The following is a 71,878-nucleotide window of genomic DNA, read 5'->3' on the forward strand; positions in this document are numbered from 1 at the left end:
AGCTGGAAGAGCAGACATGCCAGGTTCAGAGGAGGTCTGAAACGTTTTCAACCTCGCGCAGGTCTTAGAAGTTGGATGCTTTGGGTTGTGGTCACCCCCTTCCACCATCACAGATGATACCTTTTCAGAGCCCCATCCCACTGCAGCAGAACAGGAACAACAACAGTAATGTAACGACAAGGTAGGTCAGAGAGCAGCCAGTTTGAGTTCAGGTGCCTTTTTAAAAAATTTATTGATGGAATGTAGGCATCACATTTACTGTCCTGTTACTAATGCCCTTGAGAAGGTGGTGGTGAGCAGCCTTCTTGAACTACTGTAGTCTACATATCTACTGCCCTTGTCTTTCTAGAGGGTAGAGATAGTGGGTTAGGTAGCTGCTGCCAAAGGAAGCTTGGTGAGTGACACATTCCTCATTCAGTGAGGAATAGGGAGGACATAACGCTTTGCTTTGGTAAACACCTTGTACTCTGAGATGCACAGCTCAGTGCTCCACCAGGGTCCTGGAAGCCCCCTGTTAAAGCACTGTGGGCATAGCTACTCCCCAAGGACTCCATCTCCAAATAAAATTTGGGACCTCTGTGTTTGAAGACGACCTCAATAAAGAAAGATTAAAAAGCTGATGTTTCAAGTATTTGAACACTTGGTAAGAATGCCTCCACGTTTGGATTTTGACACTGTACCTTGACAGAAACAATTGTATAAACTGAAGGTGAGAGGTCTGGTGGCAATTCAGGAAGGCCACATTTGTTGTGACTGTGACCCTGCTGAGAGAGCTTTTCTTTGATCATCTGTTACATACAAATTCCTTAACGTCAGGAACAAGCACTTAATGACCAAATAAAAGTCCAGGTTGAAATGCCCAGGTGGTTTGATCGCTGGCTTGTGCTGCGATTTGTCCCAACATCCCTGCAATGGTAGGGGCTGGTGTGGGAGGTGGTGTCAGGTCAAAAAAAAACCTGCTTTTCGTTACCTTCAGTGACTCCTGGTTGAAAGACTGTAATGAGACCATCCATTGTTAAACAGCCTGATAACAATCACTGTCTCCGTTTATACATGAATGGACTGGAACAGCAAGATTCTGGGAACATCATGTCTCCCAAGTATTCCAGCAAGTCATGCAACACCATGGCCTCTAAGTGAACAGAGCAAATTTGGTATCTGTAATGCTGCTGAAGATGGGCTAAGGGGTGTGTGTAACATCATCAGCCTCTTCTAGCACAGCCCACATAGTGTGTCCTCTTCAAAAGGGTCCATGTAAATGTCTCTTGAATTGATGGAAACACCAGGTCATGTTTTAATTGCTCTAACACAAGTTTTTTTTTGGACTGGAGATATTAAGAATTGCCGATGCTGGAGTCAGATAACAAGGTGTAGAGCTGGATGAACACAGCAGGCCAAGCAGCATCAGAGGAGCAGGAAATTTGACGTTTCGGGTTGAGGCCTGTGACCAACAGCATTCCACAGGGATCGATGTTGGGTCCACTTTTGTTTGTCAACTATTTAAATGAGTTCGATGAGAATATAGAAGGCATGGTTAGTAAGTTTGGAGGCAACACCAAAATTAGTGGTATAGTGGACAGTAAGAAGATTATCTAAGATTACGTTAGATTACAATGAGCTGTGGAGTGGCAGATGGAGTTTAACCTGAGTAAATGCGAGGCATTTGTACTTTGGTAAAACAAACAAGGGCAGGACTCATGTAATTAAAAATAGGGCCTTGGGTAGTGTTGTAGAACACAGAAGCTGAGAGTTCAGTTGCAATATTCTTTAAATTTTGTGTGACATGTAGGCAGGGTTGTTACAAAGGCATTTAGCACGCTTGCTTTAATTGCTCAGACCTTTTGCGTATAGGACTTGGGATGTCATGTTGAGGTTGTACAGGATGTTGGTGAGGCCTCTTCTGGAGCACTGTGCCCAGTTCTGGCCTCCCTGTTATAGGAAGGATATTATTAAACTGGAGAGGGTTCAGAAGAGATTTACCAGGATGTTGCTGGGAATGGTGGGGTTGAGTTATAAGGAGGGGCTGGATAGGCTGGGACTTTTTTCACCGGAGTGCAGATTGATGGGTCACCTCATCGAGGGGTTTGAAAAGGTGAAGGGGAGGTATCTTTTCACTAGGATGGGCAATTTCAAGACGAGAGGGCATATTTTTAAGGTGAGAGAAGAATGATTTTAAAAAAGACATGATGAGCAATTTTTTTTTTTACAGTGGTTCGTATGTTGAATGAACAAAAAACAAAGAAAATTACAGCACAGGAACAGGCCCTTCGGCCCTCCCAGCTCGCACCGATTCAGATTCTATATCTAAACCACACAGTGGTGTTTCACAAGGATCTACTACACTTCTCACATTAAAACAAATGCACCTCGGACCACCTGATCCTTTGCGTTCATCATCTGCTCTCTGCCTACTCTTTCCCTTAGTCACACTGACTTCATTATCTAGTTTTGAACTTCCAGAGGAAGTGGTGAGGCAATACGGATACAGTTACAAATTTAAAAGACATTTGGATAATATATGAATAAGAAATCTTTGGAGGGACATAGGCCAAGTGCAGGCAAGTGAGACTAGTTTGGGATTATGGTCAGCAAGGACTGGTTGGACCGAAGGGTCTGTTTCCATGCTGTATGACTCTATAACATAAGACATAGATGCACTAGTCAGCCATTCGAGCATTTACGGCCCTCTGGTGCAGAGAAATTCAAAACTGCACAGTACTTTGCGTGAAGATATTTCTCCTTGTCTCATTTCGTAATGACTAACTATTTATTCTGAGACTGTGAGGGCTACTTCCAGCCAGGGGAGAGTAGCCCCCCAGCATCCAACCCCATGAATCTCTTAAAAATCTCGTTTGTTCTACTGAAGTCTTCAAGTAATGTCAGCATCAAACAAACACCAGGCAATGGTCATCTCAAACAAGGAAGCATTTAACCATCTTGCCACGACATTCAACAGTATTACTATTGCTGAATCCCCCACCACCAACATCCTGGGAGTTACAAAACAAAAACAGAAATTGCTGGCGAAACTTAGCAGGTCTGGCACCATCTGTGGGTAGAAAGCAGAGTTAACTCTTTGAGTCCAGTAAGACTGTGGAATAATCACCAGACTCGAAGCATTAACTTTGCTTTGTCCCCACAGATGCTGCTAGACCCTGCTACGTTTCGCCAGTGCTTTCTGTTTTTGCTTCAGATCTCGCGTATCTGAAGTTCTTTATTTTATCTTAGGAGTTACCACTGACCAGAAACAGAATTAGATCAACTATATAAATAATGTGGCTACAACTGCAGGTCAGAGGCTAGGAATCCTGCAGCGAGTAGCCCACCTCTTGACTCCCCAAAGCCTGTCCACCACCTACAAGGCACAAGTCAGGAGTGTGATGGAATATTCCCCACTTGCCTGGATCAGTGCAGCCCCAACAACACTCAAGAAGCTTGACCCATCCAGGACAACGAAGCTCATCCAACGGCTTAAACATTCACTGCAAGACTCCTTCATCAGCACCTTCCAAACCCTTGACCACTTCCATCTAGAAGGACAAGGGCAGCAGATACATGGGAACACCACCCCCTGCAAGTTCCCCTCCAAGCCAGTCACCGTCACTGTTCCTTCAGTATCACTGAGACAAAATCCTTGGACTCTCACCCTAACAGTAGTGTGGATCTACCTACACCCAAAGGACTGCAACGGTTCAACAAGTCAACTCATCACTCATCACTTTTCTAAGGGGCAATTAGAGATGGGAAATAAATTATGACCATGCCAGCAATGCTTACATCCTCCATATGAATGAAGAAAAAACTGAAATTTCCTCTCATTCTTCTAAATTTCTCCTCTCATTCCAAGAATCAGTACAGTGTAGGTTCCTTGCTCTGTTTCCAGGCTAGTATATCTTTCCATACTTCAAGCAACCCAAGCTGCTCACAGTTCTCCAGCTATGGCTTCAAAACGCCTTTGATTTCAGGAAGAATTCTGTGTACTCGTACTCCCATTTCTTCGTAATATTGGTTAAGACAACCTTTGCCTTTTCAATTGTTTGTTTATTACCTTTCTGTGATACAGGGACATCCAGGTTCCTCTGAATGCCAACTTCTCTTAATCTCTCACCAAACAAAAACATTCTGCTTTTTTAATCGTCATTATACTGGCTACATCGTGTTCCATTTGCCTTGTTCTTAGCTATCAATATCTCTATGCATCCTCTTTACATCCTCTGCACAACTTACTTTCCTATCTAACTTTGCTCATATCTTTAAATCAAACTGTTCAGATGTGCTGTGATACAGCTCTGGAACAGGTGAGATCTAAACCTGGGTCTTCTGGCCCAGAGAAAGGGACACTACCACAGAACCACAAAAATCCTCCACCTAACTCCTGGATGCAGAACACACAATCTTATCTAAATTATTAATATAGAATGCCTACAGTGTGGAAGCAGTCCATTCAGCCTTCACTAACCCTCCAAAGAGACACATCCCCCTACCTTTTCCCTGTAACCCCACATTTCCCATGGCCAATCCACCTGCCATGCACATCTTTGGACTGTGAGAGGAAACCAGAGCACCCAGAGGAAACCCACACACATGTGGCGAGAACATGCAAACTCCACACTGGCAGTCGTCCAAGGCTGGAATTGATCCCTAGCCCCTGATACCATGAGGTAGCAGTGCTAACCACTGAGCCACCATGCCAACCAGATTAGATAGATAAGTCATCGGATCACTGAAAAATCATCAAGCCACAGGTGCTGAATTCTGATTATACAAATTAAACAAGTAATCAGAATTCATAAAATAGTTACAGGCAAGTAAAATAAAATAAAGTATAAAATAATAACAGCATAGCAGAATTATCAAAATTTCAGTATACAAATAATTACAAAATACAGGTCTTTTCAATTTACGGAATTAAAATGAAACATCCACTGCACAATTGCATTTTATATGAAATCCATTGATTACATGTTGAGTTTGTTACATTCTGAATTGTTTCTTTATGAGGGTTACAAAGCAAGGGCTTGGGCCGGCTCCTAGTCATAGGCTATTCATTCTAATATCTTATTCATAGAATGGTATTTTTCTCTCTTATTCCATTGCACATTTACTTTCATGTGATTGTGGCAATGGAAAATGGGATAATAAATTATTTTTCCAAAAATATTCTTTATTCATGAATATTGTAAACGTATATTCCAAAACATTTCACATCATGCATTATAAATATTTGAAGATGGCACGGTGGCTCAGTGGTTAGCACTGCTCCCTCACAGCACCAGGTTCAATTCCACCCTTGGGCAACTGACTGTGTAGAGTTTGTACATTCTCCCTGTATCTGTGTGGGTTTCCTCCCACAGCCCAAAGATGTGCAGGCTAGATGGATTGGTCACACATAGTGCTCATGGATGTGTAGATTAGATGGGTGGATCTGGGTGGGATGCTCTAAGGGTTGGTGTCAACTTGTTGGGCCAAAGGGCCTGTTTCCACACTGTAGAGATTCTATAATCCATGGAAAAGCCCAAAATATTCAATAGTACATGCTGCACACTCAGATGCCTCAGTACAATTGCAAGACATGTCACATTTTCTACATTTGATAACGAGTATCTAATCCAAGGGGTTCTATAAATTGCCTGCCCCTTGGTGCTTTAAGTTTTTGTACTGGCTGCTATGTATCTCTCAACAGGTAATCCTAGACGTTGAACCATGTCAGTCTGTCACACTCGGCTGTGGTCAACTCTCAGCACCGGAAGAATGTCTTCCACTGAGTTGATGGTCCTCTATCCATAGTTGGTATTTATCTCCGATAATAAAGTGTGAAGCTGGATGAACACAGCAGAGCCTCTCTGATGAAGGGTCTAGGCCCGAAAGGTCAGCTTTTGTGCTCCTGAGATGCTGCTTGGCCTGCTGTGTTCATCCAGCCTCACACTTTATTATCTTGGATTCTCCAGCATCTGCAGTTCCCATTATCATTGGTATTTATCTCTGTGGGTGGCACAGGGAACCGCCTGTAGGGCACAAAAGCAGCTGTCATGTGCTACTCAGCACTGCATCTTTCACCAAACCTTCTTCCAGGCACATTCCAGAAAGGAATTGTGCCATGGTCTGTTTCTTACCGTAGCCACTTTGAGACTCCCGGACGCACAGGAATGATTTAATGAGGAAGCGGCCTTTCTGAATACAAGCCAAGCGAAAGGAAAGGTCTAAGTGCTAACCCTTGCTAAAATCGTGCCTACCCGGCGCCTTCCATTCGGGTTTCAACGATAGCCACGCTGCCGTCAATCCTAACGGGGTTGCTAAGCCACCGACATGTCCCGCCTTTCCAACGCCGGCCAATGAAACGACGCGACGCTTGGAAGCCAAAAGCCTATTGGTGAACACTGCCGCCTGTCAACTTCTGTTGCTAGGGGGCGGAGTGGGCGCTGGGGTCTGTTGATTTTTCTTGTGGGAGTGCTTGTCTTCTCTCCCCTCAGCCACCATCTCACTGCTTCCCCTCTCTCCAATTCAAAGTTGATCGTTTCTCGGTCTTGTTCATCACCCTCCCCACTAGTCGGGAGTGAAAGAGGCACTAATGGGAAGTTCTCAGAGCGCGACCCTTCCCGGCGGTAGGACCGGGGGCTTTCACGTTCTTCGGGTAGGTGTGAGGGCCGGATCGGGTGGGGTTCGCCGAGGAGCCTGGGGGCAGGCTTGGAGGCCTAGTTGGCCTTCCCCAATGATACAACCGATCTGATTGTATGTCTTTGTTTTAAAGCGGACATGAAAAGGGTTCTGAGCCGAGTCGTGTTTCAAATCTTGCCGTCTTTGCACGACGAGTAACGGAGACTAATCCTGCCGACGGTCTCCGCGTTAGGCAGTTTGGGTTTTTGTTTTATATGATTGGAGGGTACTGTTGAAAGGAATGAATGGGCTGCTGAATTGTATCTTCGCTGGTGTGCAATGGATCAGTGGCTGGTGTTGCTGCCTCATAGCACCAAGGACCTGGGTTTGATTCCACCCTCTGTGTGGAATTTGCACATCCTCCCCGTGTTTGCGTGGATTTGCTGCGGTTTCCCCGCACAGTCCGTAGACGTGTAGGTTAGGGTGGATTGGCCGCGCTAAATTGCCCGTAGCGTCCAGGGATGCGCAGGCTAAAGCCATGCGAATGCTGGGATGGGGTAAGGGGTGTGTGTTCGTGTAGAACCCTCTTCGGAGGGTCGGTGTGGGCTGGTGGGCCTGCTTCCACGTTGTAGGGATTCTAAGAAGCAAGCTGGAAATTTCCAAATGTGAACCACCAATTGCCTGATGTCAAATCTTTTATCTAATTATTTTTCTTATTGTGTGTATGCCTATATTTGAATAGCGAATACCGAGATAATCTTAACTCGGTTGGTTAGCTTGGCTACAGGACGTTTGTGAACCAGATGCATTTTTAACAATCATTTTGTAGTTTGATTGTCGTTACTGCGACTACTTTTGCTTTTTAAATTTTGGATTGACTTACCTAACTGAATTCAAATACCTCAACTGGCACGGTAGGATTTGAACTGCTGTCCTTTGATTATGAATCCACATCTCTGGATTACCAGCCCAATAACTCCTATGTTCCTATATCCTATGCATGTGTAATCCATCCCTTCTGTCTCCACTACAGCCGTGTTCTATGGTACTGAGCTAATCATGAATGTTTTTTGTTTCTATTCAACAAAGTAAATTCTGTTTTCAAGGCATGATTCTATCCCCAGCCTTGTCTCAGTCATGGTTTGCTGAGTTGGCGAATGATGCTGTTATTTTGTGCACCATCAAGACTTTGCATGAAAGTTTTCAGGTTCAAAATGCTGGGCTCAACAGTTTGTATAATAGTGTTTCTTCTTGGAATCTATGATTTAGGAGCATACAGATGCAATTAGAATTTAATTATATCGTTAAATATTCCCAACTGCTTTACCAACTGATATCCCTTTTTAAAATAATTGCATTTTAATGTTAGTGGTAAAATGAGTAGTAGCTCTTGCTGCAGAGTAACTCCTTTGTAAAATGTCTCCAGCAATACCTGTACTTTTGTTCAAAATAGATGGAATGATCCTGACATGGTAGTATCACTGCTAGTGTTGATCCATTAATGTTGGCCTCATTCCAGAGAAAGATATTTATGAAAAGATTTTGAATTTAATGACTTTATTTCTGCATCTCGCTATAAAATATACTGAAGCTACAAAAATAATGTTTATGTAATCATAAATTCCTACTGTACACTACAAAGTGCATCATGCCTGTATCTGGTGTCTGAAGAATTTTTCATTCTTCAGCTATTTTCCCCATAACCCTGCAAAATACATTTTTTTGGGTGTGTATCCCACTCCCTTTGGAAAGTTATGCAAATTTACCTAAATTCAGCCCAGATCATTTCCAGTTATAACCCATCACTTTATTTATTTAAAAAGTCTCATTTTAAATTATGCTATTTGGTTCCAAACTGAGCTACCAGTGGAAACTGTTTTTCCTCGTTGGATTAAAGTTGGTGTTACATCGATGGTAGTTTGTAGCTGCTTGGGTTTGCTATTAAAGACCCTGTGAATGGGGGATTGGGGTTACATGACTTCCTGTAAAGGTAAAGGGGTGGCAAGGTTGGTGTTTGTTGCCTGTCCTTGAACTGAGTGGCCATTTTAGGGGGTGGTTAAGAATCAGCCACATTACTGTGGATCTGGAGTCACATGTAGGCTTGACCAGATAAGAATGGTAGATTTTCTTTCCAAAAGGGCATTTGGTGAACTAGATGGGTTTTGCAACAATTGTTAGTTAAATGAGACTGAGACTAGTTTTCATTTCCAAGTTTTATAAACTGAAGTTAACTTCACCAGGGTTTGAATCCTGAGATAGGATTAGGATTTGATTTGCAGGTAGACAGCGCAGTGAAGGAGGTGTTTGGTACATTTGCCTTTATTGATCAGTGCATTGAGTATAGCAGTTGGGAGGTCATGTTACAGCTGTGCAGGACATTGGTTAGGCCACTTTTGGAATACTGTGTTCAATTCTGGTCTCCCTGCTGTTGTGAAGATGTTAAACTTGAAAAGGTGCAGAAAAGATTAATAAGGATGTTGCTGGGGTTTGAGGGTTTGAGCTATGGGGAGAGGCTAAATAGGCTGGGGCTATTTGCCTAGAGGGGTTGGAGGCTGAGGGGTGACCTTAGGGAGGTTTATAAAATCATGAGAGACATGGTTAGGGTGAATAGCCAAGATCATTTTCCCGGGATCAGGGAATCTAAAACTAGAGGGTATCAGTTTAAGGTGAGATGGGAAAGATTTAGAAGGGACCCAAGGGGCAACTTTTTCACACAGGGTGGTGTGTGAATGGAATTAGCTGCTGGAGGAAGTGGTGGAGGCTGGTACAATTACAGCATTTAAAAGGCATCTGGCTAGGTACATGATTAGGAAGGTTTTAGAGGGATCTGGGCCAAATGCTGGCAAATGGGACTAGATTTATTTAGGCTATCTGGTCAGCACAGATGAGTTGTGCTGAAGGGTCTATTTCCCTGTTGTACGATTCCAACTTAGTAATTTGAACCAGTGTCCCCGTAGTATTAGTCTGAGCCTCTGGCTGACTAGTTCAGTAACATTTGCACTATACCACCATCTTCCCACTGAAATAGGTATCACGTAGATCCTATTTGCTCATTCGATACAGTGTGGAGCTGGAGGTACACAGCAGGCTGACCTCCTGTGTTCCTCTAGCTCCACACTGTATTGGCTCTGACTTCCAGCATCTGCAGTTCTTGCTGTCTCCCATTTGCGCATTGACAGGGTTATTTTCTTCAGTCATTTGAACTTTTATTTCAGTAGGTCCAAGCTTTGTCGACAGATTTCAGAGCTGACTTGTTTTGACATTGCGTACACAAAGCTAAACACCATATAAATGCTTGCCATGAGATAGTGGGAACTGCCGATGCTGGAGAACCCAAGATAATAAAGTGTGGAGCTGGATGAACACAGCAGGCCAAGCAGTATCTCAGGAGCACAAAAGCTGACGTTTTGGGCCTAGACTGATGAAGGGTCTCGGCGTGAAACGTCAGCTTTTGTGCACCTGAGATGCTGCTTGGCCTGCTGTGTTCATCCAGCTTCACACTTTGTTGTCTTTAAGAAACTTGCAATGGCAAGCATTTGTGTTGGATTTCCAGTTTAAATGTCAGTTTTCTTTTGGCATAAGATAAAACACTTGGTACAGGCCTACACTTCACTGTTTCACAAAAGAGAGAAATAGAATGAGAGTACATTTTCTTGTGTCAACATGGCTCTGTCAGTGAAATAATCACCCCAGGCTCAGGTACTTGATGTTTCAAATCTGACAGTAGGCTTTGGGGATGTAATGTTAATTGACTGAACTCTGTCACTGGCTCACAGTCAAAAGCGACCTTGTTTGCTTTGATGATCTGTCGAAAAGCTGCCTAGCCTCTGTTTTGGCACATCTGTCCCCGCTTTCTATGTCTCACCATTAACTTCTGCCCTGTGCAGCAGTCACCTTTACAACCTCAAATTGTAGGACTTCCTGACACGGGAGAGAACCTACATGCATAATTCATTCAGTAACTGACTGAACCAGTTATGCATCCAGGTTCTCTTATATGATCACCTTGAGCAGTATTGTCTTGTTATCTCAAGTCATGTTCTGTTTGTACAGGAGAGTGTTGGCAACCCCAAATGTCTTTTTCTGCGAACTGACTAACCTTTATATTGCATAAAGAAATTGATGGCATTCCTCATCTTTAAATTTGAGGTGATTTGCTCTGCTTTCTGCCTCCTTCAACTCTAGTCTCCTCACTGACTGTGATCTCTTCCAGTTCCTATCTCCTAGAAATGTTTGCCTTTTTGTTTTCCAGGGTTGACTAGATTCATTTCCTTCTCATTTGACCCTTTCTTAGTTTGATCATTCCTAAATTCCTCAACACTTTTTATCCAATGTTCTTGGCAGCTGTTTCCCAGGCACCATCTTCTGTCAAGTCTCATTCATCCAGAGCTCTGCAGCTTGTGTCCTAGCTTACGTGATGTTCAATGCTGCTCTCAATCCCATCCTCACTGACTTTCACTGCCTGGCTGATTCCCCAGTCTATAGACACAAATCTGGACCTTGCTTTAAATACTGCAGTGCCTTGCTCAACGCAACCTGTGCAATCTTCCAACCCCATCCCTGAATACACTCTCTGGTTTGCTATGCTTCCTCCCTGTCTTCGCTGTCACTAACAGCAGCAGAGCTTTCAATTGCCCATTTGCATTCTGCTCAAATATTTCCTTTACCATCATTCTTCTTTCAGAAGAGCCTTCACCAAGCTGTTGCTTTCTGACAAGTTCCTTGACTTCTCTCCCTTTTGAATCTTTTGCTCCTTTTGAATTCCCTGTGCTGTAAATATTGCTGCATGGATCAGGTTGCTGTCTGTTGTGTTAAAGCTGAAATCTCAACTGTCAGTTCAGGTTGTTGTTGAGAATGGTAGTGAGTTGTGATGAAGGGTGCTCTCCTTCTGAATTGCAGTCATTTTTCTCTAAATTCCCAATATAACAGATCCATTGGATGTCAATCAGACTTGGCAAAAGGACGACCTCATTTGCCAACATTGCCCTTCTGTGGTGATTTGTGTTGTAAAGTGCTTCTGAGATATCTTAATTACTTCATAAACTGCTGTTAACTGTAAATAAATACAGAACTGAAACAGTTCTGTCGCTAATTGAGGCACTGTGTGTGGGAGCGTGCTGTGGAAAAACTTCCTGTGGATTATTGTGACTTGCTGCAGCACAATACAGTCATTGTGTACAGTGGACATGAGCTCTGTTACCATGCAAGGAATTGTTAAATGGAAAGACAGAAATGTTTTACATTCGCTTGTCCAAGAGGATGTTACAACCCTTTTTAGTAGAACTTTGAGTAATGAATCTTTTAAAGGAATTACATTTTCAGGAGCAGTTTTGCGGAACCGCAGCATGTGCCACCTGACCCAGTGCTGCAGAATAACACAGCAAGGATGTGCTATGATGTGATGACAGACTGGAGCTTGAGGGTTAAACTTGCCAAAGCTGTGAACTTGATTTGTTTCTAAGCTCCCCTGAATTTGGAAGTAACCCACCCCAGGCTAAGTGCCAAGTGGAGCTTTCCTGTGCGGATTTGTTTATCTTGTTAGGTGACGACGAAGTGGAAGAAAGCACTTTTAGTCGACAGTACTGTTCTGACAGAAATTCTGTTTTAGTCTATTTGAGAGGGGGATGGGCAACACATCAATGAGCCCTGCAGTGTTGGTTCTCTGAGCTAAACAAGTTGAAAAAACGGCTTTCCTCTGTAGTTTTAGACTGCGATTCAGACCTTCCACTGAGTCCAGGTGAATTGGAACTACTGGGATCCAACTGAATCTCCTGAGTGGTTATTTCCCTTTTGATCACGAGCTGGCAAGGTGCCAGCTGTGACTTGGTGGCAGACTTGGCTCTGAATCAGAACATTGTGCAAGTGCACTCCAGAGACTAGAGCCCAGAAATCCAGACTGGCACTTGTGCCAGAGGTGGGCACCGTATATCCTTGAAATGTTATCACATGCAAAATGTTATCAGCTAGTGATGTCATTTTTGTTTGTGAGAGCTTGCTGTCCACAGATTGACTATTGTGTCTCCACTTTTTCAAAAGTGATGCATTCAAAAGGCCTTCATTAACTGTAAAGTGCTTTCTGAAGTTGTGAAAGGCATTGTATAATTTTTTAGGTTTCCTTTCTTTCTCCCTCATTCCATTTTTCATGATGGTATTAGCTTACCTCTCTGCATGGCTAGAAGGCACAGCTATTTTCTTTTACACAGATTAATTCTTGGATTAGGCAAGGAGCCCATTTAGCCCATCACGTCTGTGCTGGCTCACTGGAAGATAAACTCATCTAGCCCCAATGCCCTGCCTTTTCTCTTTAGCCTTGTGTTTCAAACAATTATCCAGTTTTTTTTTTGTTGAAGGCCTTGACTGAATCAGCCTCCTCCATGCACTTTGTTCTTCAGATCCTAGCTATATGCTGTGTACAAGACGCACTGCAACAACATTCCAAGGCTTCTTCAACAGCATCGTCCAAAGTCATGACCTTTATTGTCATTGATTTTTAAGGAATTTGTGATCACAGTTAACTAATATAGGCAGTCAACACTTTGTTGCAATTTTCTGATAGCTTATTGAGTTTAGGAAGCAGCAGTTTAGATGTAAGATAGTAGGAACTGCAGATGCTGGAGAATCTGAGATAACAAGGTGCAGAGCTAGATGAACAGAGGAGGCCAAGCAGCATCAGACGAGCAGGAAAGTTGACGTTTTGGGCCTAGACCCTTCTCCAAAAAAAATTTTTCTGAAGGCAGGTCTAGGCCCGAAACTTCAGCTTTCCTGCTCCTCTGATGCTGCTTGGCCTGCTGTGTCCATCTAGCTCTGCACCTTGTTATCTTAGCTTAGATATGATAAATTTTTAAATTAGATAAAAAAAGTATGCCACTGTGACAATTTAGGATTATACACTGATACCAGAGGGGACACAGGTTGTAGTGCAGAGTCTGTTGGCCTCATTTAAGGTTGTGGGGACAAAACCCTGCTATCTAGCTGGAGTGTTGAGGACCCTTCCCTGGCTCTTTCTCCTCTTCTCCCAGCTCATCTTCCAGCTGAAGAAGATAGCCCTCTGAGGATTGCTCAGTAAGGACTGTCGCCCACAGGGGCCACCTGATGAGACCTGCGCAGTGAGGGCTCGTGCCTACAAGGTCCATCGTGCTTACAAGGTCCAGGTGCTGATCGAAATGTCCTATTTCTAGGGGCAGTTTATGAACCCTTTGATCAATGGCCATGGGTTAGCTGCTCACCAGATGACCATTGTCCCTTTGCCTGCCTTCATCTGACGGTCAGTTAACCATTTTTAAGAACAAATGCTACTTATTTTCAAAAACAATATGCTGATAATAGGGTATCTTTGCCATTTAAATTATTGATGCCAGTTCTATGGGGCACCATGACCTCTGCGTTTCTTACATTCTTCCCTTTTTTTTGTTTGCTAGAATTCGGAAAGTTAATTACTATTGTAATAGCTGTTAAATTACATCTCACTCTGCACAGTAAGTATGAGGGGAATTCAGTTTTTACAGGATTGCGATATCCAGCAGCTTCTCAAAGGACCAGGCCAGCAGATACATGGCTACACCACCACTTAGAAGTTACCCTCCAAGCCATACCCTCTTGACTTGGAACAATATCGCCATTCCTACACACCACGTACAGTACAGTAATGATTCAAGAAGGCAGTCCATAGCCACCATCTTGAGGGTGATTTGGGAGGGGCAATAAATGCTGGGCTAGCCAGGGATGCCCATATCCTGCAATTTTAAAAATAATTCATATTGTGAGCCCTGAGTTTTCCAGCTTTTTTTAATTCTTCTTTGATTTCTAGAAATCACAGTATTTTCTTTTAAGATTAAAGCTCAGTCTTTATCATGTTTTCCCTGAGACTTTAGGTGGCCTGTGCTGTCAGAAATTCCCTCAGTTACTCAGCTGTTGAAACTGGCTGATTCAATGGACCTGAGTTGCAAGCAGTACATGTAATGTAGAGGTTTTTTTCATAGTTTGCATGACTCATTACCACCTTTTAATGAGCTTATCTCACTGAGGCAGCATGGTGGCTTAGTGGTTAGCACTGCTGCCTCACAGTGCCAGGGACCTGGGTTCAATTCCACGCTTGGGCGACTGCCTGTATGGAGTTTGCACATTCTCTCTGTGTCTCCATGGGTTTCCTCCCGGTGCTCCGGTTTCCTCCCACAGTCCAAAGATGTGAGGGTTAGGTGGATTGGCTAAATTGCTTGTAGATTATTTAGGTTATGGGGGGATGGGTCTGGGTGGGATGCTCTGAGGGTTGGTGGGGACTTGTTGAGCTGAAGGGCCTGTTTCCATACTGTAGGGATTCTATGAATCATGGAAGAGGGCTTAATAAGATAGCTAGTAAAAGCTAACCCCTTGTTGGGGACTCTTTAAAATTTAGGTTGAACATGAGAAATTTCTTCACTAAAGAGGTTGTGAATTTTTAGAATTCTGTATCCCAGAGGTTTGTTGATGCCCCGTGTTTCGATGTATTTAAGGCTAAGAGAATTGGGGAATCAAGGGGTGTGCAAAGTAATTGGACAGTGAAGTTGGAAAGTCCAAGATCAGTCATAGTGAATGACAGAGCAGACTTACTAGACTCTCTTTGATCTACTTCTCCTGTCTCTTGTGTTCATGTGATTTAGAAGCAAGAATAATCAGGTCTCATTCAGTGACTGATATAATCTAGTTTGCGTTTTGCTTCTCCAGTTTTACTGCTTTTGTGCTCTGCTGCTGTCTCCTAACTTTCCCAAACTGACAGAACAGTAAGCTCAGCTTGATGGCTGGGCCTTTTTGAATTGTGTAGTGGACCTGCATCCCACTGAAGGCTCGTTTGCACTGAACAGTCACTTAAATTGTTACACAATACACATGAAACACCCAGCTGCAGATCTGGCCTTTATTGTTCAGTACATTGAGTATAGCAGTTGCAATGTCATGTTGCAGCTGTACAGGTCATTGATTAAGCCACTTTTGGAATTCTGCATTCAATTCTAGTCTCCCTGCTATAGGAAAGGTGTTGTGAGACTTGAAAAGGTGCAGAAAAGTTTTACAAGGATATTGCTGGGGTTTGAGGATTTGAGCTATTGGGAGAGGCTGAATAGGCTGGGGCTATTTTCCTTGGAGTATTGGTGGCTAAAGGGGGACCTTAGGGATGTTTATAAAATCATGAGAGGCATGGATACAGTGAATAACCAAGGTCTTTTTCCCAGGTTCGGAGAGCCTAAAACTAGGAGGCCTGGGTTTAGGGTGAGGGGGAAAGATATAAAAGGGACCTAAAGGGTAACTGTTTCACTCAGAGTGTGGTGCGTGTATGGAATGAGCTGCCAGAGGAAGTGGTGGAGGCTGGTACAGTTACAACTTTTAAAAGGCATCTGGATGTGTACATGGATAGGAAGGGTTTAGAGGGAATTGGGCCAAATGCTGGCAAATGGAACTAGATTAATTTAGGATAGCTGGTTGGCATGGCCGAGTTGGACCGAAGGGTCTGTTTTCACGCAGTACCACTTTCTGACTCTACCCTGCATTCTGTATCATGAAGTGTAATTTTGGTTATCTGCACTGCACTTTACTGTTGTGCCTCTAAGGAAGTTGTGGTTGTCTGTATTTTCTTTGAATGGTTTAATTTTAGAAGGCTGGCATTGTGGTACAAATTAACGGTCACTAAATTGTTGTTACTTTCTAGGAAAATGTTATTCACTGATGTTGTAGACTTGCTTGCCGAGCCGGTGTGTTTAATTGAAGACGTTTCGTCACCCCTCTAGATAATATATAAAACAAGTGGGATCACCGGAGGCACAATGACAGTGTTACCTGGCAGGGTGACGGAACATCTACAATCAAACACACTGGCTCGGCGAGCAAGTCTACAACCTCATCCACAACCCGAGCTACAAATTGCCAAAAACTTTAAATGTTCTCACTAGCTGCCTTGGACTGGTCTTCATCCATGTAACTGGCAAGTGGATCGCAGTAGGATGTTTATCACCTTAATGCCGTTTACATTTCTTTTTAGCCTGAAAACAATGGGCTGTGTAAGATGATTAAAGCAAGTTACTGATGGTGCATATATTTGGAAAGCTGGGGGGAATGTTAAAATTTGGAGCTGTAAATAGAAACTAGCTAAAAGGAGTCTCTGTATCTGGACAGTATTTAGAATATTTAACCTGCTACCATGTTGTAGAGGTAAATGCAATAGAGAGTTTTTAATTAAGAGGCTAGATAAGCAAATGATGGAGAAAGGAATAGGCTACGTTGATAGGATGAGATGGCTTATGCAGAGAAGTGAATCTTAAACACCAGTACAAACCAGTTGGACTGAACACCCAGTTTTCTGTGCTATATGTTCCATGTAACATTGTTAGTAGACTGTTCAAAAATAAATGCCTTTTGTAGCTCTCTTGATGGAAGTGTCTACACGGGTGAGATGCAGTTTATATATTTTTTGTAATCAACCTATTCAGAGATGCCAACATGCATCTCTGAAGCAAGTAGTACTTTAACCTGGGCCCCTTGGCTCAGTGATAGGGGCAGTACCACTGCACCACAAGATCCCTACCTGAGATGCAGTTTATGCCCATCTCAACAAGCCCAACTAGTTACTACTGTAGCAAACAATCCACTTAAGTCAAATCATTCAGTTCTACTTTGGTCTAGTTAATTAACATTGAACAGTCTTCAGCCATTCACGTCTTAATTTCTCAAATGTTAATCTCAATTTTGCCTCCCTCATGGTTGATGGTTATTGGGTCTGTGCCCAGAAAATTAGTCTTATGCTATAAGCACCTGTATTATCAGTTTAAGGTTCACTGCAACAAACATGAACTGCCAAAATATTCTTTCTGGTGAGTTGTTGATGTCTCACAATTTAATAAGATTGGCCTGCCTGAACTCTGCTTTCCCTGGAGTTGGTGATTCCATTGGATTCCAAAGGTTATACTGCAAGGAGAGATTAAACAAAATATTTTTATTAAAAGAATTATTCCCTAGAATTTAGAAGGTTAAAGGATGGGTTGATCAAACTTTTCATAATATTAATGGGAGCAAAGGGAATAGAATGGAAGAAACTTCTTCCTATAGTTGGAGAATCTGGAATTAGAAAGTGTAATGTTTTTCTTAAAAAAAAGCTAAACCTTTCATGTCCAAAATTAGAAAACATTCCTTTAGGGAAACAGCAATTGTTGGTTAGTTTAAAATATGAAATCGATGATGTTAGCCAAAAGCGTTTAGGTTAATGAGGCAAGAAGTTGTAGGTCAGCCACAAGCTCTTTGAATGATTGCAGTCCAGGGCTAAGTGGCCTCCTGCTTTGTTCATATTAAACCCAAGCGAGGCAGAACATTAGGAGCTGCTTGTGCACATGTGAATTTCATGTCTTGGTCAGGTTTGTGAACACCATTAGCTGATCTGAAGTGTGAGAGTGGTGCATAGAGTATATTCTTGAAATAGGAATATAGACAGAAGAAAAAGTACTTCAAAAGTTCTGCTTCTTTAAATTCACATCTTTAAGTACAAGGGAGCCTGGTCATTTGTTTGTGATACAATGTTTTATTTTTCTCTGAGCAGGTGCAGGAGAACTCTCCGGGATACTGGGCTGGTCTAGAACCGTTCTTCGACTTTATCATTTCGGCTGGTGATACAAGGCTGGTGAGTTTATGTTCTTAACATTTTGGCACATGCCCCGTTTGTATTAACTTATATCTGAAGTTTTGCTGTTTCAGTAATAACGGTTGTTGTCAAAAATGTCCCATCAGTCTTTCCTTTAGAAAGGGGGAAACCCAAAGGAAAAAGAACTCTTCTTGTTGATTAATCCTTGTTTTCTGCGATAGTTTTGTTCTGTTGTTTTCTGTCAGTATTACATTTACCCATTCATTTAATTGAACTCTGTTCTCCAAGCTAGGCAGCACTGCAGCCTGTCAATGTGCTACTATCTTCTGGTGTGTCTTCCACATAAGATTTTCACTACATTGCCAACTGCCTTGGAGATTCTTAAGTCTAGCATTGCAGTCTGCTTTGATGTCTCTTGTGGCTACAAGAGCAGTTCAGGGTGCAGAGTCCTGCAGCAAGTAACTCACTTTCTGATTCCCCAAAGCCTGTATCCCATCAACAAGCCGCAAGTCAGGAGTGTGATGGAATATTCCCCACTTGCCTGGATGGGGACTACTTGAAGCTTGACACCATCCAGGGCAAATATCCATTCCCTTCGCCACCAACACTCAGTAGCAGCAGTGAGTACCATGTGCACCTTCCAAACCCGCAGCTACTCCCACTTGAAAGACAAGGGCAGCAGATCCATAGGACCACCGCCCCCTGACTTGGAAATATATTACCATTTCTTCTGTGTCACAGGGTCAAAGTCCTGGAATTCTCTCCCTAACAGTATTGTGGGACTTCCTACAGCTCATGGACTGCAGTGGGTCAAGAGGGTATCTTACCACCATCTACTCAAGGGTAACAAGGGATGGATAATAAATGCCCACACCCAACAAGCAAATGTTTAAAAAAAACTTGTACAAATGAACTGAATGTTTGACTGACTTGCCATGGAGATTGCTTCAGTGTTTTCGGGAAGGGGAGGACAGAAATACCTTTTTGAGTTGCCCAGTACTAGAAACACCATTGCCATCTCTAGACTGTTACAGAGTCTTCATTTCCTGTTAGTGTAATATTGACATGTTGAAACACAAAAGCAACATACATGAAATCATGCTGGACAAGGTTGATAATTTTGACTCAAAATTTGACTGCCCCATTTGTGGGGTGACTGATAGGAGACTTGGTGTTTTGGGCCAAAATTCTCAACAGCTCATTCTGGGAATTTGTGCTTCAAAGCAAGGAGGAGAATCTCTAGACGACTTTTTGCTGTATTTGGCATACATGGGTTCATTACTATTGAAGTGTTTCATATTCATATCTGAGACATTAATGATAGTTGACTTGGCTTATAGAAGGATTTTTTGTGCATCTGTTGGGGTAAGGGGTGTGGGGGTGGTGCAGGTGTTACTTGTATTACTTGTGGGTTCCACCTTTTCCAATAGGTGCAGGCAATGCTATACAGCACTAATGCAACTGTGTTTTCTATTTCTCAAACTGTTGCTTCTCAGCTTACTCCACTGAACATCCTGGTCATTTTAGAATTTCCCCTTTCCCATCTCTCCTGATGGATGGATGCCTGATACAGCTCCAACAAACCACCTGCTTTGGTCAAGGGGTGTATGTGCATACATTAATTAATTCTACTATTCTCTGTGAAGTATGGAACTTCAGAATCCGTAGCAATTAATTTTGCTCATCTCTTCCTTGCATGGGACTCGTGAGCAGTTTTATGCTGATCTGTGCAGTGACTTTGAACCTTGTGTCATGGGTCTTCAAATTCCTTCTCTTACGTGGAAGGAAGCAGGTTTCTTTTTGGATGTTTGGGACACTATTCTATGTCAGTAGAAGTGCTACTGCTGTGTGTGACAGACTATTGTGTGACATTCAGTTTCTCAATTACCATTTCTACTGAAGTCAGTTAACCCTGTGTAGACTGGGGTCAAACTTGAGTCCTTCCTGGTTGTGCAGTGGTAAATTTTTCCCAGTTGGTCCACTTATTTTTTCTAATCCACTTTTCTTCCTTTCAGGATAAAGATGACAATGTTCTGAGGGATCTATTACTAGGGCATGTGGAAAAGTCCCTCAAAATGGCCATTTACAATACCAAGACACAGGCTGTTCGCGAAGTTAGTGCAACACCCAGTAATCTATGGGGTGGACAGGGCTTGCTCGGTGTCAGCATTCGCTTCTGCAGCTTTGAAGGCGCAAATGAGAACGTTTGGCACGTTTTGGTATGTAAAGTGCTTCCTAAGTATGTTTTGATGCTGTGCCCAAGTGAGGTAATCTTGCCATGCTCTCACTAAGTGTCTACAGTGGTGTAATTCTGCCTTGAAAGCAATGGCGATAGGTTTCTATTGATGTGAGCAGAAATCAAATTTGTATCAGATTATGGTTAAAACGCTTCACTGAAGAGTTAAACAACATGATAGTATATAATCTCTGGAGATATGTATCTTAAAATTACTTTGTAAACATTGGAGGGCATTGTAACCCTGCACTTTTCCTGTAACAGGGAATGCTTCTTACTTCAAAGTTGGCCTTGTACTTTTTTTTAACCCCCAATCCTGTGACTTTCCTGCCAACTGCAGAATTGTGTGAAATGTTTTTGGTAATAATGTGGGGGCTTCTGGGCTGGGGAGGGACTGAAAAGTTGTCAAGAGCAGAACCAGCTGAAAGGAAGCAAAGGCAGCTGAGCAAAATCTACTGTGAAGGCTGGTTGTTTGACTGGCAGAACGTGAATGGCCCCTGTGGGCCTATAAAATCCTTAAGTTTGAAGGGAAGCCTGCAGGCTGCTCTTCCTATCCATTTCAGACTGGCTACTTTACACCAATGATGGAGCAAAATCTGAAATACTTCCAAAGTATTTCAGTGGCTTTCAAGTAATTTCACAGAATTGCTGTAGCACCAGAGGAGACCATTTGGCTTGTCATGTCTGTGCTGTCTCTCTGAAGGAGCCATTCACTTAGTGCCACTCTTTGTCCTGACCCCACTCCAACCTTCGCCCTTTGACCCTGCATATTCTTCTTTTTCCAATAATGATGCAGTGTCCTTTTGAACGCCATACTTAAATCTGCTTCCCCACATTCTTGGCCAGTGAATTCCAGATCTTAAGCACTTGTGTTTAAAAAACAAAGTATAAAATCAAGAAGTCTAGTATGAAGAACAGACAGGGCCAGGTTAATGAATATGGCAGGACTGGTGGTCTGAAGTGTTTTTATTTTTTTTATTTTATTGCAAGGAGCATGAAATAGGTGAGCTGAGAGTCTGGATTAGTACGTGGGACTACAATGTTGTTGCCATTACAGAAACTCAATTGAGAGAAGGGCAGGACTGGCAGCTCGATATTCTAGGGTTTAGATGTTTCAGGCATGATAGGAATGTAACAGGGCTGAGGACATTGCATTACTGATTAAGGAGAATGTTACAGCTGTGAAAAGAGAGGATCTCTCTGAGGGCTCATTCTGCACAGCCACATGGGTAGAACTCCGGGAATATAACAAGGTGCAGTCACTATGATGGGGTTATTCTATAGGCCTCCCAATAGCCAGTGCGAATTAGAGGAACAGATATGCAAACGGTCATGAAATTTAGTAAAAACAACAGGGTTGTGGTAGTGGATGATTTTAATTTCCCTGATATACACTGTGACTTCCTTGGTGCTAGGACTTAGATGTGGCAGAATTTGTTAGGTGCACCCAGGAGGGTCTCTTGAAACAACGTGTAGATAGTCCAACTGGGAAGGGGCTGAACTAGACCTTGTATTGGACGACGATCCTGACGAGGTGATTGAAATTTCAGTGGAGCAAAGTTTTGGGAGCAGAGATCATAATTCTGTAAGTTTTAAGATTGTACTGGAAAAGGATAAGACTGGCCCTCCGGTAAAATTGCTAAATAGGGGGAAGGCTAATTACAACAGCATTAGGTAGGAACTGGAGACATTTGATTGGGAGCAGTTGTTTGAAGGTAAATCCACACCTGACGTGGGAGTCTTTTAAAAGCCAGTTGACCAGAATTCAGGACCAGCATATCCCTGTGAGGATGAAAGATAAGATTTGGAAACATTGGATGTTGAGAGATGTAGTAAGTAAAAAGAAAAAGGAAGTAGATGTAAGGTTTAGGAAACAAATCAAAGGAGACCCTTGAGTATAAAGGAAGCAGAAAAGAGCTTAAATTAGGAAAGCTAGAAGGGGCTGTGAAATGTCCTTGGCAAGTAGGATCAGGGACAATCCCAAGGCATTTTATATGTATATTAGGAGCAAGAGGGTAACTAGGGAAACGGTAGCTCCACTCTAGGACAAAGGAGAGAATTTGTGTAGAGCTGGAGAAAGTGGATGAGGTCCTTTAATGAGTACTTGGCATTGGATATTCACCAGGGAGAAAGATATGGATGGTAGTATGTTTAGAGAGGGTTATGTTGATATTCTAGGACATGTCGATGTTAAGGAAGAGGAGGTGCTGGGTGTCTTGAAAAGCATTAAGGTCGATAAGTCCCCAGGACCTGACCAGGATCCTGAAGCAGACAAGGGAGGAGACTGGGGCCTTGACAGAGATCTCTGTATCTTCTTTAGTCAGAGGTGAGGCCCCAGAAGACTGGAGAATAGCCGATGTTGTTCCTTTATTCCACAGCGGCATCAAGGATAATCCAGGAAATAATAGTGGTGAGCATTCCAGCAGTGGCAGGGAAATTATTGGAGAAGACTTTTAGTGATAGAATTTACTTGTATTTGGAGAAGAATGGACTTATTAGGGATAGTCAGCGTGGCTTTATCCAGGGAGGCCTTGTCTCACAAAGTTGTTCCAGTTCTTTTTTGAGGAAGTGACAAAGATGGTGGAGGGTAGGACAGACGATGTAGTCTACATGGACTTTACTAGTGCATTTGACAAGGTTCCTCATGATTGACTGGTCCAGAAGATTAAATTGTATGGAACCCATGGTGAGTTGGCAGTTTGGATCAAAATTGGCTTGGCCAAGGAGGACAGAGGGTAATTGTGGAGGGGGTGTTTTTCTGTTTGGCTGTCTCTGACCAGTGGTGTTCCGCAAGGATCAGTGCTGGGACTTCTTTCTTTGTAATATGTATACACATGATTTAGGTGATTGGTCTGATTAGTAAGTTTGTAGATGCAATGAAAATTGGTGGAGTTGTGGTTAGTGAGGAAGGCTGTGAAAGGATGCAGCAGAATATAGATCAGCTATAAGGACTGAAGAAATGGCAGATGGAGTTTAACCCAGACAAGTGAGGCGATGCATTTTGGAAGGTCACACGTAAGAGAAAAGTGTAATGTGAATGGGGACCCTTAGGAGCATTGATATACAGAGGGATCTTTGGGGTACAAGACCATAGCTCCCTGAAAGTGGCAGCACAAGTGGGTACGGTGGTAAAGAAGGCATATTGCCATGCTTGCCTATGTCAGTCAAGGTATTGGATAGAAAGGTTGGCGAGTCATGTTGCAGCTGTCTCAAGCTTCAGTGAGGCCCCATTTGGAGTAGTGCATGCAGTTCTGGTCACCACACTATAGGAAGGATGTGGAGGCTTTGGAGAGGGTGGAGAAGCGATTTCCCAGGATGTTGCCTGGATTGGAGTGTATTGGCTATAAGGAGAGGCTGGATAAACTTAGATTGTTTTCACTAGAGCATCAGAGGCTGAGGGGTGACCTGATAGAAGTATGTAAATTATGAGAGGCGTAAATAGGGTGTGTAGTTAGTCTTTTCCCAGGATGGAAATGTTAAAAACTAGGGGGTATAGGTTTAAGGTGAGAGGGGGCATCTTTTTGTTAAGAGGCTGCTAAGCTCCTGGAATGCACTGCCGTGGGAGGTGGTTGAAACAGATATGATAGCGGCGTATTTAGACAAACACATGAATAGACAGAGAATATAGGGATAGGAACCATATATAGCCAGATGGGATTAGTTTCGAATGGCATCATGGTTAGCACAGACATAGTGGGCCGAAGGGCCTGATCCTGTGCAGTACTGTTCTATATTCCTTGTTCTTTTTCCTCATGTCACCATTGCTTTTTTTTTTGCCAATCACCTTCGAGCTGTATGGTCTGCTTCTCGACCCTTCCACTATTGAGAACACTTTCTCCTACTTACTCTGTCCAAACCCCTCATGATTTTGGATACCTCCATTAAATCTCTTGGACCTCTCTCCAAGAAGAATAGCCTCAACCTCTTCAATCTATCCATAAAACTGCAGTTCCTCATCCCTGGGCCTGATATTGTGGATCTTTTCAGCACACTTTTTTACATCCCTTTGTATCCTTTATGAAGTGTAGTACCCAGAACAGTGGACTGAGTTCCAGTTGTGTGTGTTTTTGGACTCCTAATGTCTTGAAAGGTACTATAGAAATCCAACTTCTACTGTTTATTTTCTATTTGTTCCCTTTCTCATCTTTCACCTCCTGTTTGACTTGAATTCTTTGGTCCCTGTGCCTCTGAGTATTAGAAGGATGTTGTGGCAACAAAGCTGCAAGTTTGCTTTTACGTACTGGGCCACAATTTGCTGTGGCTACGCATATACTGTTAGTCACACTTGCGTAGTTAGGCTTTTAATTTTTTTTTCTGCATGGCAAAATGCTGAAAGTGTGAGCCAGTGAACATCACAGCAGGTGAAGTCATAAGACCATAAGACATAGGAGTGGAAGTAAGGCCATTTGGCCCATCGAGTCCACTCCGCCATTTAATCATGGCTGATGGGCATTTCAACTCCACTTTCCCGCACTCTTCCCCATAGCCCTTAATTCCTAGCAAGATCAAGAATTAATCAATCTCTGCCTTGAAGACATTTAACGTCCCGGCCTCCACTGCGCTCCGTGGCAATGAATTCCACAGGGCAACCACTCTCTGGCTGGAGAAATGTCTCCTCATTTCCATTTTAAATTGACCCCCTCTAATTCTAAGGCTATGCCCACAGGTCCTAGTCTCCCCGCCTAATGGAAACAACTTCCCAGCGTCCACCCTTTCTAAGCCATGCATTATCTTGTAAGTTTCTATTAGATCTCCCCTCAACTTTCTAAACTCTAATGAATACAATCCCAGGATCCTCAGCCATTCATCATATGTTAGGCCTACCATTCTAGGGATCATCCGTGTGAATCTTCGTTGGACACGCCCCAGCGCCAGTATGTCCTTCCTCAGGTGTGGGGCCCAAAATTGGACACAGTACTTTAAATGGGGCCTAACTAGAGCTTTATAAAGTCTCAGAAGCATGTTGCTGCTTTTATATTCCAACCCTCTTGATATAAGTGACAACATTACATTCGTGGACTCTACCTGCAAGTTAACCTTTAGAGAATCCTGGACTAACACTCCCAGATCCCTTTGTACTTCAGCTTTATGGATTTTCTCACTGTTTAGAAAATAGTCCATGCCTGTATTCTTTTTTTCCAAAGTGCAAGACCTCACATTTGCTCACATTGAATTTCATCAGCCATTTCCTGGACCACTCTCCTAAACAGTCTAAATCTTTCTGCAGCCTCCCCACCTCCTCAGTACTACCTGCCTGCCCACCTAACTGCGTATCATCGGCAAACTGTGCCAGAATGCCCCCAGTCCCTTCATCCAGGTCATTAATATATAAAGTGAACAGCTGTGGCCCCAACACCAAAGCCTGCGGAACACCACTTTGTCACCGGCTGCCATTCCAAAAAAGAGCCTTTTATCCAGACTCTCTGCCTTCTGTCTACACAGCCAATCCTCAATCCATGCCAGTAGCTCACCTCGAACCCCATGGGCCCTTACCTTACTCAGCAGCCTCCTGAGAGGCACCTTATCAAAGGCATTTTGGAAGTCGAGATAGATAACTTCCGCTAGGTTTCCCTGATCTAACCTACTTGTTACCTCTTCAGAGAATTCGAACAGGTTTGTCAGGCATGATCTCCCCTTAGTAAATCCATGCTGACTTGTTGTAATTCGACCCTGCACTTCCAAGAATTTAGAAATCTCATTCTTAACGATGGATTCTAGAATTTTACCAACAACTGAGGTTAGGCTAATCGGCCTGTAATTTTCCATCTTTTGTCTTGATCCTTTCTTACACAAGGGGGTTACAACAGCAATTTTCTGATCATCTGGGACTTTTGAAAGGTCACAACCAACACCTCAGCTATTTCCTCAGCCACCTCCCTCAGAACTCTAGAATGTAGCCCACCGGGGCCAGGAGATTTATCAAGGACATACTATAACTGAGTAAATAGGGTGAACAACCACACGACACGTTAACCGAACAGTCTGATAGATTGTGAAATTAATAGTGCATGGAATGAAAAAGACATGTAAATTAGAGTAGCCAAATTATATGGGGAAGGCAGTGTTGATGTTCACTGTCAGCAGAGTTACCTGGCAATAATTAACATATTATCATGCTGTAAAATATACTTGGGCTGGAATGGATGATGCTTAACTTTCTGTAAAACATGGTACTGCAGATGCTAAAGATCTGAAACAAACAGAGAAATTGCTGGAGAAACTCAGCAGTTCTGGCAATATCTGTGGAGACTGCGTCTCCTTAAGTCTGTTCATCTCCACAGATGCTGCTAGACCTGTTGAGTTTCTCCAGCAATTTCTGCATCTGTTTCTAAACTTTATGTAGTGTGTTTACTTTGATATGACTGCGCAAATGCAGCAATTTTATACCAGATTCTATGCCTTTCAATGGTAACTAAATAATGAGGCTGAAATATTTCTTTACAAAGGTCTTGGTGCAGATGCACAGCACAAGTCAGACAGCAACTTTAAGGTACACAAGTTTTTTGTGTGTGTGTGTGGTAATGCTCTGCCTCTTGTTAAATAGCTGGCTGATGTGTGCCAAATTTACCCATGAAGCGGTGCTATTTGGGTCATGTACCAAGTGGGAACAATTTTTCAAAACACAAGTATGAACTGTCTTGTGATACTTAACTCACTTGGTTGAGGGTTTGTAAGAGTCACTTGCTTTGTCTGTCTGTAGGAATATTTTGTTTGTATTTACACAATGTGGCTCTTTTTCAGGAAGTGGAGCCCAATTCCCCTGCTGCACTGGCTGGCTTGAGACCATACACAGACTACATAATTGGAGCTGAAGCAATCCTCCGTGAGGTAGCTGCACAATGTTTCCTTTTCCTTTTGTGGAGGTTATTGGATTTCTGTGTGTAAACCAACAATTCATTAACCTTTTGAGGTTGGGATTCAGTATCAATAAGCTTGTAGACTGCAAAAATGTTTCTTCTTAAGCCAAAATTGTCAGAGCAATTATTAAGCTACAGAAGACACAAAAGTCTGGAAATTGGAAGCCTGAAATAAAAACAGAAAACATATGCATCGTAGGAGTGCCTCTTCTAAGTGGCAGAAGGCGCATAAAGGTGTAGGCTGCTCCAGCAGGCAGTGCTCTGAGACCTCCAAGCAACTGCTTTCCAACTGTGGGGAGAGTGGATTGAACCACCCCTCGGGCATTCAGTGAAGTGGCGGCTGCTAAGTGCTATGCTGGGGTAAAGGGTTCGGTGCTATCAGTGTTGTCTCCAGTCCGAATTCAGCCTGGAGCCATTATCTATCTCCTGCCAGTCATGAGCTACCTGGCTGCACTGCTCAATGGCTACTGCTACTTTACCAGAAGTCTCATGCCAACAGGTTATAGTCCCAACAGGTTTATTTGAAATCACAAGCTTTCATAGCACTGCTCCTTTGTCACTTCACCTGAACATGTGATTTCTGACTTTGTCTACCCAGTCCAACACCGGAACCTCCACATCACGGCTATTTTACCAGCTCTTGCCCCTGCTTCTGGATTCTCAGTCTCTAGTTCCTCTAGTGTGCGGAAATTTGGTGTTGGGTGTTTGCACATGCGCAGACAGAGATGTTATTATTGCATAGAACATAGTGATGTTGACTGTGCAGATGCTGTCTGGATCAGGACATTCATTACCAGTAACTAATGTCTCCAGGCCCATTTGCTCATGCAGAGGTGGCCATTTTGATGGCTGTCTTGACATTCTGGCAAATTGCTCTGAGCAAAAAATGCTGGGAATGCTGATCAGGTCTGACAGCATCTATGTTCTTCTGCAAAAATGGATTCTCATGAAGATTCTTTTGCTCTTCGCAGACTGCTAGACAAGCTATGGAAAGCCTCTAATTTGCAAATTAGTTGCTTGGCACACCTTTTTGCCACTGGGACGATCAGGGTGTGAAATGCTTGTCCTTGCTGTTATGGCCTCTGTCTGTTACACCCTTAAATGTCTCTCGTTAACCAATGCACCCTAAATGGCTTTGTGTGCAAAACATTGTGGTACTCGGATTTTGGAGGCAAACCAGGGCAGTGGTTTTTGCTTTGTGAGGTGTATGTACTGTACTCGGGCTTTTGCAATGGCATGATATATTTCAATGCACTTATTCCAATATGTAAAATAAGAATGTTTGTTGTTGTAATCGAGTAGGAACAGGAGATGCAACGTGGTGCTCTGTTAATGCGTTAATCTGTAGTCTTTGTTTTGTCTTTTGTGTGCCTCTCTTCTTTTCATTCTCCTTTCCATTTACTGCGCTTAATATTTCTTGTATTTGCATTTGATTATTATTATGGATTAACTGAAATAACTCTTACATTGTTATAAGTATCTGTTTTGTTCTGTCCTGACTTAATTATGCTGCCTAAACTATACTTGGTTTGACAACTGCCATTTAATACTTCGGTAGCCAAGCTCGCACCAGAATCTGCTATTTTGTTTAAAAACAATACTGTGAAACAATTAGTAGGCATTTCTCGCTAATACTGTGTCTTTGCTTTTTTGGAGTGTGAATGGATTAGGGATGAAGAGGAAAAGCTATACATTGATTGTGACTCCTTGTCAGTAAACAAATCGGGGAAGGGGGTGAACCCGAGCACCGACTTATCCAATTCTTTTTCTTTCTGTTCTAGTCTGAAGACTTGTTCTCCTTGATTGAATCCCACAATGGAAAACCACTAAAGATCTATGTGTACAACACTGACACAGACAATTGTAGGGAGGTGATTATCACGCCTAACAGTGCATGGGGTGGAGAGGGCAGGTACGACAGGGTCAGATTTACCTTTTTATTAAAACTGCTAGTGTAATTTTGCCAGTTCAAATGCCTTTCAGAAGAATCTTGCTCAATCCGGCTCAGAATTCTAGTGCACCAAACAACTTATTCAGTTCAAAAAGTGTTCAGCAGAATATTAAACCAGGTTTGTTTGATCTTCCTTCGGATCTGTCTGTTTAACGTATTAGAGGTATCAGTCCAGTTATGTAAGTATGGATAAAATAAAGGTCACTTTAGTAAGCTTTGTTTTTCTTGTATCACCAGCTAATTTCTTTTTGTATTGTTGAAAGAAAGAGACATTTTGTTGAAGCATTTCATCGTGCACTTACCAGGGCAATTTGCAAGAATACCAGTTCATAGGGCAAGCCAATATTTATAGCATGAGAAAGTGCTCATTGGTCTCACAAGTCGGATGATGTTTTTTTTGGGAAACTCACCAAGAAATCACTCAATTAGCTACCCGAGAACCAAAATCTTAGATATTTACTAAACTGTTCATTGGGGCAGGTGGGATTTGAGTGCAGGCCTTCTGGCTCAGAAGTAGGGACACTACCATTGTGCCACAAGAGCTCCCAGGCAGGTAGCTTTTTTAATATTTTACAATCAACCTGTCCAGACATGTTATGACATAACTCTGGAGTAGGTAAGATAACAAGGTGTAGAGCTGGATGAACACAGCAGGCCAAGCAGCATCAGAGGAGCAGGAAAGCTGACGTTTCGGGTCTCGACCCTTCTTCCATTTCTGAAGAAGGGTCTAGGCCTGAGACGTCAGCTTTCCTGCTTCTCTGATGCTGCTTGGCCTGCTGTGTTCATCCAGCTCTACACCTTGTTATCTCAGATTCTCCAGCATCTGCAGTTCCTACTGTCTCTGGAGTAGGTGACACCTTTTTTGTTCAGAATATTATCAAGCTCATGGAACATTTATTTTTCCCAACAGCAGGTGGTACTATTCTTAAGGTAACCATTTTTTTTGTTTCTAATCAACCTGCCAGGGATGTTATTACACACTTGAACCTGGACTCCAATAAGCATCACCCGCTCTCTGTGAATGCTGAAGTTGTCTTGTTTCGTCCTTAAAGTGACATGTACTCAATCGCCTGCTATCCTGAGAATGATTGATTTATTTATTCCAACTCAGTTTTCTATCTGTTAACCAGTTCTCAACCTATATTTCCTCATCCCATGTGCTCCTCCCTGCACACGCCTCTTGCTCCGCCCTCACCTATCCAATCCTTTCATTAATTGAATGACCTTTGCCTAGTCTTCTAATTTACACTTTAGTGTAGTGAAAAGACCCATCTTTCTATCCTATTGTGGTAGCAACAGGCTTTTAAGCTTGACATCAGTGTAATGGCCCTCCCCCAGAATCGTTCTGGGTTACCTGATATATGAATGGACCAAAACTGCACATCTAATATGTTAAATGAGTCCTGACCTTGTTCTTACGAAGAAAGTATAACACTTTTAGTGTTTATTGGAACATCCAGTAGTGTATATAAATAACCCATTCGTTTTGCCACAGGTTCATGGCCTGAGTGTGAACCTCATCATTAGAGCGGAATAGGGAATAGGGATCCTTTGCATGGAGGCAGACAGCACGGCTGAGAAACTAAATAAGTACTTTACAACCTCAATACCTTTGGTAAGGACAGTTACAATGAAAGAGGAAGTATTTGATACACTAGATGGGCTATAAGTCAATAAAGAGGAGGTATTAAAAAGGCTGGTTATGCTTAAAATTGAGATGTCACTAAGACTGGATGTGATCCATCCAGTGGTGCTGAAGGGAGTATGAATAGAAATAACAAATACTGGTCACGATCTTATCCTCCTTTGGATAAAGGAGTGGTGCCACGGACTAGAGAATTCCAAATGTTACTCAACTATCTTTTTGGGGAAAAAAAAAGAGGGGTGTGAAGATAAGCCCAATAATATAGGAAAATCAGTTTAGCCTCTGATGAGGCAAGTTTTAGGAACAATAATTTGGGACAAAATTAAGTCACTTGAACAAGTATGCATTAATTGAGGAAAAAGCAGCGTGGATTTGTTGAAGGCAAATCGGGGTAAAGATTCACAAGTATAGGTGAGTGAATTCAGTTACCTGGATAGATTAAAGAAGCAGGACTGTTTGTAGACATGCTCAAAGTTATGAAGAGTCTGGACAAGAATGACTTAAAATCATCTTTTATCCATTATGTCCCAAGAATCTTCTCAGGAATATTAAAATACAAAATGTACATTGAGCTGTGTTTACCGCAGATCGACAGTATAAAAGCGTCCATGGTTTAGTCCCAATCACAATTTTGAATGCAGAAAGCTGTGTTTTGTTTGAGGATGCTTGACACTGGGTGCATAGATCGAAGCATGGAAACTTCCCACTCTGCCTTGTACTGAAGCCCCTTTGCTTGATAAACCCAAGAAAGTTTTTATTTTGGAAGCCCTGTAGATGAGCAATTTCCATTTGCTTTAATGTGATCTCGAGCATTTGCAAACCTCTGAGGTGTAGATTAAATACTTCTCATTCCTTTTGTTTTCCAGTTTGGGCTGTGGGATTGGCTATGGATACCTGCACAGGATACCAATCCACAAACATTTATCCGAGAGAAAGTTATCACCAGTTCTTCAAACTAGCCTGCCTTCTAGTCCTATGGTAAGCACAATGAAAGATGGGGTTATAGAGACTGTGTGTGTGTGTGTGTGTGTGTCGCTCGCTCTCGCGCTCTCTGCCTGTGTTTGAGATATCTAATTCGCCCAGGCATGTTGAGTTAGGCTGGCAAGTGGGTAACTTTTCATCTTGGCTATTCCAATGCTATCCTTCAAATGGATCTTTCTGTACTAGACATTGTGTTGCTAACTGTCTGGTTTTAGCTGACTTTTAAACCATGTTTTGTTGTCTGTTGGTTCAGGTGTTAGCTCTTTTGTTTCTGACTCAGAAAGCTATAGGTTCAGGTCCCACTCTAGGGCAGTACTGAGGGAGTGCTGCACTGTCTGAGATGCTGTCTTTCAGATGAAAAATTCAACAGTATCTGCTCCTAAAGTGGACGTAAAAGGTATTTTGAGGAGAGGGTTTCTACCCAGTGTCCTGGCCAGTGTTTATTCCTCTATGTCACACCAGTATATTGCTGTTTGTGGGAGCTTGTATGTGAATTGGGTGGCACATTTCTGATGTTAAAACAGTGACAACTTTCAAAACTACTTCATTGGATATGAATTGCTTTGGGATGCCGTTGTGCTGTATAAGTGCAAATACTTTTCCTTAACTGTTGGTGCTTTTCAGATTTAATCATTCATTCTTCCCCCAACCACAAATATTTTAATTCGTCTCTTTCTAATTTGCTGTTTGTGGGATTTTGCTGTGCGCAAAGTAGCTTCTGCATTTGCTGTGGGAACATCCCTAAATACTTTTAGGCCCTTCAAGCCTAATCCTCTATCCAGTAAAATCGTAGGCAATCTGGTTGTGGTTTCAACTCCATTTTGCTGTCTGCAACATCCCCACCACCACCAACCAGCCCAAATAACCCTTGACGCTCTTATGTATTAAAAAATCTAACTAACTCCGTGCACTTCTGAGTAGTGTGTGTGACACGTTTGGTACATTTTGAGAGAATCTGTGTGTAATAGGAAATGATCAACAGAATTATAATGTGTTCAGAATAGATTGGATCAAACAGTTGTTTAATGCAGCAAAATACAAATCATACAGGTGTGGAAAGGGAAAGAGTGTAAGTCCAAAATATGAGAGCAATTTACAGGAAACGACCCTAGAGATGGATTGGCATTTAACTGAAAATGCTCCTAAAGTGTCAGCACCACAGTGCGTGAAGTGCTGGTTTTGCTTCTTCATTATGAAGTACATGTACAATTCTGAGGAACATTCTCTCTTGTTGGATGTATGAAGCATCAGTGTCAGTGCTGCTGAGCAAAGTTGTGCATCCCCTCAGTGTCTCTGCGCACCCTTCAATATGTGACTATATTGATGTTTGGTTCTGTACACCAAACTCTGAGGTCTGCATAACAGCAGGGAGAATTGGGGGGAAAGGTAGATACTGAGGTAGTGAAAAGTATGACATGGTCAGATGGCGAGGCAAAGCACTAGCCAATTGGTGTTATCGCTGGACTGTTAATCCAGAGATCGCAGATAACATTCTGTGGACCCAGGTTCAAATCCTGCCGGTTTGAATTCAATAAAAATATCTGGAATTAAGAATCAAATGATGACCATGAATCCATTGTCGATTTGTCAGTAAAAACCCATCTGGTTCACTAATGTCCTTTAGGGCAGGAAACTACCATTCTTACCTGGTCTGGCCTACATGTAACTCCAGACCCACAGCAATGTTGTTGACTCATAACTGCCCGATGGCAATAAATGCTGACCCAACCAGCAATGCCCTCATCCCATGAATGAATAAATAAAAATAAATGTGCTGTGTTTTGGAGGAGTTGCTTAAATAAGGTCCTGAAATGGACATAAAGTTCCATGCTCTTATTGAAAGAAGAGCACTGGCATCCAAAGCCCTAAAATGGATTGACCTCCTCATTGTTAAATTGCTATTAGGTTGACCTTGCTGTAAGCACATTGGTGCTTGATTCCTGAAACATTAATAATAACAGTAGAGACTGCACTTAAAGTGGCTGTTAAGTCCTGAGGTTGTGAAAGGTGATCTGTGAATGCAAACCTGCTTTTTCTAAGCGGAATAACAAGGTGTAGAGCTGGATGAACCCAGCAGGCCAAGCAGCATCAGAGGAGCAGGAAGGCTGACGTTTTGGTTCTGGACTCTTCTCGATCTTTCTATTCAGTCCTGCATAGCCCTTCACTTGAGTGCCGCAATTCACTTAAATTAAGTGTAGTGAGTGATGGGTAACTCAGTTTCATGGAGCAAACTTGATTGCATCGTGGAATCGGGGATGGCATGGCTACAAGTTTAATATTTTTCCTTCTCACTTCCACCCCTAAAAGTTAATAAAAAAAGATACTGTTGCAATCTCTTACCAAACATAAGTGGCTGTTGGTTATGTGTGACCCTAAACTGTCATCACTTGCTTATTTGATTTTTAAAAAAAGAGAAAAGAGTGAAATTAGCCAATACAGCAGAGGAGGAGATCAACCCTGACTCTGCTGTTGTTCAGGCTGACGCAGTGTCAGTGAGAGTTGATTGCAGTACGTATTTTGCCAGCACTGCAGATGTAGTTTGACTTGGCAAGTTTAATCCTCTGTGCTGATAAATATGCATGTGGAAGGAGTGACGTACTGCTTGTGAATATAGTCCTAGTGCCTTGATAAAATGGAGATTTGAAGAAAAAGGATTGCTCCGTTTATAGATAGTGCCATTGAGGTGTTTATCCCCGGTGATGTCATAGACAATTTCCTTTTTCAGAGCAGAAGGTCTCATTTCCTGTGGAAGACAATGCGAGAATGGTACAATTACTTCTGGCGCTGAAATTTGGTGTCAAAGCGCAAAATGCAATGCACTGCGCATCAAGCAAGGAACAGCCCTGGTCTTGCAGGGACTTTGGACCACAGTATTGGCGCAAGGACAGAGTGGAATGAGAGGAATGAGATCCTTTCCTGATCTGCTGATGATATCAAAATGATATTTGGCAGTAATAGTTTCAATGGCCTACCTGTTGGTTTTTTTTGTATATGTTAGTCAGTTAATTAACTGAAACAGCTCCCATTATTGTTTTCAGGAGGCATAGAAACCAGTGGTAGTACAAATCAGCCTTCAGAAATCATTCTACCTTAAACAAAATGTGCATTTTATTTTTCCTCCCTCTCATGTTGCCATGTTCATAATGACACATAGGGTTATATTCTAAAGTTTCTTTTCTTTGTAGGTTCCTTTTTCAGCTCCGAGTGCTCCTGCAATGAGTAACATGCCCTCAGGTCTGCCAAAGGAGCTAAGCGATCTCAGGCTGGGAACAACATCTCCTTCAGTCACAGGCACATTCACACCAGGTACTGGTAGAATTGCATTAATAGTGCATTCCGTCACAACTATTTCAGGAAGTGATTTCTGCATTGCTGGCGGATGTCGTTCCTATTTGTAAATTTCAGGCAGGTTTCTATAGTACTAGATCATGGATGCAATTAAGGTTTATCCAACTGATGCAATGTGTCCATTAACCTCTCGTTTGCTTTATCCATCGTTGGCACATGCATCATGGCTGCAGCATGTAATGGTTACACTGGAGTAACAAGGCTTCTTTAACAACACCTCTCAGTTCTATGATATATGCCACTGAGGAAGGACAAAGGCAGTAGGTGCGTGGGAGCATTATCCACTCCAGTTGCACAACATTCATTAAGGCTTGACTGCACTGTCTCCTAACTGGAGTCAATCTCTTGACATTTGAGCTATTTGGCATGGAAATCACAAGTTGCTTTGTTCATGAGCCACTGGTTCATAGATGCCAAGCATTAGTTGGCAGATTGCGACCAGGCACTTGCAACAGAAGGGAGCTGAATTGAGGTGTTGCATCCCTTTTAATGAAGGTGTCTTGTTTGTTTTGGGTGCTGGAGCGAGTGGAGAGGAGAACTAAAGCTGTATGGCTAGGATCAGAAGAGACTGCTAGTTTATTTTGCTTTTAAAGTTTAATGGCAAAAATATTGCAGGAAGAGTAGATATCATGCAGTAATGTAGTATGAACTATGTGACCTACTGTATCAGCACCATTATTTGCCCAACTCCCTATTCTCATATTGAGTGGTAGTTGGGACTTCTGTGTGTGAAATGAGCTGCCAGAGGAAGTGGTGGATGCAGCTGCTGTTACAATATTTTAAAAGACATTTAGATAGGGGCGGCACAGTGGCTCAGTGGTTAGCACTGCAGCTTCACAGTGCCAGGGACCCCAGTTCGATTCTACCTTTGGGTGACTGTCTGTGTGGAGTTTGCACATTCTTCCCGTGTCAGTGTGGGTTTCCTCGATGTGCCCTAGTTTCCTCCTACAGCCCAAAGATGTGCAGGCTAGGTGGATTGGCAGTGCTAAATTGCCAATGTTCAGGGATGTGTAGATTAGGTAGGTTATAGGGGATGGACCTGGGCGGGATGCTCTGAGGGTTGGTGTGGACTTGTTGGGCTGAAGGGTCTGTTTCCGCACTGTAGGGATTCTATGATAAGTATGTGAATAGGAAAGGTTTGGAGGAATATGGACCAACCACAGGCAGGTGGGACTAGTTTAGTTTTTAAGCATGGACTAGTTGGACCAAAGGGTCTGTTTCCATGCTCTATGATCTGTGACTATCCCATAAGATGCTTACGTATGTTAGATCTATACATGAGTGACTGCATGTACGCATACATAGCTGTTGTCATCAATCTTTGCTAGAGGCTCCTCCACTGGCTGAGGAAGGTAGTTGTTGTCTATTACCTTCTCTGGACTAATGCCAGTGGACACAATGATTACAGGTTGTACTGTAAATGCAGTCAACTTTTAACACTTCAGTTTAAAATTGCATCAGGTTGCTACTTCAGAATTACTGCTGAGGCTTTGGTTATTGACTGCACTGGCAAGCAATATCTGGCCAGGCTTCAGTCACACAGAAGGGTATGTGCTCCTTCTCTAAACTCAAGCTCCTGCTTCTGTGATTGTTATTCTTAGGTTATCGTTCCCAATGTCTTCAGTACACTTTTTTTTTTCTTCGGTATGTTTTCTCTTGATCTTCCAGAAAGTTTGACTCCTGCCCAATATCCTCATGACCCTGAGATTATCCATCCAAGGGTCGTATGGACAAGATAAATCTGTTTTATTGTCCTCCCTTCTGTCTTTAATTTAGAAGCCTATATCACCAGATTCTGCTAAATCGGGCAGTGCCTGGCTCTGCCTTTCACATGGGTTATTGTTCCTGTGACGTTGGCCACTTCTTCCACTATCCTTGTAGAGAGTGGGCTGTTAACCATACTTAATGTACAGGGGACACTTCAGCACTCGCTTGCAATCATTGAAGCATAATGTGATTGCCTTTGACTGCAGTTCTTTTTCTTTTAATGTTTGTGTCAATCAAAATGATGGGTGCAAGCACTTTTTAGCAGTGCGTACTTATGCCTTGTATTTGCGTTCCAGAGAAGTAGCTCTTGAAACAGACTAATGACCTTCCTGCTTTTTGATGTACATTACTTTTCAGAAGATTTTTGTTGGGATATTAATCTGCACTGTCGTAATCACCAAATCCAGAAGGAAATTAACAACAAAAGCTCAGCTGTCTACCCTGTTCTGATGCTGGTTGAGATTTGTTGAAAATTGTCAACTTCTCAAATGCTTAATAAAAATGCCAATTACGTTAGCACTGTGATCAATCTTCAATGCAATCTCATGTAGCTAAGTACTGCATTTGTAATGGACAGCTGGCAATTATTTCTGAACTGTTGACGTGATTTATACTACACACAAGCAGGCATGATATACATCACTGTCCATTTGGCCCACCCACTCCATGCCAGTTTGTATGTTTCACTCACCACCTCCCATCTTCTTTCTTCAACATCTGTCATCCTAACCATTTATTTCCTTCTCCTTCATATACTTGTCTAGCTTGTCCTTAAGTGCAGCTATACCAAAAGTTCCACATTTTTGCCGCTCTTTTGTTCAAGTTTCTTCTCAATTCCCTGTTGGATTTCTTGGTAACTATCTTTATATTAATAGCCGTCTGAGAAAGAGTCGCTCAATCAGAAACGCTAACTGTGATTTTTCTCCACAGATGCTCCCAGATCTGCTGAACTTTTCCAGCGATTTCTGTTTTTGTTTATAATTCGCAGCAATTCTTTCACTTTTGATTTTATATTAATGGCCTCTGGTTTTACTGCTCCCCACAAGAGGCAATATTTCCCATGTCCATTCTAAGAAAACATTTCATAGTTTTAAATACCTCCATATCACCTATTGGCCTGTTTTCCAAGAGGAAATAGACCCAACCTATTTATGATATTGTCCTTGAAATCTTCTCTGTTCCCTCTCCTATACCTCTCTCTTCTTTCATGTACAAAATAAAGAAATCACATCGAGACTTGCACCTTCCAATGCTTGACCTCCCTGTTCTTCCTACCAAAATATGCTACCTTCCATTTATCTGTGAATTTCATTTACAAATTATTGGCCCATTCTGAAAGTCTATGTCATATCCTGCTGTTAGCAGAGTGTTCAAAAGGGAAAGTTTTGCTCGACAGACCTTGTTCAAGTTTTTTTGAGGATATGAGAGAAAATAGACAATGGTAATGCAATAGGTGCAATTTACTTGGATTTTCAAAAAGACCTTCAGTAAGGTATGCCATTATAGACTAATGAATAATATTTTTATCATAGCCATTTCTCACTTTAAGTTAATTCACTGCCTCATCTGGCCAAAGAGTTCATTCTCCACACCCCTCCTCTATTCCAACCCCCTTGCTAGTTCTGTCCACATCCTATGAATGACATTTGAAAGCATCTTTTGAATTAATTTGGCAGTGGAACAGTAGTAACGTCAGTAGACACTGGACTAAATTCAGAACTCTAGGTTATTGTTCTGGGGACAGGGGATTGAGTCCCACTGTGGCAAATGGTGACCATATAGCCGCTGTACATCGTCATACGTGAGAGTTCGAACCTGCGGCAATGTGGTTGATTCCTAGCTGCCCTCTGGACAGTAAGAGATAGGTGACAAATGCTGGCCTAGCTAGCGATGCTCATACTCCATGAATTAATTTTAAAAACAGGCAGTCATTTAGCAGCCTACTCAGTAATTTTCCTCATCTTGGCGATTTTGTCTTGCTTGTAATAAAACATTAAATTGCCTTTGCAATTGTTCTGTTTGTCATTAGGCTGCTGCTTCATTTTATTGTTCATTCCTGTTCCTTTGCTGTTGATTCACTTCCTACATGTTGACCTATCTCTGTTGCTCAAAATCTTCATGCCTGTTGCATTGCAGTGGATGAATCAGTTTTTAAGAAAACTGAAGCAACAGACTTCTTGAGCAGTTGAAACGAATTTTTTTAATTCCTCAAAGTCAGTTCCTTATCTCACTGGCCTAATCAACAGCTCCCATCCTGATTCTCCATCCATTTTAGCATTGTTCAGCTCCAGCTGATCAGCTCCCAAAATACAATTCCAACATCTGCTCAGTTAAAGCAGTCTCCATAATGCTCGACTTTCTCTTTCACACTGCTCAATTGTTCAATAGCTCTTAACATTTATGATGTAAATCTTGTATCTGTGTGCATTTTCTGTCAACTCTACATTAGGCTTAATTAAGAATTTATAATGGAGCTTGCCTCCATTAACCTTGTCAGGCTCCAATTGTATCCTTCCCTCAGCTGTGGGGACACTGCAGTGCTGTCATTTATGGGAGTGTGCACTGTTATGTTTATGTAAATAGTTTCCATTATAAAAATGGATATAGAATGTATAGCTGTAAAATTGGAGCAAGGCTGTATCTCTGCACTTGGTTCATTTTATTTTATCCTCTGTGTTTTAACATTGTTCCACCTAGATACTTTGTCAAACTGCTATTGACTTATGTAGAACAAAATGGAAAATTTCAGTGCATCCAGTCGTCAAATATCTGCTGCTTATTGAGAAAATTGCTTCTCATGAGTCACTGCATAGGTGCCTTTCTCCAATTCTGTCCTTTGTATGTCCTCAAAGCTGTCTGTTCTGCCATCTGCAGGTTTCCTGACTTGCAGCATGGGCCTTAGTCCATCAGGATAACCGTCTCAACTTGCAATAAAACAAAATGCAGACAAGTAGACTTGTCTGTCATAGCTTCTTCCAAAGAGTCATGCCAGACTTGAAACATTAACTCTGTTTCTCTCTTCGCGGATGCTGCCAGACCTGCTGAGTTTCTCTAGCATTCTTTGTTTGCCATAGATCTAGCTCCATGCGTTTTTGAGCTATATATAGAAGGAACCTAATTTTACTGCTGCTTGCAAGAAAACTTTGGGTCAGCAGCAATATCAGCCTCCAGTCGTTTAGCTTTGATATTTAAGTTGGGATGCTGATGAGAGAATTGTATTTCTAATTATTACATTCGATTGCCATATGTCTTCACCTAACCCTTGCTGTACCTGAAGTGGCTCTGCTCAACATCCAGTTAAAATTATTTCTTATAGGAGCCTTGTATAAACTTGCATTACAGCAGTTTGGGCTAAGTTTGCCCTAGAGGCCCAAGCCTGAACCATCTAGTCCCTGTACTACTAAGGCCTTTCAGGCAGCACCATGGCCCAGTGGTTAGCCCTGCTGCCTCAGTGCTAGGGACCTGGGTTCATTTCCACCCTCGGGTCACTGTCTGTCTGGAGTTGCACATTCTCCCCGTGTCTGTGTCGGTTTCCTCTGTGTTCTCCGGCTTCCTTCCACAGTCCAAAGATGTGCAGGCTAGATTGAGTTAGCTGTGCTAAATAGCCCAATGTGCAGGCTAGGTGGTTTAGCCATAGGAAATGCAGGGATTGGGTGGGATGAGTGTGGATTTGATGGGCTGAATGGCCTGCTTGCACACTGTAGTGGGTCTATGATCCTTGTGGCTCCAAAAGTCAGCAATATCTTTGGGTTGTTTCTCTGTCTATGGCATTGCTAGTGCCAGTTTGCCTTTCATAGCTTTAGGATTGGGACTAAATGAAATTGAAAACTATACATCACCTCATCTCCAACGACTCTGACATTTTATAGCAAAGACACATTGTGGATGCTGTTAAGAGAAAAATTGTTAACATTTTGGATCTGGAGCTACTTACCAGAATAGTGCTTACTTTCACAGACCTGAAATGTTAACTGGCAGCTTCTCCCTCTCTGGAGAGAGAGAAACAGACATGCTAATCATTTTTCGCATTTTGTTTCTTTTTAAGCTCATTTTTACTGCTAGGACAGATGCAACTGAGTTATGGTAGGAGTTGGGTCTTATTTCTGAAGTCAGGTTATTAGCTATTCTACTAACTGCTTCAGTCACTGTTCCAGTTTATAGTGACTGGAATCAGATGTCAATGTGCGATATTTGGAAATTGCAGCTTTTAACAAAGTGGGGTTTTAAATTCCCTGTTCATATTGAAAGTTATATCATAGTTTGGTTTGAGATGCATGTGATGCCGAAATAAATCTTCAGGCACCTTAGTGATCAGGGGAAGATCCCAGACTGTGTCCCAGCAGTTGCTTCGTTTGGAAAAGGGCCATCACTAACACCACCATTTCTCAGTTTCTTTCGGTTCTGAAGAATGCTCTCTGGACTCAATGTTAACTCTGTTTTTCTCTCCACAGATGCTGCGAGACCTGCTGAGTTTCTCCAGTATGTACACTTCTAGATACTGGGGGTGCTTTTAATCACACAGCTGCTGTCGCTCTGGCTCTGTTGCGCTCGCCACTCTGAATGTCACAATTGCCTGACATGAAGTTTAAATAATGGGAAGATCAGAATGCACCTTATTTAGTTTCCACCAGAATGCAGTACCTTTGTCCCTACCTCCATCTCTAGTGTACAACCTCATTGTGCTGTTCAAGTGCCCTGTGCCAGGTCTCAAAATTATATCTCACCCATTGTTAAGACTGCATACCTCCAGCTCCGCACCCTTGACTGCCATCACTTTTATTTCTCGCACTCACATTTCCTCTATCTCTACTTCTCATTGCATTGTGACTTAAACATCTCCAATGTCCATGATCTCCTCTCTATACAAACACTAATTCATTTAAAGCTGCAGTCTGCCTCATAGACTTTTTCACCTATCACCTATCGCCTCCCCAGTTGCTAAATTCTGTTGGCTCCTTGCCTTACATTGGGTTCCGTTTTACAATTTACCAGAATCTTGCCCTAACCTATCTCTGCAGCCTTTCTCTGTGTCAGGTCTGGCAGCATCTGTGGAGAAAGAAACCACATGAACATTTTGAGTCTAGTATGACTCTTCTGAAGAAGCTGTTTCAGATTTCTAGCACCTGCAATGTTTTGCTTTTATTTGACTGTTTCACCTTTGACCATGTCTCTAATCTGCTGTTCTGAAACTTCCTAAACATCATTAGAAGACGTATGATGTTGCAGGGTGTTGTACGAATGCCAAGTGGTTGATCACCAACCTGGCTTCGAAGTGTTACTGTGTGTGACTGAGGAAGCTGAACATGCATGCGTGACGGTATGTTTGCAAACATACCTGGCAGTAACTCTGTTTTGTCATATTCCTGCTTATAGCAATTCTCCTCCTCCTCCTCCTCCCCCCCCCCCCCCCCCCCTCTTGCCGCCGCCGCCAATAGTTCTCTGTCACCATTGCTCTGTTCAGACTGGAAATTGATGAGTATGTACAATGACAGAGTGCAGTCGTTTAACTTCCTTTCTTTGCTGGGAAATGGTATTGAAGAATTTCTTTAAATTCTGGAAAAGTGTTTAAATATCAAAAGAAAGAATGAGATGCTGAAATTATATACACCAATGCTTTATTTGTATTCTACAGAGGATAATCCAGTCAATACTGCAATGTTACATGTCAGATTTTTTCAGTGTTCTTTTTCACTAAATTCTACATCTTGTTTTCAGCTTCTGTAGGTGTTCCATTGTTCCCAGCCCCTTTGAGTGAACCTTTCACTGTGTCATTAGGCAATGCAACCATCGCCACTACTGTGCCAGGTACGCCCAGTCCAGTGGTACATGTAGACTTTGAATAGAATTTGCTGCCATTGACAGATTATACAACAATGCATTTGTGATTATCAGTTACTCAGTATATTCTGTGCATGTTCATTAAGCTGCTCGTTTGTTTAAAAGTTTCATGATCAACTATTACCAAGAGGGGTAAATTGCAGTTCAGCGATAAACGCAGTTCTGAGGAAGGGTCACCGGACCTGAAACTTTAATTCTGTTTTCTCCTTCACAAATGCTGCCAGACCTGCTGAGCTTTTCCAGCAACTTGTTTTTGTTGCTTTTAAGTTCTGTTCTGTTTCCTGGTGTTTGTATAATGCCAGCCGTAATATTTTTGCAATTCTGTCTTTACACTCCTTCTCTATCCTTGTCTGTCAAATAGTTTTATTTCCTGATTTATTTATTTAACCTTTTTATATTCTGTCTATAGACTTCTCAGCTGGTAGATGGCCTACAGCAATTCAAGAAGGCAGCTCCTTCTCAAGGAGTAACTAGGGACGGGAAATAAATGCTGGCCCAGCCAGCAACATCCATGTCTAACAAATGAATAAAAACAATGGCTTATACTTCAATTTTAGTTTTCTAATGCCTTTATTACTCGGCTGCATTCTGAAGCCTGAAATTGTCTCCCTTTTAATCAATGTTATCATAATCTTTGTTCAGCCAAAAAAATCCCTCTGATCTAAAGTTCTCAGTTTCAGTTTCCCTTTCTACCTCTGCTAACTCACTCCATCTTTTCTAAAATCTCCCTGTCCCTCTCCCTCTCCCTCTTCCTCTCCCAGTCCCCTTGTTTTTGTATTTGCTTTCACTTTAACCTGATCACATTAATGGTCACTGCTTCCATAGTAACATCTAATGACCGATACATTTCTTAATTAGCTTGGACAATAGTCTTCCGGTGCAGGTATGTAGGCAAATTGTTTTGAGGAAGGAGTTCTGTGCACAGTAGGAAAGGAATAGGATTCCTGCAGTTTGCTGTCTCTTTGCCCCAACCAATATACACACAAATTCTTAGTTTATAGTAAGAATGCAGATGCTGGAGTCCGAGATAACAGTGTGGAGCTGGAGGAACACAGCAGGCCGGGCAGCATCAGAGCAGCAGGAAAGATGACGTTTCGGATTGGGACCCACATTTCTGAAGAAGGGTCCCACCTGAAACGTCAACTTTCCTGCTCCTCTGATGCTGCCCGGCCGGCTGTGTTCTCCAATTCCACACATAATCTCTTATCTCCCCACATACCTTTCTACCCTCATCTTGTCCATGAGGCACACCTCTTTCCCCTCTGTCTAGAACACATGAAGGAGCAGCAGTAGGTCATTCAGCCCATCGAGTCTGCTCCCCCATTCAAATGAGACTGCTGTTCTGATCATTCTCAACTCCACTTTCCTGCCTTTTCCCCATATATCCATCTCACTCTCAGAATATTCTTAATGACCTGATCTCTACAGCCCTCTGTGGTAAAGAATTACACAGATTCACTAACCTCTGAGAGAAGACATTTCTTTCTCATCTCCGACTAATCTGAATGACCCCTTATTCTGAGATGATGGACTTTCTGTTTCTGGTCCTGGACCCTCCCACAAGGCGAAACAACCTCTCCACGTCAACCCTGTCAGGTTGGCTAAGAACCTTGTGTGTTTCAATAAGGTCTCCGCTCATTTTTCAAAATTCCACGGAGTACAGTCCCAATCTACTCAACCCGTCCTCAAGGGACAGTCCCTCTATACCTGGGATTAACCCAATGAAGTTTCTCTGGATTGCCTCCATCACCAGCCTATCTTTCCTTAGCAAAGGGGCCCAAAATTGTTCACAGTATTCCAGCTTTGACCTGACTAGTGCCTTGTATAGTTTTTAGCAAGACCTGCCTATTTTTATACTCCATTTCCTTTCAGCCCTATTCTCACAAAACTGTTGATGACATGTCATGACTGCCTTCCTTGGTCCCCATGTTAGCTGATTATTGTTACATTCTCCCTTCTTTATGTTCTGTCTCTCTCAAACCTACTGTTGTCAACCTTTTCAAAAAAAAATCCTTGGCACCTCTATTCTTGCAAACCTCTGCTGTACGTCTAATCTGTGAATGTGCTGCTGCCGCCCAAATCCATGCCTGTATTTCCTGTAAGTCCACTTTCTTTCATAGCTCCAGCTGCACTGATTCCATGCCTTGGAGTTTGAGGCTGCAGTTCTTTCTCACTTGATGCCTTTTAACTCGTCCTTTTTATTTTCACAGCTACCCAATAGCCAAGCACGTTGGAATATGTAGGTCCCAGTTTTGGCCGCACTGATTTCCCTTGAAGAAACTCTGCGTGCCCTGCAGCATCTGCACATCTGCCCATTCCGGTGCTATGATTTTTAATGTAAATGTGTGTTGTGTTTTTCCGCTTCGCCTCCACCTCTGCCGCCGCCTCCTAGCTAAGTTCCCGCTCTGTTGTTTCTGAGCCTGTGCTAGGTCTCTGATGATATTACTACTAGCTTGAGATCTTGCTTCAAATTGGAGCCACACAGGGTGTGAGAGTAGGTTGGAAAGTTGTATGAGGAACCCTGTGTGCCCATTTTTCTCCACACCGAATTTTGCAATGCATACAGTTGCACCCATTTGGAAGAGCTATCGTTGTTTGTCTACAGTCCCCACCAGTACCATCACTGAATATGTGGAAGCTTTTTCCAACAGGACAGTCTCCCTAACCTGGTCTAAACCAAACTGGAGGGTGGCTACATAGTGCGAATAGAATGTGAACCTGTTGTAATTGTCAGTGTTGTGCATGTGGTTATCTAAATGTGGCGCATTTAGAGCATTTCCTTCTTTTAGTTATTGATCTGCCATATGGTGGTTCTGTGCACTTTATGTCCTTCAGGTCTGATAACTGCACCACCTGCATTTACCAATCTACCGAATTTTCCAAATCTAAATGTGGCTTTTCCCAATCTTGCTGTGGGGTCTCTGCCGGGATTAGGAGTGAATCCCATGACTACATCCACAGGTATATCTGTGTTTGTGTGTTTTATGGCAACTGGGGTACAGGAGTGGAGTAGAATTTTGATCTCTTCAAGTCTGGTTCAGCCAGAGTGGATCACTTCATTCCTTTTTTTAGCATGATCACTAATCAAATTTTGAACTGATTATTTTGATTTTTGTGAATGGCTGCCTTCTAATTGTGATGCTGAACAACTGACCTAGCAAAAAAAAATCTAATTTACCAACACTGCATCTTGTAGAAGGAGGTAGTTATGAGTTACTCAGGTGTTGGGCAGGAAAGCCAATGAACTGTCACAAAAGTTGAAGATTTTAAAATAAATACACCACCCCCCCACCCCAAATTCCCCAGTTTACCTGATTTGTAGACCCAGGTTGATAGCCATGTTTCTGTCTTTTAACCATAAGAATGGTGTCCAGTTATTTCTAATTAATCACTAGCTACAGGTGAACAGCTGTGAACCATCTGCATACAACTCTACTAAGTGACAGTCTAATTCCTTTATAAGCTCCCCCTTACATAAATGCACATGCAGGGTGGGTTTTTTTTAAATAAATGGTTTATGGACTGAGGGAAGAGGTGGGAATGCAGTTCAGTAATTCCTGTTTACAGGGGCTTCTGTGATCATTCTTAGCATTCTGACCAGCACAGGAATTGTGCTGCTTGGCCTTCCTTCTCCAGATGCTTCCACTGGTTTGTAAGAGACACAGGGTTGCTGGCTGACTTCTGAAAATCTCTGACTTATCAATTCAAAGTCACAGCTCGCAACAACAGCTGAAGGAGTGACGAGCCAGCTTTCTTCAGATTTAAAGTAGCTTTTACTGCAAAGAACTGAGAGCTCTGGTGTTGGTGCTGGGTCTGTTGGTTTCTCTCTGCCAAACTACCTGAGAACAAATCACATAATTGTGATGGGGAGAAGACCTTTGCCATTTATAATAAAAGCCCTAGCGCTCTCAACCTTTCCTCGTAAGACCTTTCCTCCATTCCAGGCAACGTCCTGGTAAATCTTCTCTGCACCTTTTCCAACGCTTCCACATCTTTCCTGTAATGAGGTGACCAGAACTGGACACAATACTCCAGATGTGGCCGAAGCAGGCTTTCGTGTAGCTGGAGTTTAACGTCACGGCTCTTGAACTCAATCCCTCTATTCATGAAAGCGAACACACCATGCACCACCTTTACAACTCTATCCACCTGGGTGGCAGCTTTCAGGGAACTCTGGACATGAACCCCAATATCCCTCTGCTCCTCCACACTGCCAAGAAATTTTCCCTTAACCCTGTATTCTCCTTTCAAGTTTGTCCTTGGGTGAGAGGTGACTTGATAGAGGTGTACAAAGTGATCAGAGGTATAGATAGAGTAGACAGCCAGAGACTTTTTCCTAGGGTGGAAGTAAGTATTTTAAGAGGGGACATAGTTTTAAAGTGAGTGGAGGTAGATGTAGGGGAGACATCAGAGGTAGGTTCTTTACCCAGAGAGTGGTCGCGGTGTGGAATGCATTGCTGGAGAGGGTCGTGGAGTTGGCCTCAGGCGCACTTAAGTGGCTATTAGATAGGCATATTGATGATAGTATAAGGTAGGGGTGGAGGTTAGATAGACCTTGGGATTAGGGTAAAAGTTTGGCACAACATCGTGGGCTGAAGGGCCTGTACTGAACTGTTCTATGTTCTTCTATATTCTAAAACTAATAACTGGCAATGCTGAAGAAGTTTAATCCCGATAAATGTGAGGCGCTGCATTTTGGAAAGGCAAATCAGGGCAGGACTTATACACTTAATGGTGAGGTGCTGCGGCGTGTTGCTGAACAAAGATGCTCAGGGGGGCTGGTTCATGGCTCCTTGAAAGTAGGGTCATGGGTAGACAGGGCGGTGAAGACGGCGTTTAGTACGCGTGCGTTTGTGTCTGTACAGGACATTGGTTAGGGCCACTATTGGAATACCGCATGCAATTCTGGCCTCCCTGCTACAGGAAATATGTTGTGAAACTTGAAAGGATTCAGAAAAGTTTTACAAGGATGTTGCCAGGGTTGGAGGGTTTGAGCTACAGGGAGAGGCTGAATAGACTGGGGCTGTTTTCTCTGGAATGTCGGAGGCTGAGGGGTGATCTTAGAGGTTTATGAAATCGTGAGGGGCATGGATAGGGTGAATAGCCAAGGTATTTTCCCCCAGGGTAGGGGAGTCCAGAACTAGAGGGGCATAGGTTTAAAGTGAGAGGGGAAAGATTTAAAAGGGACCCGAGGGGTAACTGTTTCACACAGATCGTGGTGCGTGTATGGAATGAGCTGCCAGAGGAAGTGGTGGAGGCTGGTACAGTTACAGCATTTAAAAGGCGTCTGGATGCCTATATGAATAGGAAGGGGTTAGATGGATATGGGCCAAATGCTGGCAAATGGGACTAGATGTATTCAGGATATCTGATCGGCACGGACGAGTTGGATGAAAGGATCTGTTTCTGTGTCGTATGTTGCTATGGCTATCTGAAACAAAAACAGATTTCTGGAGAAACTCAGCAGGTCATCTGTGGAGAGAAAGCAGAGTTAATTTTTCTAGTCCAGTGACTGTAGAAGCCCCTCCCCCAGCTTCAAAGCACAAATTGTGAATGTAATGGAATACTTGGTTGACACCTTCTCGGACAAAAACAAAGTTGCTGGAAAAGCACAGCAGGTCGGGCAGCATCTGTGGAAGAGAAAGCAGAGTTAATGTTTAGGGTCCGGTGACCCAGACCCAAAATGTTAGCTCTGTTTTCTCCTCCACAGATGCTGCCCGACCTGCTGAGCTTTTCCAGCAACTTTGTTTTTGTTCCTGATTTACAGCATCTGCAGTTCTTTTGGTTTTTAACCTTCTCAGACAAAGTAAGCTGCTTGATCTAACAACTTAAACATTCATTCCCTCCTGCACCAGCACTGCGCACCATCTACAAGATGCAAATTAACAACTTGCCAAGCTTCCTTCTGCAGTTCCTTGCAAATTTACAACCTGAAACATCTAGAAGGACAAGGGCAGAAGATACATGGGAACTCCACCCCCTCCAAGCCACTCCCCACCCTGACTTGGAAATATATCGCCATTCCTTCAGTGTCTCTGGGTCAAAAACCTGAATTCCCTCCCTAAGGGTGTTGGTGTGTTACCCACTATTGACTGCAGTGGTTTGAGAAGGTGCCTCACCATCACAATTTAAGAATAAGGGGTAAGCCATTCAGGACTGAGATGAGGAAGAATTTCTTCACTTGGAGTGTTGTGAACCTGTGGAATTCTCTCCCACAGGAAGCTGTTGGGACCAGTTTATTAGATATATTCAAGAGGGAGCTGGATGTGGCGCTTGCTGCCAACGTGAGTAAAGGGTGCAGAGAGAAAGCAGGAATATGATACTGAGATTGCATGATCAGCCATGGTCATGTTGAATGTGGTGCAGGCTTGAAGGGCTGAATGGCCAACTTCTGCACCTATTTTCTCTGTTTATATGTTTCTTGTGGACAGGTGAAGATGGGCAGTAATTGCTAGCTCAGCTCGTGGCACCCAGTTGCTGAGGGCAAATGAATATTCACATACGTCATACTGAGAAGACATACACCACTTCTGTGCATTTGATTCATTGTCTCCTCGCTTGTTACCAGACATTTATTCCATGAGATGTTTTCTGTTGTATTGAGCAAGCTGTGTCCGTTATATTTATCTTGAAGTTTCTTGAATGTCAAGTCAAAGCACTCTGCTTGCTACAACACTGATTAAAAATGAAAATTGCATGCTCTCGGCAGGAATTACTGTATTTGGCTTTGCTGTTCCTCAAGCTGTCATACTTCAAGCATATCTTCTAAATCAGCTCTGAAAGACCACATACTGCTTGCTGTTAATGCACCTTTTGTAGATAAGACTTGTCGGCTTGTGTTTATGATGTGAGGCCTCTTTTCTCGAGGCTGCAAACCTGCAAGAGAATTCATTGGACCTTGAATTTGGTTTGTGGTATGGTGGGTGCAAGCGCTTGAAAATATATGGGTCTGAAGATTCCCATGTAAATTTTTTTATTATTAAAACTTTTGTGATTTATGGCCTCTTCTGAACACCTTTTTACTTGTGTTCCATAGGTTTTCTTTTATGAACCAATGCATGAGGTGAGGGATAGTATATCTTGAGAAACTTTGTTGGCAAATATCAGACCATTTGATTCATACTGAAATGAGAAGTCTTTTTTAAACAGATTTCCTTTTTATTCATTCTTTTGTTCTGCTCCTTTTCCGATTTTACAGAATCTCAGAATTGTTATGGTGCTAGCTCTCTGTTTTATCCTAATACCAATGTCCTGCCTTTTTCCTGTAATCCTGCACAATGGATGTTTACCGAACCATGCAATGCCCTCTTGAATGCCTCAATTGAAAGTGCCTCCACCACGTTTCCAAGCAGTGCATTCCAAACCCCAGCCACACTTTGTTTTTGTAAAAGGAGGTTATTCTCCCCTCACATTTGCTACTTTTGGACAGAAGTCCCAGCTTCTCCAATCTTTCTTATAACTGAAGTGTCTTGTACCTAGAATGATTCTCCTAAGCCTTCTGTTGTCTTTGCATCCACATTCTTCCTATCATGTGGCACCCAGAGGATATACCATACTCCTGCTGAAGTAAAAAGACTTGATACAAATTTAAGAGTGGCGCATAAACACCAGGTTCACTTGTCTGTTCCCAGGATTGGAGGAACTGCCTTATGAGGAGAGGTTCACTAAATCAGGCCCGTACTGATTGAAGTTTAAAAGAATGAGAGGAGACATTATTGAAACATACAAGATTATTAGGGAATGTGACAGGGGAGATGTGGAGAGGTTGTTTCCCCTTGTGGAAGAGTCTCGGACCAGAGGGTACAATCTCAGAATAAGGGGTCACCCACTTAACACAGAGATGGGGAGGAATTTCTTCTCTCAGAGGGGGGTGAATCTGTGGAATTCTTTATCACAGAGGGCTGTCGAGGCTGGGTTGTTCAGTATATTCAAGGCTGAGAGAGAGAGAGAGAGTTTTCTTCAGGAAGGGAAGCAAAAAGCTGTGGGGCAAAGGCATGAAAGTGAAGTTCAGGATTATCAGATCAGCCATAACCACCTTGAATGATGGAGCAGACGCGTTGGACTGAATGGCCTCCTGCTGCTGTGTCTTGTGGTCATGGACTGGTTAGATCAAATGCCTTTCTGTCCCTGCGTAATCTGTAAATATGAAACTGTCAGTTTGAGACAACGGGTTATTCTATTACAATGAATGGAATGATTTATTCCTGTGCTAAAATCAAAAATGTTGAAATGTGTGCTAGTTGTACGGCAAACTGTGTCTTCCTGTTTCTCTCTTGCTCTCTGGGTTTTATGCCTGACGTTAATTTGGATTCTTCCTTTCCAGATTCACTCTTGTCACCCACCAGCCCAGCCTCACTTCAGGCCTTCACGAACCTGTCTCCTGCTGATCCTGCCATGTCTCCTGTGCTTCCAGCCTTCTCTGCGGTGCCACCATTTTCTCCTAGCCCCTCGACTACATCAGAGAATATTACAGCATCTTTTCGCTCTCAGTGGAGCCAAGTCTCGGACCCTGCACCTGCAGTAGCTCAGGAATAGTCTCCTGCTGGCAGCTGAGACAATAACATTGTCTTCCACACCTGTTTTGCTGAAGCTGGCAGAAGGGTATCGTCTACTCAGCACTAATAAACTATAGAAGGATGCCTACCCAATCCACTGCTGCCCAGATTCTAACCAAGTATCAACAGTTCTACTTTACTAAAAAATGCTTCCCAATTTAGCAGTATGTACATAGCTGTCAGTCTAAAGATGACTCTTTAGCAGCATGACAATCGTTTTCAGAAAACCCATTCCAGATAAACTAACAGAATTCTAAGCTGAGCATAGAATCCTCTTGTAGAAGCACACAGTGAGTGAATTCTTCCTTTTGCAATATCTAGTGCGCACCCACCCTTTTCACTAAAGCAAGGCTTGATCATCATGGCATGTCACAGTGTCTTCAATTCAAAGCATTTTGAAAAATAGTGCATTAATGTCAATATGGAGACCACTCCAGCATTGTTTGCTGGACCTGGAGAGCTGATTTAAATTTTGAGACATAGCAGTTTACAAACGCACGTCTTTGAAGAAATTCTCTCTATTAATTCCCACTGTTCCGTAAGTTGAGTTGCTTTAATCTAGCGAGTGTAGTTTTTGTTGTTGCATGAATGATTATTAAAGTTGCTGAAATATAGGTCTCCTTTTAGCCTTCTCGGTATATTAGAACTTGTGATACATAATCTTCAATTCATGTCCTGAAGACCTTTCAGCCAATAAGGTTGCGTTTCATCGTGTTCAGCAGCGATCATAAATGACTAATGCAGAATGCCATTGACCGTTCAGCTTCTGCGAGGGAATGTCCTGTTGAAATACTGCATGTAGTTTGCTTATGATTTAGAGTTAAGCTGTTTGCTGTGGTTTGTGCTAACTATGATTTTATTTTTGATTCCTGTCCTGGGTACTGAGCCCATTAGACTGAAAATGCCGAAGTAATTTGTGGGAAGGGGAGATAGGGGTGGAATTCCTACAGTCAATAAAGTGGTTTCTTCCCCACTTTAAGTTTTTCAGAAAAATGCCACCCCAAACATTATTCACTAATCCAGTCTCTTAGGTAAGATCTTGTAAGGTTTATTAATGATATTCCAACAGTTTTATTTTTAAAAATGTTTTGAATTCTGTTATTTTACACCCTGTTGCTAATTGGTGGCCAAATATAGTAATATTAAGGTGTATTTTAAGTTTCAAAAGCATCCCCAACAATGATGTTAAATTGGATTGCCTGAACATTTAATAGTTGTAATAGGCAAACAAGTCAATATTTGATCACTTTTTCTATTCCCTGGACTTCTACAAGTTTGTAAATTGCTGTGATACTGGAGAGTACCTAGTCTGATTCAATATGAATATTACTGCCGTTTTGTTTGTCACTGATAGTGAGGGCTGGTCATAGGGTTCAGGTTGACATGGTTCAAAGGTTACTTCCAGTCAACTGGCAGAGTGGGTAACTTCTAATGCATTCCTTTTTAGTGAACTTTGTACCTTTTAAGCTGGACCTGTTGAAACAGATTCTGAGATACCAAGGTGTAGAGCCGGATGAACACAGCAGGCCAAACAGCTTCAGAGGAGCAGGAAAGCTGATGTTTCGGGCCTAGACCCTTCTGCAGAAGGGTCACTCTCTCTCCACCATCAAAAACACAACATTATCTACACCTTCTTCCCCACTGGTCTTCTGCATTTACCTTCTAAAGGTGTATTCTACCTTGCTATGGAATTAGAACACTGTAGAGTGCCAAATCATTTCCTATAGTGCATGGTCCATTTGTGTGTGAGTGAATTATACGCATGCTTTTCGATATGGGACTGATCTGATTGGGCCTTTTGTGTGTAATGGTTTTTGGTATGAGTACTGAAAGGGACCAGGTGTGGAATGATGCTCTTCACAAGTGGTGGAAGATGTACCATTTTTCTTTGTTTTTTTTTCTGAACCAATACTGGACCAATTTTTTAAAAAAAGATTTATACTGTGCTCAAAGGCCTTCATCTCATTTGAATGCTGTCATCTCATATTACTAACCTAAGCGTCATGAGCATGAATTGTGCCTGTTTCAGTTTCTGTTTACCTCAGTGGGTGTGCCATTGTGACTGACAATGACTTGGGTTATTACAGATATCACACTCTCTAGTCCATGCTGCTGACTGCAATAATTTAGCAATATAATGTATAGGTTTTAAAAGGCTATTGTATTTTTGGGAGCACTCAGATTGTAGTTTGATAGCATGGAAATTCAGTGATTTTTTTTTTATACGTCTTAATGTGCTGTACTGGTTATTTTACAAGAAAGTTTAATATTTACTGTGGAATTTCACTTTGCTGTAAACGTACAGTCTTCAGAACCATCAATAAAGATGGCAGTTAGTGCCTCGTGCTGGTTTGGTTTTCTGGAATGAGGATGTTTTTTTCAGGGATTTTGTGTATGAAGTGAAGCCAGCTCTAAGCCTATTAAGGAGGGGCTGGTCAGCTAAACATACATTTCACTACAATCATTATTAGGTTCTGTCAACTGGTGAAGAGTTGCAAACTGAGATCCCAACTTGAGGAGCCTCGAGCTTTTTTCTTTCTGCCTGTCATTCTGTTTAGCTCCACAGACAGGAAAGGTGGCACGGTGGCTCAGTGGTTAGCTCTGCAGCCTCACGGCACCAGGGTCCTGGGTTTGATTCCATCCTCGGGCGACTGTCTATGTGGAGTTTGCGCATTCTCTCTGTGGCTGTTTGGGTTTCCTCTGGGTGCTCCGGTTTCCTCCCACAGTCCAAAGATATGCAGGGTAGGGTGGATTGGCCATGGGAAATTGCCCATAGTGTCTAGGGATGTGTAGATTAGGTGGGTTAGACACTGGGAAGTGCAGGAGTGGGATGCTCTTCAGAGGGGCAGTGTGGACTTGTTGGACTGAATGGCCTGTTTCCATACTGTAGGGCATCTGTGATTCTGTGAGGAACTTAAATTTCTGATCAATTTGCTAATCGTAAATGACTTCCTTTGCAAAATGATAATTACCTTGAAGCTAGTCTGGATTCAGTGAGTTGACTTTGAGCAATACTCAGTGTTTAAGAGGCTCCCCACAAAAAAAAAGCTCTCGTACAATTATGCCTCTCTGGTCCATCTGTCCAGTTTTTAATCTGCTGTGTCTGTTGCAACACAGCCAGGGTGTCAGTAATGTCTTTGACCTGGTCAGACAACACCTTGACCATTGTGTGTCCATTTCTACCCACTAAATAATGTCAAATTCACACATGATGTTCCCTATTGTGGTGTCTTATCCAGTTCTGTTTAATCTGAATGCTTTGATTGCGGTATCAACAGTTGATAAGGCTTCAGGAAACTTTATACTTGACATGTCCATACTGACTTTTTATTCATTCAGGGGATGAGGGTGTCACTGACCGGGCAGCATTTATTGCCTATCCCTAATTGCCCAGAGGGCAGTTGAGAAGTTAACCACATTGCCGTGGGTCCTGAGTCGCATGTAGGCCTGACCAAGTAAGGAAGGCAGTTTCCTTCCCTAAAGGGCATTGGTGAACCAGATGGGGTTTTCCCCAACATTGTTTATTCAGTCAGTGTTAGATTCTTAATTCCAATTATTTATTGAATTCAAATTCCACCATCTGCCATGGTGGGATTCGAACACAGGTCCTTGGAACATTATCTGGGCCTCTGGATTAACCGCCTAGCGATAATACCACTAGGCCATTGCCTCAACTTGTTAATAAAATACTTCTTAGCTTAAATAGTTGCATGTTTCTGGGTGCAGAGAATTTCAAGTTGCATTTTGGTTGAGAGCAGATGTAGCGGCCTAGGTTATTGGAAAGTAGTCCTGAATCTTTTCAAAGTTGCGATTTGGCCAAGGAATGCTTTTTATGGAAGCTGGGATGGTAAATTAATTGAGTGTCTGATGATATAAATTGTACAAACATGATCAATTCTATAAACAGTGCAATTTTCTGCTCTTTAGTATGTTTTCTTTTTACTGAGATGCCCTCTAGAACTCTAGAAAATTGGATATCATTGTTATCTTTAAATGTTGATTTCCTACCGAGAGAAAAATTAATCTGTGCAAATTGTTTGATAAATGGATACCTGTTCCATTAACGAACAGGAGTTAATTTATAATAGCATTACTGGGTGACAAATGTATATTGGATGGTGTTTTGAGGTAGCACTTGCTCCCCACTGTAGGAGCAAAAAAAAACCCTTATCTGTGCCCCGCATGATTTTATAAACCTGTAAGTTCACTTGAGGGGTTAGGGTCTGGAATGTACTGTCTGAGAGTAAGCTCCCATTTATAGGAAAATAACATAACTTTGAACTTCTTAACATTTGTTGTGGCCTGATTCCTTCACAAGTAAATTTTAGTTCCTCTGGGTGGCAGTATAGGAATATCATTGATAGCGAGTGTTGCTTGAGAAAACAGCATCATTCCGTTTGATTTAATAAGGGATAGCATAAAGTTAGAATCTTGTGGGGTAGTGTCGCTACCTCTGAGCCAGGAGGCCTGGGTTCAAGTCCCAACTGCTCCAGAGGTGCGCTGTTATATCCTGGAACAGGTTGTTTGAGAAACCAAAATTAAGTTGGAATCTTTATTCTCATGGGTCACAAGGATGCTAACTTGTGCAAGAATATAACTTCTGCGGGAAAGCAGTGCATTGACTAGTGTTGTCAGGAGGGACACCGGGTTGAACAATTGAGGCAAAGAATGGCAATGTCTGTCTCTGAACCCTGTCAAATGTTTGCTTGAAGGAAATCTGGCAAAACATGAGAAGTATCAGAGATAATAGGAACTGCAGATGCTGGAGAATCCAAGATAATAAAATGTGAGGCTGGATGAACACAGCAGGCCAAGCAGCATCTCAGGAGCACAAAAGCTGACGTTTCGGGCCTAGACCCTTCATCAGAGAGGGGGATGGGGTGAGGGTTCTGGAATAAATAGGGAGAGAGGGGGAGGCGGACCGAAGATGGAGAGAAAAGATAGGTGGAGTGAGTATAGTTGGGGAGGTAGGGAGGGGATAGGTCAGTCCAGGGAAGACGGACAGGTCAAGGAGGTGGGATGAGGTTAGTAGGTAGATGGGGGTGTGGCTTGGGGTGGGAGGAAGGGATGGGTGAGAGGAAGAACAGGTTAGGGAGGCAGAGACAGGTTGGACTGGTTTTGGGATGCAGTGGGTGGAGGGGAAGAGCTGGGCTGATTGTGTGGTGCAGTGGGGGGAGGGGACGAACTGGGCTGGTTTAGGGATGCGGTGGGGGAAGGGGAGATTTTGAAACTGGTGAAGTCCACATTGATACCATATGGCTGCAGGGTTCCCAGGCGGAATATGAGTTGCTGTTCCTGCAACCTTCGGGTGGCATCATTGTGGCACCGCAGGAGGCCCATGATGGACATGTCATCTAAAGAATGGGAGGGGGAGTGCAAATGGTTTGCGACTGGGAGGTACAGTTGTTTGTTGCGAACTGAGCGGAGGTGTTCTGCAAAGAGGTTATGAGAAGTAGTCCTTCCTGATGACTGTGTGAACTTTTGAATGTATATCTTTGGATTTGTACTCCTCTCATGCAAACGTGAGACATTTGTGAACAAAACCTAATTGAGGGTATATTGTGCCATTCCTTGGTCTGCTAATGTAGCAGTAACACTAAACAGTTTCCAACTGAAACACTCCAGGCCAACATTCAAAATGGCAGGCACTCAATAGAACCGTATAAGCATTGCTGGCCTCTTGCTGAAATGTGCATAACACGCACACTCCATTAATTTATGCCCAGTAGCAATTTCCAGTTTTTAATCTGTTGTACGTAAAAGTTACACCATAGAAACAGACCCATTCAGCTCAATTGGTGAATGCTGGTGTTTATGTTCCAAATACACCACCTCTTGTTCAATTCCCCCAGCTGAGACTTGGGTCGCTGTCTGCTTTGTTTTCACTGAGTTTGTAAGTCTATGGCAATGAGAACAGAAATTGCTGGAAAAGCTGAGCAGGTCTCGCAACAGCTGTGGAGAGAAATCAGTTAACGTTTCAGGTCGAGTGACCCATGAGAGCTGCTTTTTGTGAACAGGAAGGGAAAGCAGGTTTTTAGTTTGGTTATTTAAGCTTGTTTTGTTGTTTTGCCACACATGCCCCTTGTTTTACACAGGTGCCAAGTGCCAAATCTACCCCCTTGTTTCTTCACATTGACAACAGGTGTGATGGTTTGCACCCCTGTATCTACTTCTGAGGGTTTTTGATCTGATCCTCCCTACAGATTAGAGCATTAAAATATTGGGTTGACTTTTCAGTGCATTTGGAGTTACTGACATTTGGATGAGTTCAAGATCCTGTCAAGTGCAGGCAAGGCAATCTTTTTGCATCATTTTTAATGGGTGTTCTTAAAAAAAAACATATAAATCTTTGCTGTGGCCATCAGAGATCAAAAAGAAGGGAGTCTATTCAGCCATCCTCACCTGGTCAGAACAGGATTAACTCACACCCTGCCTCCCAACTGTCTCTCCACCATTTACAAGGCACAATTCAGGAGTGTGGCAGAATACTCCCCATTGGCCTTTCAATGATAAATATTATAAAAATGTCTTTTTACTGACAGGGAAACAACTAGCACATTGAAAATTGAGACTTTAGGACCGCTGTTTAAAAATCTGCACGTTATGTTACACTAACAAAGTGCCACTTTGGCGGCAGTGTCTCAGTGGTTAGCACTGCTGCCTCACGGCGCCAGGGACCCAGGCTCAATTCCACCCTTGGGTGACTGTGTGGGGTTTGCACATTCTCCCTGTGTCTGTGTGGGTTTGCTCCAGTTTCCTCCCACAGTCCAAAGATGTGCAGGCCAGGTGGATTGGTCATTGGAAGTTGCCCGCAGTGTCCAGAATGTTTAGGTTGGGTAGGTTAGACATGGGAAATGCAGGGGTAGGGGAATGAGTTAGGTTGGGGTGCTCTGGTTCTCGTCACCTCTTAGGCAGCATCACAGTAAAGCCATTATCTAGTCAGTAACTCATTTGTGAGACTGCTGGGGGCAAAATGATGGCTGCACTTCCTTTTATATCACAACAGTGACCATCTTTTGAAAGCGTACAGTTGGCACTGGAGTGTTTACCTATCGTGATCTCATCACATCTGAAATGCAATGCCTACGTTTTAAAATGCTCCATTTTACAAATCCCTCCATGCTCTTGCTGTTTCTAATCTTCAGTGGCATGTTAGTGTCCCTACCTCTGAGCCAGGAGGGCAGAGTTCAAGTCCCAGCTGCTTTAGAAGTGTGTCATTACATCCCTGAGTAGGTTGGTTAGAAAATATCCAAAGCCCTTCATGATCTCTGCTCTGGCCTGTGGAACATTGCTGTTTTTATCTGCATTGCAAGTCTGGGCAGCATCCGTTTTGAGAGAAAGAGAGTTTTCTTCATTCTGAAACATTTAGTTATGCTTTCTGTCTCCACAAATGCTGCCAGACCTGCTGAGTTTCTGCAACAAATTCTGGTTTTGTTTCCAGTATCTGCAATATTTGGCTTTGAGTTATTTGCACCACAATTGCTTGTCCTGACTTTAGCTCTGGAATTCCCTCATTAAACCTCTCCTTCCTCCTTTTTAAGGTTACCAGTTTAAAAACCTCTGTAACTAGGCTGCTCCCTGTTCTAAATCTTACCTTGTGTTAGTGTCAAATTTGACTTCTTCGCAAAACAGTTCATGGTTGCTTTGTTTTATCAAATTAAAACTGCAAAATACAATGTATGATTGTTCCTATAAATGCCTGTCTTTCTTTCAAATCTTGTGCCATCTTTGGGGGAAGTATTTTATATCTTATCGCTTACCTGTCCTGCAACAAAGAAAGAACAAACTCTCTCTCTAAATTTTTTTAAAAGATTTTCAATTTTAATCTGATATATGATACAACAGCATTGTTCTCCATCTCAACATTTCTTTAAAAGACAATATTTATTAAAACATGCATATACAGGAGTATGATACATAGAAAATGCTCAGCAGTGGGGGGGCCACATTTTAGCAAAGGGCTCTGGAAATGACAAACTGAGGAAAGATATATCAGGATTGAGAATCAAACACTCGTGACACGATCCCCTTTTATTTTCCCTATTCAATTTTTCAAACACTTGCCTTATGCTAGGAGGGTGAAGGGAGTGAGGGCAACCCTTCCTGATGAAGGGTTGTGACAGTCACTGATATTGTTCTGTCTTAAACTGACTTGAGATGGAATCAACCTTTGCACCTTTTTCCTGATGAGAATAGGCCTCTCTCAACAGTCACATTGCACCCATGTGTGGGAACTTGTCAAGAACCAATTCTGCTTCCTAATGGGCATAAGTGACAGTGCTGAGGGCCCTGTGGATTAAACTGGGACTGCAACACCCGAAGAACTGATGTGAGAAAAGGGGAGCATGCTGGAAATTAGAAGATGTGCTGCAATCGCATTTAATAGTACAATGTGGTCAGTATTCTCTTTCCCGAATTTGAAATTCCTCATGTAATTTACTTGTGTTTTTGCAGGTCATGATTGGTCTTTGGGTATGGTGCCATATCCACTGAATGCCTTCACCCCTGACATTATCCATCCATGAACTCTCGGTAAATGTAAACTTCACAACAGCCAGGTGGGGGCAGCAGTGTCACTTCAATTGAAGCCAGTCGAATAAACAAATCCAATGATTGGAACTTAGGTCCAACATGTTCTGTATGTTTCAGTGCAGTGCAATAACAAGTAGAAATAATGAGGAACTCAGGGTCTTTGCAGAGGACCCAAACAGAATGGATCCAAAGCTTGTGATACTGAGGGTTGGAGGGTTACATTGCAGATTACTTAACCATGGCTTGGATACAGAGAAGGTTTCTCCTCTAGTGAGGAGTCATAACCTTAATATCAAGGAGTTGAGGAAGCAACATTCCTCCAAATTGGAGCTAAGGCAGATAAAAAGCACAAGGAGTTTTTCTTTTTACCATGCTCTCACATGGGAATGAGGTACAGATCAGCCATGCTGGAGCAGGCCTGAGGGGGCTGAATGTCCTCCTGTTTGTAAGGCAAGCCATGCACTTTCCATCAAGTTATTGAGGACTACACTTCAATGATGTCCTGTGCCTTTTATTTTTGAAACAGTATCAAATTGGAGTTGGTGCAGAGATGGCAAACTGTCCTGTTGACTGTGTGAGGAGAGGGGAAGGAACCTACAAACATCAGAGACATATTAGGATTCTCAGCTACTGTGATTACACACGGGATTGATATCGGGGGATGGGTACTTTTGGTGATGATTTAAAAAGAGCTTGATCCTGGAATGTGGGACAAAATGGTGAGATAGTCCTGGCTGGTAAGTGTTGGAATTACAGGTCTTTCTAAGGGTAAATTAGAACATCACTAGAATTGATTGAGAGTAGATGATGTCATTGGTTTTTGTATTAAGAGCTGGGTTCTATGCTCACAATGCTTTTACAGAGAGGTGGGCACTGTGGAGGCATGTAGAGTGTTTTATTTCCCCGTTCATTTCCATTTTGATTTAGTCCCTTCCCTCTCTTTACCTCCCCATCACTTTTGATGATGTGCACTACCCGTAATGGGCTTTGCTTGTAAATACTTCATTGGCTATGCAGGTGTTTTTTAACTAGCAGCGGTTATTAGTTTAAAATAAACATTTTTCAAAAATGTCACGGTGATTTTGGTGGTGGGAAGGTCACTAAGTTATGTGTGATAACACTTCTCGGTATTAGAAAAAGAGCTGGGTCCTGCCCTAGTGGGGAGTCAGCTTCTGGATAGGGGCAAAAGTGGAAACTGCTATTTGTGAAAATTTACAGTAGAACCTGTGAAATTGAACATCTTTTGCTGCCTAATTCAAATTAAGTCTGGAAATTCAACATTTGGGACCTCTGCTGTTAAATGTGCAATAGTCTAATGAAGTTTTTTTCAAAGAGATAACTGTGTGCAGCTGCAGGAACATAGCAGGCTAGGCAGCATCAGAGGAGCAGGAAAGCTGACGTTTCGGGTTGGGACCCTTCTTCAGATTTTCTTTGACACAAAAACAATGCATGGAGTTCTTGTCACTAAGCACTCATGTTTGACAGCATGCTTCTTGCAAATGAAAGAAAATGTCCCAGTTCCCTGAATGGTTCAACAGTTTTTAGTAACAATTTCCATTGAGCTCCACTTTACCTTTACCCAGGGCATTGTGGGTCTACCCACAGCCTATGGACTGCAGCGGTTCAAGGAGGCAGCTCACCCCCACCTTCTCAAGGGGTAACTAGAGATGGGCAATAAATGCTGGGCCCAGACAGTGATGCCCACATCTCATGAATGAGTAGATTTTAAAACAAAACTCAGGAGATCGAGTACACCATTCAGATTGCAAATTGACAACCCACACTGATCTTCAGACTGGTGGCTGGTCATGTTACATGTGATTTCAGCAGTGATGCACAAAGGCCAAAACATTAATCACAGATCTTATTCCTGTTCGGAATTCAGTGATTTCTGTGCTGGGTGAGAATGCGATTGCCAATGGTCTCAGTGATTGAATAGCCCACACTCTCTGCTGCAGATGGCAAATGAATCCTCGAGTGTGATAACAGGCATTTCAGCAGCTGTGGAATGGCATGCAATTTACCACAAAGCAGCGTTCACAAAATGAGGAGATCAGGGCTGAAATCAGTGGTAACAGAACCAGGAGCGCAACATCCTTTTTAAATTTTAATTTAGGCTGTTCAATTTGCATATCCCATGGGTATTTTCTAAGCACTGAAACTTGGCTGAAAAGGGTAAAGAAACTCGAAGCTTGTTCTCAAATAGCCACTGATTACATCGTAAAGTGCAAACATTTCACACATTGTATGATACTCGGGATTAAAGCACTCTCATCCCAGATGCTGGTGACTGTAAATTGGTTACATCTAAATCCTTTGACAAAACATGTAACTCAGTTCTTATAAAGGGGAGGTGGTGCTAATGGTGATGTCACTGGACTAGGAATCCATGGTTCAAGTCCCATCATGGCAGATGGGGAAATATAAATTCAATAAATATCTGGAATTGAAAGTCAAATGATGACTATCAATTTGTTATAAAAACCCCTCTGGTTCACTACTGCCCTTTAGGGAGGGAACTTTGCCATCCTTACCCTGGTCTCGGCCTACATGTGACTCCAAACCCACAGCCGTGTCTCAGGTCATGGGTTCAAATCCTGTTGGGTTAATTTAAGTTCAGCTAATAAATGCGGGAAAGAAAGTTGCCGTCATTACTGGTGACCGTGACACCATTGTTGATTGTTGGAAAAACCCTGTCTGGTTCAATCACATCTTTTAGGGAAGGAAATCTACCATCCTTACCTGGTCTGTGACTCCAGACCCACAGCCCATGTGGTTCACTCTTAATAGCTCCTTTGGGCAATAAATACTGAGTTAGCCGCATCTCATGGGGGGGAAAGAAAAAAAGGGAGCAGCTATGAAATTCCCTCAGTCCAGTCAAGGGAAGAGATGGATCCCTGATCCTTACCATCAGAACGATTGCAGGATTATGCTTTTGACCATGTGCCAAGGGCTAAAACAGTAACATCAAATTGTACCAGTTCAGATTTGGAGTGTAGCATCTAAACATTAACTACAAGGCCTCAACAATGCTCAAAAACATTCCAGCATCTGTTTCTTGTGATTTCGATGTTGTCTTCAAAAACTTCCTATTTGCTGAGTTCCCACCTTCAGCCAGCTACTGATATTGGTGCTTTAGTTTTGTTACCTTGGCCAGGAACGAGTACCAATTTGACAGCAGCAACATGGTGAAGGAGCACAGAACCTGCAAGCTTGGTTAGCACAGGAAGGAGACATTCAGGTGAATCAACATGAAATGAGCAGACTGCGGAGTAGCAGAAGGCCGTGAGGAAGACTTAGAATCTGGGAAAATAAAAGGTACAGACCACTTCCCTGACAACTAACGCAAAGTGGTGGGTTTAGAGACACACCATGGAGTGAGGAACGGAACGCCCAAATGCAAATTTCAAACAAAAGGAACGATTTAGGATCTGGGAAAATAAAAAGTACAGCAGCAAGATTAGAAATGTTTACAAATTCAAACCAGAGAGGATCCAAAAGGTTGAAAATGGTCTTCATATACAAAGCTTAGACCACAAGGAGAGTCAATAGGTACTTGTCTAAAAAAGACAGCCAACCATTTTCATGCAGGCAAGTACTGGATATGATCGGGTGTCTTCACTGGCAAAGTAGCTGTCACCCCTTTCGTGCAAGTGCCTTCCATTCTGATGATTTGAGGTGCTGCTTCATGCTTGGGTCTTCTACCAACCATTGCCTCATCTTTCCTTTGCCCCAGTTGCTCAAAGCTGACACAACTGTCTTTGCTTTAAAAGGCTGGGCATGGTTGCCGTGTGTTTTGTGTAAAAGGCTTTTCTTGCTCTTGGCGTTTGTCCCTGTTTGTGCCAGAGGCCTCATTTTAATGCCTCAGATATCAATTCCAAAAGCCGAAAGCATTGCGCAATCTGCCAGGGAACTATCAAACTGGGCACAAATCTTCCTGACATTGTGATATCACCGGTGCAGAGTGATGAAGTGAGATGTCAGATATTTTGTGAATGGATTGAGAGCTCCACCACGACAGTTGTTCAATGACAATGCAACAGTGGTGAATACATTGTTTCATGTTGATGGTGAAGGCACAGGGCAATTAATGAGATAAAGCATTTTGGTTTAATTCACTTGTTGGACCTGGCCATTGCTTGGAGCGTTGCCAATTGTGACTCAGTTGCTATTTTGAAAATAGCATGAAAGGCTCCTTCTTGATCAGGATGGTCCATTTCAGCATTACAGAATGCAAGTGATTTTCAATCCTTTGACTGAATTGAAATCCCCCAGCAGAACGCCCTTTCAAAACCTCAGACTTTCCCTGTAAAGAAGGACCTTGCCAGAGGTCGGGTGTTTAAACAGGGGGACACGCATTGATTCAGAACAACTGAAGACCTCCACACAAGCCATAAGGAAAACTTGTACCCTGGTGACATGACGTTGGCAGCACGATACCCTTGATTTTCTGTGATTCAGAGTTGGTTGTTATGTTTAATGAGGGTCCCGGAGCACAACTTGGCTGAGGGTGCACAGTTGATGCAATGTGCCAAAGCTCGCCAAACCTTTAGCGAATTGGTTCGTGGGTGAAGAATTAAAAATGGGGAGCTGACCCTCAGTGTGTACGCTCCTGAGCCTAACTTCCTTTAAGCAAACAGAAAAGAAAAACCAAGCAACAACTTTATTGCTTGCTCTTGTCCAGCTTGTCTTGGCTCCTATGCTTGTGGCCGGGGACATCAACGTTGGTAGAATTTCCATCTTGGCTATCCTGTAATGAGGCATGACAACATTAGGTGGGACCTTTGAGAAACAGGGGAACTGCCTAGTGACTTCTCAGGCCTGTTTACAGCAAGCTTACTCTGCCAGTGAGCAAATCTAACCCTGGGCACTGCAGAATTCTCTCGGCATCAATGGCTGATGTTCTCTTACCCTTTTGCATTCACTGACGTAATCGATTTCCTTCCAACCCCGCTTCAGGCTCATTCCTTGCTTATGAATGTTTCCAGCTGGCACTGGGCACTATCCTAATACCTCTTCCAACTGATGCCCACTGAATGTGCTGCATAAGGGACATGGAGAAAGGAACCCAGGATGATTTCAAACCCTAGCCCCAGCCCCATGCCAAGCTGCAGCTCTGAATTATAGAAACGTAGGCCCATTAAATCACACCCTTGGAGCAAAAGTACCCAATATTTTCCCACAGTGAACCCATTACAAGGCTTAAAACCTGTCCCGGCCCCTCCACCCAGTGAGAACTGAGACAGCGGTGGTAGCAGAGGCAGGAGAGAGCGTAGACCCAGTAGAAGTGGGTTATAACTCAGACGATGACCATTGTTGCCTCTGAGCTCACAGACCCTTAGGGGAGGTGGGGGCCATTTGCTGGATGGTAGGGAAGGGTTGGGGGGGGGGGGGGGGGGGGGAATCCCAACCTCATCTTTTGGAAAGCACTGCTCTTGAGGCCACTTTAGAAAGTGGAGCTTACCTTCCCCTGACCTGGCAGCTTATTTGTTTCCAGGGTGGCACTGCCAGTCCTGCAAGGTGGGAGAAACAATGTTGGCAGTGAGGTGTTGTAGGCCTTCATCGAGGGAAACTGGTTCCTGTCCATGGATGCAGAAGAATGGGGCCTCATGCCAGCTGAGATGGACAGTGCCGTCCTGGCGTCGCGGGGTCTTCCCAAGCTGTTGGATTTGTTTTCCCTCCGTTGATATTCAATCGGAGATTGCAGAGCTGCAAAAACAGAATGAAAGGCTTCACACTGGCTCATCAAACCCTTATCTCGTGCAACAACAACTGCATCTGCATAGCACTCCCAAGGCATTACAATGAGATACAATTTGCCTTTGAGCTACAACAGGAAATACTAAGGCAAGACACCAAAACCCTGGCTGAAAAGGTAATGCTTTTTCTTAATTCATTCATGCGTTTATTGCTCAAGAGTTAACCACATTGCAGTGGGTCTGGAGTCACATGGAGGCCAGATCAGGTAAGGACGGCAGTTTCCTTCCCTAAAGGATATTAGTGAATGACACAGGATTTTCCAACACTTGATGGTGAATGTTAGGTCAACTCTTTATTTCAGACATTATTTTTAATGTGGAATTCTAATTTCATCATCTACCAATATGGGAGTGGAACCCATTTCCCATGATCACTACACAACCATTTCCCTCAAATGGGTTTTAAGGTGCATCTTAAAGAAGGCGAGAAAGGTGAAGAGGCAGACAGGTTTGGGAGGGGACTGCAGTGTATACGGCCTTGGCAGCAAAGTTAGAATGATGGAGACCAGTAAAGTACTAGAGGCTAGAACTGGAGGAGTGCGGGGATCTCAGAGGGTACAAGGTGAGAGGCAGTTACTGAATTAGGGAGGGGCATGGTGATAGAGAAAGAGGGAGATAAAGGAGCAGAACTGGATCGTTCACCACCTGGAAGATTTTCAAGCAGTTAATGGAAGCATGTCAAATTGTAAGTTAGCCATTTGACAATAACTTAATAAGAACAATGAAAGGGAAGATCCTGATCTCTTTGATTTCTTCAGGAAAGCTTTTGACAAAGTTTCATCTGAAGGATTTCTAAGAGTGGGCGTAATTGGTAGCTCATTCAGAGGGCCATCAGCTTCCTTCTGTGATGCACAGCCTTAATTGAAGTAAAATGTACAGGTGTTTGGAGTGCAGCATGGAATTGGATTGGACATTGGTTAAAAATAAAACAAGAGGAAGGGGCACTCATTAGAAATGCTTTGAGCTGCTTCAACATAGTAAGGTGCATCGATATGTATTATTTCCACACATGTTTTGTCAGAAAACAGTCTGAATGCTTTCATGATTCATTCATAGGATGTGGGCATTGCTGGTTAAGTTGCCCTTCAGCAGGTTGGTGAACCCACAGTTAGACCAATGTGTTGGGTGTCACTGTGTAGGGTGTCACCTACTCCTTGTTCGTCAATCTCTGTATGTTCTTCACTTTCATTAGGAATGCACTGTCTCTTAGATGCTGTAATATTATCAGATGTTGATCTACTCTTGGGGTACAGTTTCACAGGAGCTGGGCAATTTTCAATTTCATTCTCGTCTTTCTTTTCAAATCCGTCCTGATCGCTGTCATCGCCAGCGGCCCCATGACCCTCTGCGGTATCCGCGTTGCTCACATTATGACCTCCTGCCCATTCTGTTTTCATTTCCCTCCCATTGGCAGTTGTGCCTTCAGCTCTCTCAAGCTCTGGAATTCCTTCCGGAAGCCATGCTCTCTCTCGCTCCTCCTCCTCTCAGACAGTCCTTAAAACCTAACCCTTTAACCAAGTATCTGACCTCAGTGTCACACTTGGGGTTTTTTTTAATGCTCCTATGAAATGCCTTGGGGTGATTTATTGCATTGTAGGCATATTTAAATATAAATGGATGTTGTTGTTATTGAGGTTATCCACTGATGGATCACATTGGCATTTTCAGAATTCCCAGGATATGAAGATAACATACTTTAGTCTCAGCATCTTGGCTGCACATTCTCCACCTTCTACTTTTTACAGTGCGGCCATGAGACTGGGAGTCTCATTCTCTCTCCTCTTACAAATAGAAGAAATCAGAGTAGGAGTAGGCCATTCGGCCCCTCAATCCTGCCCCCACCATTCAACAAGAACAGGGCTGCCCCAGGCCTCGACTTCTCTCAATGATTATGTGTGGACTATCGCAAAGGTCAACGTAGTAACAAATCTTATTCAAATCCTCGTCCACGTTTGGAAGACTGTATTGAGAAGCTGGGACAAGCAACTTATATTTTAAAGTTGGGTTGCACAAAGAGTACTGGTGGGGTACCTTTATCCAAAACGGCGAAGGAAATTTCCATTTTTGTGACACCAAATGGACTTTACCAGTTTAAAGTCATGCCATTCGGTATGAAGAATGCACCAGCCACATTTTTTTTAGAAAAAATTTACAAGGATTGGAGGGTTGGAGCTACAGGGAGAGGGTGAATCGGCTGGGGCTATTTTCCCTGGAGTGTCAGAGGCTGAGGAGTGACCTTATAGAGGTTTATAAAATCACGAGGGGCATGGGTAGGATAAATAGCCAAGGTCTTTTCCCCAGGGTAAGGGAGTCCAAGATGAGAGGGCATAGGTTTAAGGTGAGAGAGGAAAGGTTTAAAAGGGACCTGATGGGCAACTTTTTCACACAGAGGGTGGTGCGTGTATGGAATGAGCTGCCAGAGGAAGTGGTGGAGGCTGGTACAATTACAGCATTTAAAAGGCATCTGGATGGGTACATGAATAGGAAGGGTTTAGAGGGATATGGGCCAAATACTGGCAAATGGGAATCAGTCAGATTAGCATAGTAAGAACTGCTGATGCTGGAGTCAGGGATAACACAGTGTGGAGTTGGAGGAACACAGCAGGTCAGGTAGCATCCGAGGAGCAGGAATGTTGATGTTTCAGATCAGGAGTCTTCCTCAGAAATGGGGAAAGGGGAAGGGAGCTCTGAAATAAATAGAGAGGGGGGTGGTGCCGGGGAAGGTAGGTGGGATGGTAATAGGTGAGTGCAGGTAGGCAGTGGTGGGGATTGGTCAATGAGGTGGGAGGAATGGATAGGTGGGAGAGAAGATGGACAGGTCAAGGAGGCGGGGATGAGAGGGCGGGTTGGTAATCAAATGAAGCCGGGGGATGGGGAGATTTTGACACTGGTAAAATCCACATTTAGGCCACTGGGCTGTGGAATATGAGGTGCTGCTCCTCCAGTTTCTGGGTGGTATCATTGTGACACTGGAGGAAGCCCAGGATGGACATGTCGCCCAGGGAGTGGGAGGGGGTGTTGAAATAGTTTGTGACTGGAAGGTGTTGTTGATTATTGTATACAGAGCGCAGATGTTTCACGAAGCATTCTCCGAGCCTCCGCTTGGTCTCACCGATGTAGAGTGGGCCACATGGGGAACAGTGGATATAATAGACCATATTAGCAGATGTGCAGGTGAACTTCTATCTGATAATGGAAGGTTTGTTTTCGGCCTGGGATGGAGGTGAGGGTGGAGGTGTAGGGGCAGGTGTAGCACTTCCTGCGGTTGCGGGGAAAGGTACAGGGGTGGTGGGAAGTGTGGAGCAGACAAGGGAGTTGTGGAGAGAGCAGTCCCTACGGAAGGCAGATGGGGTGGAGAGGGAAACATATCTTTGGTTTTGGGGTCAGATTGCAGGTGGAAGAAGTGACAGAATGATGTGCTGGATGCGGAGGTTGGTGGGGTAGTATGTGAGAACAAGGAGAATTCTGTCTTTATTTTTGATGGGGGGAGGCGGTTTGAGGGCAGAGGTGCAGGAAACGCAAGAGACGCCACTGAGGGCAGATTAAGATGGCTGGTTGGCATGGACAAGTTGGACCAAAGTGTCTCTTTCTGTGCTGTATGACTCGGATTTTTGAAAAGCTCAGGAGTTGACGGCTATGAGGACCTGGCAGGAAAGAATCAATCTCCCTCTTCTTTAAATACTTTGTGATCTAGCCTCCCAAAGTCTCTGAGGAGAGAGAATTCCAGACATTCCCTATCCTCTGGGAGAAGAAATTCCTTCACATCTCAGTTTTAACTGAGTGTCCCCTTATTCTGTAACTGTGTCGCCTAGTTTGAGATTGCACCCATGGGGAAAATATCTGCTTAACAGCTACCCTGTTACACCCCCTCAGAATCTTGTCTGTTTTAATAAGATCACACCCTCATTCTTCTAAACTCTAATGAATAAAGTCCTAATCTCACAGAATCATATCATCCCTACAGTGTGGAAACAGGCCATTCAGCCCAACAAGTCCACACTGACCCTCTGAAGAGCATCCCACCCAGATCAATCCCCCTACACTGTAAACCTGACTTTCCCATGGCTAACCCATCTAATCCGCACATCCCTGGGCACTACAGACAATTTAGCATGACCAATCCACCTAACTTGCACATCTTTGAACCATGGGAGGAAACCGGAGAACCTGAAGGAAACTCACACAGACATGGGGAGAATGTGCAAACTCCACACAGACAGTTGCCTGAGGGTAGGATCAAACCCAGGTCCTTGGTGCTGTGAGGCAGCAGTGCGAACCACTGAGCCACCGTCCCTCTTTATCTCTTCTTGATAAGTCAACCCCTCAGCCCAGGAATTGGCCGAGTGAATCTGTTTGGAACTGCCTCCAATGCCAGTCCATCCTTTCTTAAATACATGGACCTGAACTGCACACAGGACTCCAGGTGTGGCTTCATCAACTGTTGTTAACCAGATTTCCCTGTATTTAAACTCTAACCTCCCCCGTCCCCCTGACCCTGCAGGAAACCACAGAATTTCATTTCCCATCTTATTACCTGCTTCACCTGTTTGTGTTTCATACCCAGCAACACCCAGGTCCCTCTGCACTTTGTTTTGGGCTCTAAGTAACAGTCTGTCTTTTACTTTTTCTTACATGTGACATCTTTACTGAATGCCTTCTGGAAATCCAAATACCCTACATCTACTGGTTCCCCTTTATAGACCCATTGAATTATATAGTATAGAAGAGACCCTTCAGCCCATCAAGTCTGTACTGCCAAAAATATATTACTACCAACACTGGTCCTGCACTAGGCCCCATTGCTTTGAATGTTATGATACTTCAGGTTCTCGTCCAATTACTTTTCAAAGGTTGTGAGGTTTTCCCCCTCAATAACCCTCCCAGGCAGTGCTCCCAGGCCGCTACTACACTCTACTCGGTGTTACCAGCTCAGCTTGTTGAAGAACTCGAGTACATCAAACATGATTTCCATTACACAAAACTATGTTTACTCCTTGAGTTTTTCTTAATGTCCTGCTATTTCTTCCTTGGTAATAGTTAGCCTAACATCTGTTGTTGGGTAAATGCTAGTTTCCTGCTTTCTGTCTCCGTCATGTCTTGAGCAGGGATGTCACTTCGGCAGTTTTCCAAATTGCTGGAAATCTCCCGGAATCTAATGGTTCTGAAATATTTTGACCAATGCTTCCACTGTCTCTGGGGTGTGACCATGGGACATCCCTTGGAGGGATGTTGATGGTGATGCTTGGCACTGCAGTATGGCTGACCACAAATCTCTCCCAATCACCATCAAGCACCTTGGAAAGATGTGCAGGATGATCATTAACCTACCTGATACCTTTTTGTGAGCCCTAACCCTAACCCAACAAGTTCTGCAGCAGGACATGAGCTCAGACCTTCTCGCTCTGAAATAGGGATGAGACCACTGAACCACAAAACTTTCTGCTTCTGTACTCCCTCCAGTTTTCCCCTTTCCCTGAGGACCATTGTGCAGCATTCCTGTCATCAGTCTACCACATGCCCAATGTTTCACAGCCAATGTCGTTCAACATAGCTAATGTGGCAGTCAATTTGTACACAGCAAGATCGCACAAACAGCAATGAGGTGCATAACACCTCACCTGCTTTCTTTGTAATGTTGAGAAAAGGATAAATGTTGGCCATGACACCAAGTTCAACTCTGCTGCATGTCAGTGGGATCTTCTCCACCCCTGAGAGGGCACGGGGCTTCAGTATCAAGTCTAAAAGGCAGCCAGAAAGAGTGGCGTGAATAGCCATGGTGGTACCCCTTTGTACACTCTCCAGGGTGACAACAAAAGTCAGGAACGTGACCTTGTTTGGACCTGTAGCCAGGAACTCCGGTTCACATTCAAACAAACACTGCACTTGCCACATGGACTGCAGCAGTTCAAGAAGCTACATCTTGATATTTTACGCAAAGAGATTTCTTTCTAATTCAGCAGCAACTGTTTACATTTCACGCACCATTCAAAAAGTTACGTTGCGTTTCCAGGATCTGACTAACGTTTGAAACCCAGGCCTGCCGGATTTCAGGAATAGTGGCTTGTAGGACATATCGCACCATGTTCCTGTCTGTCCCACGTGAGGTCAAGGCAAATTTACAAGAGTCATTGTCCACGGTTTCTTCAAGACCCAGGCAGCTAACCTGCAGTTCAAAAAAATGAGAAAAAATATTTCAGTAAACTACACAATCAGCACTTC

General features: G+C 43.0%; 2 protein-coding genes across 8 annotated transcripts in view; one reads left to right on the plus strand and one right to left on the minus strand.

Moving 5' to 3' along the window:
• Positions 1–6,414: 6,414 nt before the first annotated feature.
• LOC125448277 (Golgi reassembly-stacking protein 2-like) lies at positions 6,415–53,719 on the plus strand. 3 transcript variants are annotated; one of them, XM_048523450.2, is made up of 10 exons: positions 6,415–6,631; positions 18,149–18,229; positions 20,206–20,409; positions 27,168–27,254; positions 29,065–29,195; positions 31,746–31,857; positions 35,046–35,166; positions 42,691–42,780; positions 45,649–45,774; positions 51,137–53,719. In XM_048523450.2, the coding sequence occupies exons 1-10, from the start codon at positions 6,569–6,571 to the stop codon at positions 51,346–51,348; spliced, it is 1,227 nt and encodes a 408-aa protein (XP_048379407.1). In that variant the 5' UTR covers positions 6,415–6,568; the 3' UTR covers positions 51,349–53,719. The 3 variants fall into 3 exon arrangements, with proteins under 3 accessions (XP_048379407.1, XP_048379409.1, XP_048379410.1); XM_048523452.2 differs by lacking the exon at positions 45,649–45,774; XM_048523453.2 differs by lacking the exons at positions 42,691–42,780; positions 45,649–45,774.
• A 5,444-nt stretch (positions 53,720–59,163) lies between these two features.
• The window catches only part of LOC125448355 (rho guanine nucleotide exchange factor 25-like), a 418,447-nt gene continuing 405,732 nt past the window's right edge, over positions 59,164–71,878 (minus strand). For all 5 annotated transcript variants that reach the window (XM_059643473.1, XM_048523634.2, XM_048523635.2 and 2 more), the window contains 3 exons: positions 71,642–71,822; positions 65,365–65,609; positions 59,164–64,650 (listed from right to left, as the gene is read on the minus strand). In XM_059643473.1, the coding sequence (XP_059499456.1) occupies positions 64,564–64,650; positions 65,365–65,609; positions 71,642–71,822 (513 nt within the window). In that variant the 3' untranslated portion in view covers positions 59,164–64,563. The remainder of the gene's footprint in view (positions 64,651–65,364; positions 65,610–71,641; positions 71,823–71,878) is intronic.

Source organism: Stegostoma tigrinum, chromosome X (genome assembly GCF_030684315.1).
Source record: "Stegostoma tigrinum isolate sSteTig4 chromosome X, sSteTig4.hap1, whole genome shotgun sequence".
NCBI classification, from domain to species: domain Eukaryota; kingdom Metazoa; phylum Chordata; class Chondrichthyes; order Orectolobiformes; family Stegostomatidae; genus Stegostoma; species Stegostoma tigrinum.

What these genes read in the sequence shown, in the direction of transcription:
- LOC125448277 (XM_048523450.2), top strand. Translation starts at nt 6,569, where the DNA reads ATGGGAAGTTCTCAGAGCGCGACCCTTCCCGGCGGTAGGACCGGGGGC. An exon ending in AGAACGTTTGGCACGTTTTG is followed by an intron (nt 20,410 to 27,167) that starts GTATGTAAAGTG and finishes GCTCTTTTTCAG; the next exon opens with GAAGTGGAGCCCAATTCCCC. An exon ending in GCATGGGGTGGAGAGGGCAG is followed by an intron (nt 29,196 to 31,745) that starts GTACGACAGGGT and finishes TTTGTTTTCCAG; the next exon opens with TTTGGGCTGTGGGATTGGCT.